The 60,948-nt window shown below is 35.9% G+C and overlaps 4 protein-coding genes across 10 annotated transcripts in view; 1 reads left to right on the plus strand and 3 right to left on the minus strand.

Annotated features, from left to right (window-relative positions):
- The window catches only part of LOC140156767 (uncharacterized), a 16,422-nt gene extending 5,034 nt beyond the window's left edge, over window positions 1-11,388 (minus strand). Inside the window, exons 1-8 of the mRNA XM_072179732.1 lie at window positions 11,138-11,388; window positions 7,349-7,604; window positions 6,987-7,077; window positions 6,580-6,603; window positions 5,142-5,236; window positions 1,142-1,180; window positions 734-826; window positions 373-492 (exon numbers count right to left, since the gene is read on the minus strand). Of these exons, the coding sequence (XP_072035833.1) occupies window positions 373-492; window positions 734-826; window positions 1,142-1,180; window positions 5,142-5,236; window positions 6,580-6,603; window positions 6,987-7,077; window positions 7,349-7,604; window positions 11,138-11,362 (943 nt within the window). The 5' untranslated portion in view covers window positions 11,363-11,388. The remainder of the gene's footprint in view (window positions 1-372; window positions 493-733; window positions 827-1,141; window positions 1,181-5,141; window positions 5,237-6,579; window positions 6,604-6,986; window positions 7,078-7,348; window positions 7,605-11,137) is intronic.
- Window positions 11,389-19,766: 8,378 nt separating this feature from the next.
- On the minus strand, window positions 19,767-29,047 carry LOC140156782 (uncharacterized). Its single transcript, XM_072179755.1, has 13 exons — window positions 28,750-29,047; window positions 27,655-27,903; window positions 27,077-27,192; window positions 26,297-26,391; window positions 25,913-25,951; window positions 25,453-25,545; window positions 25,137-25,262; window positions 24,731-24,862; window positions 23,986-24,093; window positions 23,263-23,345; window positions 22,535-22,685; window positions 21,713-21,982; window positions 19,767-20,241 (listed from the first exon to the last, which is right to left on the minus strand). The coding sequence occupies exons 1-13, from the start codon at window positions 29,023-29,025 to the stop codon at window positions 20,126-20,128; spliced, it is 1,854 nt and encodes a 617-aa protein (XP_072035856.1). The 5' UTR covers window positions 29,026-29,047; the 3' UTR covers window positions 19,767-20,125.
- A 318-nt stretch (window positions 29,048-29,365) lies between these two features.
- LOC140164244 (stromelysin-1-like) lies at window positions 29,366-43,191 on the plus strand. The gene is made up of 11 exons (XM_072187515.1): window positions 29,366-29,554; window positions 33,234-33,293; window positions 34,133-34,240; window positions 35,591-35,673; window positions 38,859-39,151; window positions 39,441-39,605; window positions 40,145-40,275; window positions 40,404-40,557; window positions 41,849-41,965; window positions 42,178-42,294; window positions 43,003-43,191. Exons 1-11 carry the CDS (start codon window positions 29,366-29,368, stop codon window positions 43,104-43,106), a joined length of 1,521 nt encoding a protein of 506 aa, XP_072043616.1. The 3' UTR covers window positions 43,107-43,191.
- Window positions 43,192-43,772: 581 nt separating this feature from the next.
- Window positions 43,773-60,428, minus strand: LOC140156795 (uncharacterized). Of its 7 annotated transcripts, none has more exons than XM_072179787.1 (28): window positions 60,317-60,428; window positions 59,852-59,995; window positions 59,424-59,537; window positions 58,822-59,103; window positions 58,418-58,522; window positions 57,907-58,050; window positions 57,330-57,434; window positions 56,861-56,989; window positions 56,449-56,604; window positions 55,788-55,919; window positions 55,041-55,169; window positions 54,648-54,746; window positions 54,199-54,327; window positions 53,108-53,236; window positions 52,695-52,838; window positions 52,234-52,338; window positions 51,746-51,892; window positions 51,366-51,470; window positions 51,005-51,241; window positions 50,055-50,159; window positions 49,376-49,546; window positions 48,825-48,929; window positions 48,469-48,621; window positions 47,891-47,995; window positions 47,398-47,678; window positions 47,107-47,257; window positions 45,707-45,979; window positions 43,773-45,588 (listed from the first exon to the last, which is right to left on the minus strand). In XM_072179787.1, exons 3-28 carry the CDS (start codon window positions 59,500-59,502, stop codon window positions 45,479-45,481), a joined length of 3,810 nt encoding a protein of 1,269 aa, XP_072035888.1. In that variant the 5' UTR covers window positions 59,503-59,537; window positions 59,852-59,995; window positions 60,317-60,428; the 3' UTR covers window positions 43,773-45,478. The 7 variants fall into 7 exon arrangements, with proteins under 7 accessions (XP_072035888.1, XP_072035895.1, XP_072035881.1 ...); XM_072179794.1 differs by having other exon boundaries at window positions 49,376-49,537; window positions 54,199-54,330; XM_072179780.1 differs by having other exon boundaries at window positions 54,199-54,330.
- Window positions 60,429-60,948: the final 520 nt, after the last annotated feature.

Genomic DNA, 60,948 nt, shown 5'->3' on the forward strand with positions numbered 1-60,948 from the left:
CTATGGCCCACATCATTCCATAAACCATTAAACAACAATTCAGGGACTTCGCTGCTTCAAGAGCGCACACCCTAGACATTCCACAAATAACCATCGAAACCAGGATCAGCTCCCCGAGTTTCGTACGGGTTACATCGAGACAAATTAGCAGTGAGTTCCTTGTCCAAGGGAATTTCAAGCTAATTCAATTTTTCCACGAGAGCATACTAGGTACCACCAGGGTTCGAACTCGCAACCTCTCGCACCATAATCGAACGCCTTATCGATTGAGCTAACTTGACTGCTAAATACACTCTTTATGCTTTTTTAACCACATTTACACTTTAGATCGTTATTTCCTGTTATTATAATAATTTAAACAATACAACTCACTGCATATCCCGCACATTTTCAGGCAAGATTGTCGGACATAATCTTTGTCGGTCTCATAACACCAAAAACTTGGCCATCCAGGATTAGCTCCACAAAGTTCGTCATGATCAGCACATACATCTGTATGTAGAGATATTCATAAAAACATACCCCTAATTTTAAAGATAAATAAATTAAATTGAAATGCTGTAATAAATGGCACAATCCAGCGATCAATGGCAAGATGACTTTAAAATATCGTTGAAGCTACAATTGGTATTCAAAATTAAATATTCATTATATAATGTAAATAAAAACCCTGCCCTAGCCTAATACCAGTTAAATCCAAACCTGGACATATTCTCGAGTATAATATTCTTACCTGAACATGTGGGTCCATCCCATCCAGGTGCACATTGACATGTGCAAGTGATTGAGTCAAGCGTGCCACAATTTTCACATCTACGATTGCATTCTGTAATGATTTTTAATGACAAAATAAATTGCAAGAATAAACTGATGAATACGTGCATTGTTTTGGGGAGTCTGATGTGACTTACTGTCGTACGTCTTAGAAGAGTTACCTCTGAGAATACCTACCTTAGACAAAGGTACTTACTACTTTACGCGGCAGGAGAAAGGACGTCTGAGGTTTGTAACAACGTTCAAGAGCAAATGATTAATGACCCTCCCAGTAGAATCTGTATTAATTTGGGAAGTGTTTTGTGATATTGTTTAACGTACGAGCTTACTTCAGATTAGAAAAGATATAATATGATCTCTGAATTACCTCCGCAAGATGCCAAGTCAGATGTCTTGGTGCAATCACCTGCAAGAATGAAAACAAAAAAGATGATAATTAGAGAAAGACATAGAGAGACAGACAGACAGACAGGCAGACAGGCAGACAGAGAGACACACCCACACACCCCATTCACACACACACACCCACATACAGAAGGCCATAGATATATCTTTTTTATGGGATATGAGAACAGCAGAACTGAATCCGTAAACTCAAAGGTCTCTACATGTAATGAAAATATTAGTAAACTAAGATGTGCTCAATGTACAACCAAAATTGTTAGACATGATATTTATGTAACTTGTAAAAATTGTACTCTTGATTATCATATTACATGCATCGACTCTCATGAATTTGAGAAATCAAATAATTGGTTTTGCAAATCTTGTTTCTACAAAATATGTAATGAGGAACTTCCATTCAAAGAAAATTTTGTTGATCTTCAATGCAAATTACAAAAAGGGCTCAAAATTGCTCATATCAACATCCAGAGTTTTATAAACAAAATTGACTATGTTAACCTACTTATGTATAATAATAAGATTGATGTTTTGTGTCTTACAGAAACATGGTTAAATGATGAAATTGATGATTCAGAAATTAATATTAATGGTTATACTACTTTTAGGTTAGATAGGCAAAATGGAATATCTCATGGTGGAATTCTTTGTTATGTTAAGGACAGCTTGTCATGTAAACAGAATAATGATCTCCATAACAATGACATTGAAGCTCTTTTCATAGAAATCAATTTACCTAGTACTAAACCTATTCTGATAAGTACTGTGTATAGAACACCAACTGCTACTATTGATTATCTAGATGAACTTAATGAAACTTTCCAGAAATGTAACAACTTATATGATGAAGTGTATATCCTAGGAGATTTTAACTTAGATATAGCTAAGACTTTTTAATATAAAAAGGTATCTACTCTGGCAAATGATTCAAATATGAAGCAGTTAATTAATGAATATACAAGGGTAACACCCACAAGTAAAACAAAAATTGACCTGATATTTGTATCTAAGCCAGAAAATGTAATTTCATCAGGAGTTCACAGTTTAGGTCTGAGTGACCATTCATTGATATATGTAGTTCGTAAGCATAAACAAATAAAACATCCTCCAAGAAATGTTAAGACTAGATGTTTTAAACAATTTAATGATGCTGATTTTATTAATACTATTCAAAATATTGATTGGAATCAAATTGAAGATATTGATGATGTAAACACTGCACTTAGCACATGGCAATCACTTTTATTGAAGCATGTGATAAGCATGCACCTTTTAGAGAAAAAAGGATTAAAGGATACCTTCCTGAATGGATCAATAGTGATTTTCTAAGATTAAGTAAAGATAGAGACTTCTATTTTGATAAAGCACACAAAACAAACAATCCAGCTGATTGGGATATGGCAAAAACTTTAAGGAATAAAGTTAACAATATGAGATATTATCTTAAAAAGAATTATTGTAATGAAGCTGTTGTTAATAACATGAATGATAGTAAAAACTGTGGAAAAGTATTAAGAAAATTATTCCAAACAGTAAATCATCCACTGTGCCTAACATTAATTCTAATAATGATGTTCCAAATGCTAAGTATACAGCAGACACATTTAACAAGTATTTTACATCAATTGGTAATGAACTTGGAAACAAATTTGATACAAATGCAAATGTAAATTGTACATGTAATTCTATTTGCTCTCAACAATGTAATTCATCATCTACATTTAAATTCCAGGAAATTAGTCCTGAGTTTGTTTTTGATCAGATACGCAATATGAAGATTGATAAATCAACTGGTCTAGATGAATTTAATGTCAAGCTGCTCAAATTAGCTGGACCTTACATTTCAAATTGTCTTGCATATATTTGTAATATATCTTTAAGTAAGTCTATTTTCCTGATCTATGGAAAAAAGCAAAAGTAACACCAATCTATAAATCAGGTGACAAAACTGATGTTGGAAATTATAGGCCCATTTCTGTTCTTCCAATTGTTTCCAAAATTATTGAGAGGGCCATTCATGATCAATTGTATATGTTTATGACTAATGCAGGTCTTCTCTCTGAAGATCAATCTTGTTTCCGTGCCAACCATTCAACTACCACAACTTTACTTAATGTAGAAGATTTTATTCTTAAGAACATGGATAGTGGATTTGCTACTGGTGTTATATTTATTGATTTAAAGAAAGCTTTTGACACGGTCAACCATGAAATACTTCTTAAAAAACTTGAAAAATATGGTGTTCAAGGCAGAGAGCTTCTGTGGTTTAAATCATATTTGTATGAAAGATCTCAAACAGTTAGTGTAAATTCTTCTTTATCTGATTTTGAAAATGTAAATATTGGAATTCCGCAAGGATCAATCTTGGGTCCTTTGTTATTTATTATTTTTGTAAATTGTATGCCTAATGCTGTTAACTGTAAAACCATTATGTATGCAGATGATACAAGTTTAATGTGTAAAGGAAAGAATGTTTTGGAAATGCAAGCTAAACTAGAGTCAAGTCTTCACAGTGTAGCAAATTGGTTTCACGCAAACAAACTTACTTTAAATGTTGATAAGACCAAGTTTATGATCTTTGGTACCAACCACATGCTTGAAAAGTTTAATGATATAAATCTAACATATGAGGGTAGTTTTATTATTGAACGAGTTCATGAGTTTAAATATCTTGGAGTAAAACTTGATTCTAAACTTTCTTGGTCAGCTCATGTAGATTATTTATGTAAAAATGTTTCTAAAAAATTGGTGTCATTAGGCGTGTTAAATACTTCCTGCCTCGTCAAACCATTGTTATGTTATCAAATGCACTTGTTATGCCTCAATTTGATTATGGAAGTTCTGTATGGAGTAATTTTTCTAGTGAATTTCAAACAAGGCTGCAAGTGTTACAAAATCAGCTAGCCAGGACAATTTTATCTGCAGATATTAGAACACCAATAAGTAACTTAATGAGTGCACTAAAGTGGTTAAAACTAAATGATAGATGGCAAAATCAACTTCTCATTTTAGTTTTTAAGTGTTTAAGAAATATAGGGCCATCTTATCTATCATCTCAATTTGAATTTGTTCATGATAGTCATATGCATATTACCAGGAATCATACATCAAACACTTTGGTTGTACCAAAATGTAATTCAAATTCAGGCAAGCGTACATTCCATGTCAGAGCTGCTAATACTTGGAATGGAATTGCACCTCAAATCCGCAAAGAATTAAATAATATGTCTTTGTATCAGTTTAAAGTGCAAACAAATATTTCTGCTAAATAACTTGTATTTCTATTCCCTTATAAATTGTACTTTTATAAGAACATCTTAACTTTAGTTTGTATTTTATATAATCTTTGCCATATATGTAACCAATATTATGCTTTTGATTTATCATGTGTATTTACCGTTTATCAATTTATGTACTTTACATTATTTATAATTGTATGAGGGCCTGCTTGGAAAGCAGTGCTTGACACTGAAGTGGAATTACCCTCAATAAAGAAAGATTATTATTATTATAGATGTCACATGATCGATAACGCAAAGTAACGAAACATTTTAATAAAACCTAAGAAAACACAAGAATATTGTAAAAAAACACAAAAATTCACAACATTCTCTAAAAAACGGAAAATATCAGTAGATATTCTAAGATAACACTGAATTTCAGGAGATATTCTAAAATAACTTGTTTTTTAAGGATACTCTGCGTTATCGATCAAGTAACAGGGCCTTACAGATGAACTGATAAGAAACAATAACGTAGTTGATATGTTTTAAAAGTTTTGTACTGCAACCTTGTAATAATGTTTGTTTAAATTGTTTCACACATCTGACTATGAACACTTTAGACTCTCAAACCTTGTGTACAAATATTATCTTAATCATGTTTTTGACACCGCTTAAAAACATTCCAGTCATTAGACAGCTATGATATTTGTTTTACGTACTCTAAGGAGTGAGAATACTTACGACATAAACTGTTATCGCTACAAAACCCTGCGTCATTCGGACACTCTGAACAGCGTTCTCCGGTCTTGAAAGGTTTCTCGCCTTCGACATTACCACTATATAAAACGGAAACAAAATACCGTAAGGCACTTAAGGCATTATGTTCAACATAACATGATAGATTGAAGTTATATCAAATAATGTTTTCTAATGTTTACGATGCCGCTCTTTTCAAGGACACTAATCTTACGGGTGCGAGTGATCAGCATGATGTAAAAATTCTATAGAATTACGATCCAGGTCTTTATCCCTGTTCTTTGATCATCTATGTGCAATGTAGAGGACCATCATAATGTTTAGTGCATTCAAAAATAATGTAAACAATCGCTATGATATTTAATCTGAGCTTGACACAGGAAAATCAAGATGTTGTCAGTGAAGGTGTATGATGAGAAGGGCGAGTGGTGTTACGTGACGATTCTTGTGTATGCCCCAACTCTAGAAAATATATGCCGTATATTGCAGGAGGGTGAGAATTCGTAGAACAATGTTGAGAGGTTAGGTTATAATAGTATTTACGTTTTGTAATACATAGGTACAAAAATGCAATGTGTTAACATGTTCGCCAGGCCCAATTGCTAAACACAAATACAGTGTATGACACGACTATTATATAATATATATTATCAAATATGATCAAAATATCAATGAAAGACGACCACAGATTGTCCGGTGGAAGGTACCAGGGGACGGTAGCAATGCAGCAAATACAAAACGTTTTCGACATCATTCGCAAAAGGTTAGAAAAGGTTGACAGAAAACATTTAAATGTCGGGTTATATAAAGGACATAATTATATTCATTCAATTTCATCATTTCATTCGGCTGCGAAGCAGGCGACTACTGCAAATATTCTAACATAATATTATTTAACTGTTATCAAAATATTTGGCAAAAAAAATGTTTGCAAAAACTATTTTACAATAACATTTTGAAAACATTTAAAAATATTGTTGTCGTATGTTTTTATACAAAACGTTTACATGACCTTTATATAACCCGACATTTTAATGTAACATGTTTAAAACGTTTGAAACACATTTTTGTATTTGCTGGGTCCATACTCTACCTCGTTTGTGACCATGCCCCGACATTGCTCTCTCTCATCTCACCCTCCTGATGTTGTACCTACTTATTTGAATGTAATTTAAGACATAATCTAGATGGTGGTGTTACTAACCTTCTCCAATGTATTATCAATAATTAGAGTATGGTTTTCGAATTTTAGAGAAAGTCTGTACCTGAGACGCGATAAGCAACTGGAATATGACCAATAAGTAGATAATCTCAATCGTGTTTAATTACTCCGTAAAAATAACCCATTCCAGTCAATTCATTGGACAATATAGCGCATGCGGTATTGCTAGCGAATCTGAAATCAGTTTCACATAATACTTACCCATCGCCGTAATCACAGACGATGTAAGGCCAAGTAAAAAATAAAACATGTTTCACGTCCGGGTTTTCGAAAAAAAGGAGGAGGAGGGGCTTTTTATTTTTTCTTTTTTTATCGCAAAATTGGTGTAAATACCCATACTTAGAGCTGTTTTAGCGTATACAATAATGCCTGGAAAAAGAAGGAGGCCCTTTTTTATTTGTTGTTCTGAGAGTTACACCCCCTACAATGATCACAAAACCTTCCTTAAATGTTTCTTGTATCTTAACAAGGCTATAGAAAGCATTCCAACTTCCTAGACATATTTTTGAAAAGTTATAACTGAATTCAAAAAATAAAAATATATTTGAGGAAACCTCAAAAAAGGAAGCGGGAGGGGACGTGAAACATGTTTATTTTTTTATTTTGCCTAATAGCCGTTTGTCATTATCGGTATACCTTTCCTGTATATTGTTGGACATAATTTCCTTCCACAACCGACTGTTTGGGTCTTAGCCCAAACTACCTGTATAATAGTTTATTAAGAAATTTACCAAATGTGTCTTTATTACAAGAAGCAGCGCAAATGATAAACTAGGACAACATCCATAATACAACAAGTTAATAACGTGTATCAATTTCCTGACGATTCACATTAATAATGTTTAGTCGGATATAGTGCACTATGCCTAACTAACAATACGCAAAATCAATCATACAAAATAATGTCAAGCTTATTATAGTGGTTACAATTTTAACAACGTTGAATTTGTACTATGTGAAAACCATAAACCTACCTGAGTGTAATGTCCGCACTGCTTTGGAAGGGGTTTACATGTGTTTGTATCGTAAGTAAAATCCTCTTCTTCAGCATGCCATAAATTAGTTATTTCAACACCAGACTTAGACGATGGATAAGTGCCTCTTGCAAGGTTTTGTCCAACAGATGAGTAAGGTGACGTGTTATAAGTGCCTTCAGTACCACCGTGTTCGTATACGCAGGTATCCGCCCATTTCTGTGACATAGTGGCTAGGTCATTGTCCCATGTCTAGAAATATGTAACAATATAACAGTAATAACCAATATGGACACAGAGATAAAAAAAAAATCCAGTATTCCAGTTTCTAGTGGAAACAATGGTTCAAATGTTCTACGGCTACCATACAAATGACCCTTTACCATTCCTTTATCATAAACAACTTATCATCACGCTAAACCATTTGCAGGTTTACTTACACCATTACATTGTTGTAACACTATTTAACCAAAGTTTACGAAGTCAAAATTAAAATGTCTTGTTGAAGAACAAAAGCTTTTATTAATAAGGACACATATCAGCATTACCTAATTATAATTTGGAAGTTAATGATTTTGCATGAAACCCTTTGATAGAATACACAAGCCACTCACTTTGACAAACCAATGCTGTGTGTTTAAATTGTATTTGCAAATGGACAATTATACAATGTACAGCCTGTCTCAAAAAATTGTGCAAGTGAAAAGTGCCCTCTTTGGCAATTCGAAAATATTGTGTTGTGACATGATGCTCACATCAACGTCAAGGGCGTAGTCTTAGCTCTTAAATGCCGTTTTTTCTGTTCAATTTGCTTGTTTTAATCTCGAGATATGTATAGTTAACAACGAAAGGGAAAAATCACAATTGTGCCATTTTTACTAGGGAAGAGGGTTGTACATGTAAATCAATGATAGCCATGTGCGTCAATCCGGGGGGGGGCAGGGGGATTTGTTCTTGTTTTTGTTCTTTTCAGCCACTTTTTGACAATTCAGGCCAATTGTTCCCTCTATTCATGCCAGGTTGGCGCCAATGCAAAACAATGCATCGATTACTCAACAATACAAAATTGTTTCGAGTGTTTTATCATGATACAGCTAATGATTCTCTTTTCCACTTAAATAAATAAAATTAAAATAATTATAACGATTATACAATGTACAGCCTGTCTCAAAAAATTGTGCAAGTGAAAAGTGTCCTCTTTGGCAACTCGAAAATATTGCTATGACATGATGCTCACATCAACGTCGAGGGCGTAGTCGTAGCTCTTAAATGCCGTTTGTTCTGTTCAATTTGCTTCTTTTAATCTCGAGATATATATAGTTAACAACGAAACAATTGTCCCATATTTACTAGGGAAGAGGGAGGTGGGGGCAAGGGGACGTGTCCCCCACCTTTTGGCAAAATGACCCATTTAAAAAAAATCCTGATACAGAGTAATGATTCTCGTTTTCCACTTAAAACAGATTAAAAAGATAAATAAATCAAAACATAAGTACATGTCAATGATTTTGTCATGGTGAATACTGTTCTCTTTGTCACTCAAGACATGTTATAAGACAAACAAATGTTGCACACTCTGTTGTAAAATTAAAATCATGTCAACGAAATATTGCACATCGTTTTGCACTAAAGATTTAAAATCCATTGATGATTTTTCATCAAATTATAAGTACAAATTATAATATTTCCGAGTGTGCAACTGCTGAATCCGACAATGCTTGTAATCAACAGTTTATTCCATGTTACAGTTTGGTCTTTAACATTAGGCCGTATAAAATTAATGTTTTGGTTCGATTCCCTTCCCTCCTTAATTTCTTAGATTGTCAGATTTTTTTTTTTTTTTTTTAAATAGATTTTTCAATTATTTTAGACTTTGGAATGATTTATGAATTTTTCATTACATATAAATAAGTTTATTAGAGAACAAGGATCACTTCCAAGTCTTTTTGTGGTACTCTAGGGGGTTTATCCCTCAGAATCTCACATCGTTTCCTCGAGCACTGTTGGAAAAGACCGAAAACTACTGACAATGCTGATTTTACATTGTAAAAAAAAAAAAAAAAAAAAAAAAAAAAACTTCCCTCCCTCATCAATTCATGAAAATCCTCTGGACGAGAACCAAAATATTAATTTCATACGGCCTTATTGTTCTTGTACATGGGTTACTCATAGCCCCTTCCTTTTAGGAGACCGCTGCTTGTAGCAATGCATCTTGCTGCCCTCGTCTGCAATACAATTACATACTGAGCAATTGTTACATGATCATTTCTAATCCTACAAATTAATGTTCATTTATTTAGGGCTGGGGTATGAACGTTTGGACAGTATTTATTTTGGGACATTAGAGCACATCAGACATATCGAATTGCAGTCTGAATACGAAGAATGTCATTCTGATATCAAATAATTTTGATTTTTGAAATTCGCAATTTAATACACATTTTATGGCAAATCATTAAAATTTATATTTTTGATATTTAACAGTACTTGAAGTAAACTTTATAAATCTGATGATTTATACTTAAAGTGTATGTAGGTGGGATGAAAAGCCGACGATCAATTGAAAAATTTGACCTTTCGTATTGAAGATATGGATTTTTTTCCCAAAACAAAAAAAAAAAAAATAGGTCTTTTTGGGAAAAAATCCATATCTTCAATATGAAAGGTCAAAATTTTCAATTGACCGTCGGCTTTTCCTCCCTGCTACATACACTTTAAGAATATATCATTAGATTTATATAATTTACTTCGAGGACTGTTATATATCAAAAATTTGAAAAATATCAAATTTTTATAATTTGTCATAAAATTTGTATTATATTGTGATTTAAAAAAATGAAAATTATTTGATATCAGAAAGACATGCTTCGTATTCAGAATGCAATTCGATAGGTCTGAGGTGCTCTCATGTCCCACAAAAAATACTGTCGAAACGCAATAAACGCTCATTTTGGATCCCTTAACTGTACTGTACAGGCATTTGGATATAACATTCTATTCTATTTTCTAAAAAGTGGCACAAAAGGGTTTTCATACATTTGTGTTTAGTGAAGCAGATCTCTGGATTGCCGTAACCAAAATGAATGAAGCAAATTTGAAAGCTAGGACTGCTCCTTTGACGTTGATGTAAGCATCATTCACAAAAGTATTTTCTAATTGCCAAAGATGGCGCTTTCCACATGCACATTTTGTTAGACAGGCTCTATAATGCTTTAATTAAAAATTGTTCATCTTATATTGGGCAATATTCGGTTTGTGTTACTGTTAAAGTTCTAAATCACGCTCGCGTACATTCTTATATGCGTGCCCATTCATACACTACACAGCGCAACTAGCGTAAATACTGCGGCCAGTTACGTGGACATTCTATATTAATACACGATGTTATGAGTCTTATTTTTCCGCCAATTATAAGCCGAACCAACTTTAGTTTGCTAAGTTTACGAAGTCAAATGTCTTGTTGAAGAACAATATAACTTATAATATCAGCATTACCTAGCAATTTTGAAGTTAATGATTTGTCATGTCAATTTTAAATTGTATTTGCAAATGTACAATTATACAATGAATAATGCTTTAATTAGTAAAAATAGAAAGACCATATTCATACTTCACATAATCATTTAGAACCAAATTTACCAAATTAATTATAGATAATAATGGGTTGATATTAAACTATGTGATTAAATGAAGTATATTATGTAATTGACATTGCAAGAAAATCTTACTTTTGTTGCGCAAAATACTATACATGTGCATCCCACCCTACACAGAAACCCTCTTACCATGTGCTTCATATTCGAGGCTGGAGGTTTGGTATTAGACCTGTGGAAGTTATGACGCTCAACAATATCTTTGGCTTCATCATTGCTAAAATCAGTGTAGCCTATCCCTCGCGATATTATTGATGAAGGCATACCAAGGTGGTCATCCTGGCCAGATTGACAATATACGAATATAATTTCAAATAGAAATATCAACGCTTTAATATCCATGATCAAAGCAAACATTTCAACTTGTTTTGTGAAAACAAATGAGATATTTGACAAAAGATGAGCTTTTAAATGTTTACTTACTGTGCTGGGGGTGTTTGTTATGCCTGTGGCATTAGTTTGCTCATGCCACTTCCCTGCACATGCTCCTATGTATATCGAGGTTGAGAGCCAAAAAGCCTCAACTCACTGTCACCTGCTCCAACAAAATGGGCATAAAGTCGACATGTCACTATAGAAGATACAGTCCAGTAATCCTGACAAAATTCAATAGAACATAAAAGACATTGTGGTGGAAATATTGATATTTGAAGACCAAAGCAAGCAGCCAACTTTATGCTCATTTTGTGAGAGCTGGTCACAGTGAGTTACGGCTTTCTGGTTCTGAACCCTCGATATGTTCTTTCCAATTGGTTTCCACCACGTGATGGATTAATAGTGACAGTGTTTATTCTTATTTATATCATGTCTATATTTGCTAATTAATGGGTGACATTAGACAGCATCATATATTTATATGATACATTAGAGATGATTGAACAGTTGAAGGACGCATCATGGATACACCCCTAATTTCCTCTCAAAGTAAGGCTACATTCATTATCAACTAATTCCTTCCTGAATCGAGCGTCAACCCTAAATCACTACTTTTGCCTTTTTGTTTAATATTTTATCTACAAAATTATGTGCGATAGTAGTGGACGTTCCGGAGGTAAATAAGGGAGAAGAAGAGGTGATGACAGGAACGAAAAAGAACAAGGAGGAGTTACGATTTAAACGTAGTAGGGGGGTGAACGGGAGCTGCTTACAAGGCGACATGCTATCTCAGATATAATAACTGGATATGGATAATCGTAAATGCTTTCATTTCATGATAGGAATGCATTAAGATGACATTATCAATTGAGTTTTAATTCTTATTATATGCTTTATAGTGTCTACAAGACACGGGATAAATGAGGTGTAAGGTTACCTTCAACGGGAACCGGTTTTCGCCCGTGCAATAAAGCCAGGCTCATCAGCCGTACAGTTTAAATGGATCAGGGATAAATTACATTAAAAGCATATAAAATACACACGAGTACTTTCTCAGTTCTTTTGATATCTTTTATTCACAAGTATTTTGTGAAAATATTTTGTTGTTACAATAAACTAGGTTGCACAGGAACCAGTCAATGCATGCATTGTTTATAAAATTAATATAACTACATGCACAAAAACATAATTGAAAAGGAAAACAAAAAACCATAATTCATTTTTGTGAATAAGATGTGTTTAAAGCAACTTATTGTGTTGTACCAAAGAAAACCAACCACTGCATGCAAATCAAACGGCTTTTTCAGAGCCACTTTAATATCAGAAAGACCAGAATTTAACAAAGGATAACCACGTTATGCATTAATATTGTAATATTGCATAATCCCAAACACCGATGGTATGTACAAGTCAAATATCCCATAATAAAAATTAATAACTACCAAATGACTCGAAAGTGGCTCTTTCAAACTTTGATCTCTTCCTAGGTTCGAAATAACCATTGAAATCAATGGGGCATTTGTAAAATAACACCAAATAAACACCTTAAAATGGCAACCGATCGAATGCTACCATGTCATGGGAGATTGATAGCTCATAGCATCCAGTAAGATTTTGCACCTTGAATATCAAGGAAAAGCAAACAAACACAAAAAATATCAACACAAACAAGCACAAGTTGTAAAAAGTTGGCGAGTTTGCGAATGGCTGAGTGCACAATCCGTATTAAAAATATTATCACTTGCGCCAAAACATCGTGCGCACTATGCAATCAGATGGCGATCGAGACAGCAGCATCGGACTATGTGCATGACGGCAAAACTGCTCTCGCAATTTACCATGCTAGAGTAAGAATCAATGACAAGACTTGAAATATTTATCCTCACATGGAGACTCGTGATCAGACTGTGGAAATATTTTAAAGGCAAAAAGGAGAGAATTTTAGCAGATATGTTTAGCTGTGTATTGTAATACACGGTGAGTCTGATGCAAATTGTACCCGCACGAGTTTCCTCATTAATGGAATAAGGCCTGAATGCAAAAATCAAATCCTTGATCTAAGCACCATGTCATCTGTGAGTCTTGTCATGATATTCTGTCGTTTACGGAAATATCCGTGACGAAATAACTTGCACAGGAACCAGTCAATGCAAACAAATACAACGGCATTTTTCAGAGCTACTTCAAACTTTAAAAAGACCAAATTTTGAAGAAAAAAAACAGGATAGCAAACTTATATATTAAAGTTGCAATATACCATAATCCCAAATACTAATGGTCTATACAAGTCAAATATCCCATAATTAAAATAAATAATTGTCAAATGACTTGGAGGTGGCTCAGAGGATGATTTAAGCACTTCCCAGCAAGTCTTGCGGTTAGCACAGCTGTGTGCGTAAACATGACACCACTGCCCGCCCACTGCATACACCCGTGCATGGTTAAATTTGAATTTGGACAGATATATTTACAATAAATACACCTTCAAAAAGTTGGTCGATTTCACATTTTATGTTATCTACAGAAGGTGTGAATTATCATTCATGCATACATCACTTTAGATCTGAAATCGACCAAATAATGACGACACACGGGCAATTCTAAAACAACATCTTTTGCACAGAGTTCAATGGGATTTGAAAAGTAAAGTGGCAGTTGAAACTCTAGTGATATCACATTTACAGTGCATGATGGGGCTTCCTTAAATCATCCTCTGGAGGTGGCTCATGAAAATACAACGGCTCTTTTCAGAGCCACTTTAAACTTTTAAAAGACCAAAACTTGACAGAGGGTAGCAACGTTATACATAAGCAGTGTAATATATCATAATCCTAAACACCAATGGTCTATACAAGTCAAATATCCCATAATTAAAATAAATAATTAACAGAAGACTTGAAAATGATCTTTAAAACCTCGATCTCTGAGAAACATCTCGAAATAACAATATCCAATGTGAAAGTTCGTAAATGTCAATCTAACTCAACGGATTGGTACATCTGCATAAAATAACAGTTAAAACTCAATTGATAATGTCATTTGAATGCATTCATATCATGGAATAAAAGCATTTACGATTATCCATATCCAGTTATTATCAGAGACATCATTTCGCCTTGTAATCAGCTCCCGTTCACCCCCCCCCCTTTTTTACGAATACAGAAACAACAAGAAGGTGGAGAAATGAAGTAGGAGCCTGCAGAAGGAAAATGTAGTTATAGTAGTAGTTGCGATAATAACATAATAAACATTTATTTCATAGATCGTCAAAATATAATTTTTTGACGATCTGTGGTTTGCGCAACCTTCAGAAGCAACTGCACTACACATAATAGACTTGCTACAAGTCATCGGGATTTTCTGTAGTAATAGTACTAATTGATTTTTGTTGTTGATTATATTTTATTGTTCTTGTGGTGGTTGTTGTTGTTGTTGTTGTTGTTGTTGTTGTTGTATATTGTTCTCACACTTACTTGAGAAACTAATTTCCGTATTCTTCAAGATATCATTCGTGTGATTATTTCAACGAACAGTCTTTTGAAGTTCAAAAGCTGTTTCAGAAATGAATTAAGACTATCCCAGCAAACACAAAACGTTTTCGATATCATTCGCAATAGGTTAAAAAGGTTGTCAGAAAACGTTTAAATGTCGGGTTATATAAAGGGTACATTAATGGTATAGAACGTTTTCATTACATTAAATAACATTTGTTGGTAATTTACTGCACAGCAGACACAAATGTTTTACAGAAAACATTTAAATGTCGGGTTATATAAAGGGTATAAAAACGTTTTAATAACATTCCAAAAACATTTTTGAAAACTTGGTACAAATCATTCTAAACAGAATGTTATTTTAGTTGAAAAAATATTTTGCAAAAAATGTTTACCCAAAATATTTACAATAACGTTTTTAAAATGTTTTCATGACCTTTATATAACCCGACATTTAAATGTTATTAAAACGTTTTGTAACAAACATTTTAAGAACATTTCTGTGTTTGCTGGGTGCAAATATTTTAACATAATGTTATTTAAGTGTTGACAAAATATTTGGCCAAAAATGTTTGCAAAAATAGTTTACAATGACATTTCGAAAACATTTTAAAAATATTGTTGTAGTGTGTTTTCATGCAAAACGTTTTAAAACGATTTCATGACCTTTATATAACCCGACATTTTAATGTTATTAAAACGTTTTTACCTAAACCAAAACCCAAAATATAACTTATTTCAAACGTTTTAAAAACGTTTTTGTGTTTGCTGGGATCTTTGCGTCTCAAGTGAGTCAATGTATTTTATGAGTTGGAGTTGGAGTTGGAATTTGAGTTGGAGTTAGAGTTGGATTTAAATAAATGATAACGACTTTAATATAAAATATACGTCTATATATATAGGGTTCATCCATAATACAGGGGTCAAAAATGAAAAATGCTTGCAGAACTGTAAAATGTATATCAAAATATCCGTCTTGTACAAGGATTAAAACAATTTTTACTATCTACGACTTAATTATTAGCTGTGCTGGTTCCTTTTTAGTGTTTTATCTTACAAGTAGTTATACTGATTATGGGGTCTCTCATAATTGATTAAGTTTATTCGAGCATGGATCGGGATAAACCAAGTGCACATACAGGCATTGGGCACGGCCGGGGCTTGAACCTGGGACCTCAGTGGTGCGAGGCGAGGGAACAACAGCTGCGCCAACTCCCTCTCCCGCTCTTTTTATTTTAAAAATTGTGTTAATTGTATTTTCAACTTATTGAGAACAAAACAAACAAACAAACACACTTATGATTAAATTGATATAAGGCAAAAGTTGTCAAATATCAAAGGTCAAAATTTTAAAATGATCCGATTTCTTTACAAAAATAGTCTGAAATTGTTCATCTTGCCACAAGGATTACAACAAGTATAGTTTGCATTGTCTATACCGTTTCCTTTACAGCACAAAAGTCAAAGCTTAACAGAGTTAAATGGTGATTGACATAGTTTGTCATGTATCTATGTAGATAATAAAAACTACACAATTTTTAAATCTTTGTGACAAGACGGATAGATTGACATGCACTTGACCTTTTCGGTAAATCCCATAAGACTTTGCGAGTCACCTGATAACTGGTCATTTTACGTCACTCCGATCTGCGCCGATGCGCACATCATTTATCGAACATCGTTACTGCGCATTGCAGTCGGCGTGACGTAAAATGACGAGTTCTCAGGTGTTCTCGCAAAGGTTTATGGGATTTACCGAAGAGGACACTTTACAGTCATCCAATCATTTTTCATTTTTGATCCCTGTATTACGGATTTGACTCAGTTTTTACTCAGTATTTAGCCCGCAGGGTGATTTCAGTGCTTTTGACACTAATTAACTTACTTGTACCCCCTTAAGGGATGGGGTATGAACGTTTGGACAGTATTTTTTGTGGGAGATGAGAGCACACCAGAGATATCGAACTGCATTCTGAATATGAAAAATGTCCTTCTGATATCAAAAATTTTGATTTTTGGAAATTGATATTTTTGATATTTAACAGTCCTCGAAGTAAATTTTATAAATCTGATGATATGTACTTAAAGTGTATGTAGCTGGGATGAAAAGCCGACGATCAATTGAAAAAATTGACCTTTCGTATTGAAGAAATGAATTTTTCCCCCAAAACACCAAAAAAATGTACATCTTTAATATGAAAGGTCAAAATTTTCAATTGATCGTCGGCTTTTCCTCCTAGCTACATATGCTTTTACTAGTTTACTATAAAGGACTGTTATCAAAAAATTTAGAAATATCAAATTGTAATAATTTGTCATAAAATTTGTGTTGTATCGCGAATTTCAAAAAAATGAAAATTCGTATTCAGAATGCAGTTCGATATGTCTGATGTCGAAACGCTCATTCCACATCCCTTAACGTAAACAAAAACAAAATTTGACGTTTTATTGGGGTGCGGACAACCCTTTTCTTTGCATCACAAAAAATTTCCCGAAATAATGTAGAACGTTTTTAGGGTTACAAATTCGCCAAACTACCTACTCCCCATTCCAGAAAAATACAGCACTAATTTGTTGGGACTAAAAAAAATTATTATCAAGTTCTGCCAAATGAAACATAGCTCAACCCTAATCATTCATTTAATCCTAACTGGATATAAAAGAAAAAGTTCACTATTTTACTAATTTCGTGAAAAAAGAGCCAAAAGCATGTTTTCTGACAATCGAGTCACAAAAATTACAGACTTGGAACAAGTATTCAAAATCTTGAGTATATGCCGAAATTTTGCTCTAATTTTCACTTTTTTGTATCGTTTTAATTAAATGGTTGTTTATAAGAATGAAACATGTCTTTTCCAAAAATTAGAATGCATAAACTGAAATTAGTCTCAGTACAAGTCTGTGGGCTTGATTTTCACAGCATACGAAAACCACCCTAAAAACACATGTTCTTGGCCCTTATTTCCAAAATTGGCTAAATTTTAACATTTGACTTTTATTGCTAGTTAGGATAATATTTTTTTTTTATTAAAAAAAAATTAGTTCAGTATTTTTCTGGAATAGAGAGTAATTCATAATAGGTAGTGAAAGCTATATATTTTCGACCTCCGAACAAAGGAGATATTGTGGAGTCATCCCGAAAAGAGGGATCTATTTACGTATTCGTCGTCATGCTGATAACTGCAATAAACTTCTAAAGTCTGTCAATTGTAACGGTATGGAGAGCTATTCTTGAAGAGCAATGAGTGAACAATGAGAGTAACATAATTGTGAGTGTCGTCTATGCCAGAGGATTCATATTGCCGTAGAATTACACACTTGGAAATGAACATTATTTCATAGAGTCGTCCGGAATATTGAGTGCAACATTATCTTGCTTTCCTCTTTTATACCAAACTCTATTAATAGCTCATTCTGGCCCATTCATCTTATCATAGCCACATGGATTTTTCATACATGATGCAATACAACGAACATTCTGAAAACATCTAGGGATCCAACCGCGGATTTCTAAACATGAATATTCTGGAAAATTCTGGTGATTTCCAAAATCTATGATGTAATTTTATATTCTGATCAATGTGGATTTCCATCTTTCATGAAATAGCTTTTAACAGCAAACACATTACTCTGAGCACATCACGATACGTTTTAAAAACATTTTTAGTCTGTAAATTTTATGAAATTTGCTTGGTCGCGTGTTGAAAATGTCAAAGCATAAACAAACTTTCATTATAGTATTATTTTAAAATGTCTTCGTGACCACGAGAGGAGAGAGAGATTTAGGATTGATAATCATTTTCTTTGATTATGATATGATTAAAACAAAAACGTGTGGGCTAACTCCATGAGGGGGTAAATTCGTAATACAGGTGTCGAATTGAAAAAAGCTTGATAAAAGTCAAATGTCAACAGAGTTAAATGGTCATTGACCTAGTTTGTCCTGTATCTCGATAACCAAAATTAGAAGCAGTGCAAACTATTTTTTTCAATATCACACAATCCTACTATAATTCACCAGAATCTGTCTGTTTGTTTGTTTGTCCATCTGTCCGCCTCTTTTCTCAGAGACTGGGGGTTGCACGTTCCTCAAACTTGGTGGGTGGGTGCAGCTTGGTATAAGGAAGAACGAGTTTATAGTTTTGAAGGTCAACGGTCAACGACGGGGTAAAGTCCAATTGAAGTCTTATTTCAAAAACACTTTAAATGGCAAATCTAGCTATGCCATTGTGTTGACCTTGGACTAACAAACAAAAGTTTCCACAGTGACCTTTTCGTCAGACCTACGGTTAAGAGGTAGGTGGGTGGATCTTGGACTAACAAACAAAAGTTTCCACAGTGACCTTTTCGTCAGACCTACGGTTAAGAGGTCATGGGTCAAAATCATAAAAATGTCAAATTGCTCATATGGAGCTCAAACTTGGTGGGTGGGTATACTTTGGCCAAGGAAGCTCAAGTTTGTGTTTGTTAGGTCATCCATGGTCAAAAGTCAGGTTAAATTTCAAATTGAGGGAGAAAGTCAGGTCAAATTGCAAAAAGCTGCAATTGAGCTCAGCTGTGAGGATAGTGATCCCAGCCAAAGGACACACCCTGATTTTGAGATCTGCAAAAGCCAATAACCATGACAGCTGAGAACCGCGAAATACGGTTAACCGCCTAGAAATCAATAATTAGAGGATCACCTATAGTGTTTGTATTAGCTTGTATTGATATCTTGGGTTTTAGCAAAGTGTATGGAACTAATGTAACTAGTTTTTGGTCGACACACCGATACTGTTAAAACTATCGGGAATTTTACAAGCAACCTTTATAGTGTATATAAGATAATTAAGACTCAGTAATTCAAGATAAATCAGATAAGATACACGTTTCATGAATTCTTTATTATTGAATCATGTGATAACCTACAAACAAAGTTGAAGTTTGTAAGAAATATTGTCAATACATTTTCAGCAATACATAAAACCCTGCATGTTTGGACGAAAATCAGTCTACAATTGGATTTTTTATCATTGAGTCATATGATATACGAACAAAACTCAAATTTTGTAAGAAAAATTGAAATGTTGTCAATAAATTGTTCAGCAATACACTAAGTCATGACGGCATGGGCCAGAATCAGCCTTAAATTAGAGCGATCCCGTTGACCATTGCAGTGACCTTTCAACGTCAGAATTTATACCTCAGTCGCCAGCAGCGAGTAACTGTTTATATTCTTTACTTTCACTGCAGTAATATGACTTCATTGAGTTCATTCGTAACAGTCAAGAAACTCCAGAGCTAGATTCTTAGGTTTAGTTGATGCAACTTTTCGCTCTCCTCTACGCACTCGCCAAAAGTCTCTTCCTTTCACGAGTATGAAATCAGCTGCAAAAAGAAGAAGAAATATATATAGTATTTGTTGAAATTATAGGACGAATTCTATCGGGAACGATTTAGAGTCGATATTATTTGTATTTGTTTTATCATCTTAACGATTAGATAAAAGACTTGCTTAGTGAATCATACAGTGCTTCAAAATTAATTGTGTGGCACTTTGTGCAACTTATTTTTGTAAGACATTGTGGTGGGTGTTACACACATTGGCCATATCGTAATATTTACAATAATTTTACCTGGTGTCAAGGTCCTTTTCCATATATTCTTAATATATCCATATGGGTCCCGCATCGCACACTAGCACATTTAAACATGAAACTGCCATGGAAATATTACATGCAGAGGCAGATAAGCCGCCATAGAAACCAAAACCGGACATACCTGTCTATGCGTGTACTGATTGGACCCCAGACCTGCGGATAGTGAGTCTCGTCTCAAAACCGTAGCCAGGGTGCGCGATAAAGGTACTGATGCTTACCTGCCAGCCTAACTAATGCTTAGGCATGCAGGTATGTCAGGTGTTTTCCTTCTGGCAAATCTGCTTAATGCATTCTGTTTCCATTGTGCTTTTATTGTAAAATACGCTAGTTTATTCTTTGTCCTGTATGTGGAGAAGCGGTCTTTTTGGTTCAAAGAATATCCAGTATTGGAGCCAAAGAATTTGTGTTGTGTTGGTAAGGTGTCCATAAAGTGGTGATGGAAGCAAAGTTGCCTACAAGTGGTGATGGGATGAAAACCACATGGAATTAAGGCAGAAGTTTTCCCAATATTACGAGATTGCACAATATTACGAGACTTCAACTGCAATGATAGTTTACGTAAATACCACATAAATGATTTTGATTCACGTTATAAACACGGTAGTGGCCATGAAATGGTAGATTGAAGTCACTAAATTCTTCTGGCAATGTGACCTTATAATAGTTGAAGATTTGCAGTCCGTTTCAGTCTCACAAGTCAGAATACTTCTGTCTTCGTTCCCTGTGTTGTTGTTTTTTCGATCACCACTTCTGTGCAACTTTCTTCCCATCACAATTTTCTGGACACATTAATGATTATTGAACATTGATTATGTTACCAAACTGAACACCCTAATCTCTTTCATAGGAAGAGCCTTGGCATCTATCGATAGGAGCCAGTTGGCTGTTTGTTTGGTTTTTTTTTTGTTCAAGAAAACTTCAACTGAGGGAATGCTTCATTCACTATGGCCAAGGAGGTGCAATTTAAGCATAATCCAGACGCATTTGTTTTTTTACGAAACCCTGTATTTTAGGGATATTGCAATATGGCCAATGTGAAAATTAAGTCGAATTAATCGGTCCGATGAACCTTGTAAACGAACAGTGCTTATATTTTCAAAGGTGTTTAATATGACTTGCTTAAGAGCAACATTTAGAACTTTGCAGTACACGAGACCATGAATAGTATTCGACAATGGCATTTGATTTCATATACTCACAATTCTCGTCTATAAATGCACCACTAATCTTGCTTGGTATTCCGTCAAACATGGTGGTCACGGGTTTTTTCGTTATATCAAACCGTTGCTGACGTTCATCAAACCTCCAGAATTTCGCACCACTGAAGAAGTAAGTTTTGGCCTCTACCGTATCATAGACAGCAGCAGTTGGCGACGAAAGACCCGTGAAGGTTTCGGAAATGTCTTTTGGAAAACCGGCATCTCGTGTCCAGCCGTTTCCTCTGTATGTGTACAACCAGTACTTGGCTCCTGTTTTAGTAAATGGAAGAAATAATGGCTTATAACTCTTTTGTAATAACTCTGTCTCGTCTGTGGAGGAGCAAATAATTTAGAAAGTATTTTTAAATGCGTGGCCAATAAAAAGTGATAAAAAGGCTCTTGTACAAACACGGAGAATACAAGCAAATAACATTCCGTTAATATGCAAGTTTAGGATTCTCTGTAGTCATGGTAGTTGTACGTCTACGAATGAGACTTACATTAAAAGTTACAATGTTTTAACGAGTATGCCGTCGTTTATCACAGTACTGGTGACCAAAGCTTGAGCACTTACACGGTGACCGGCTACACCGGTACTGTGATAATCTACGGCGTACTCGTTAAAACAGTGTAAAGGATGAAATCAAAACTCGTCTGGCGGTTGGCCGCCGGTTCCGCTGTTTAGAACAATAGAAACCGGACGGAACTGGGCGGAACCGGCGGTCAACCGCTGGTCGAGTTTTTATTTCATCCCCAACTTATTATGTATTCCCGTCAAGAAAGCCTGTCTACTTAATATTAGACTTGCATTGATGATCTTACCTCTGAATATTGCAACTTTGTTGTCTGGTCGTTGATATACAGCTCTTACATCAGGGTTCACCTTAGGGAAAATATTACGAACCAAATCACCGCCAGCACCGGTTTCTAGGTTGCCATTCTTAATACCACCGAATTCCCAGTATTTGTCTTTCTGATAAGGAAAACAAAACAGCAACGCTAGTAAAGCTATGGTATACATGATATAATTCACAGAGGGCCCTTGTGTAAAGCAGTGCTGGTCCACTGATCTTAGCTACCCTCTTTCAATAATTATGTCTGAAATAAATAAATAAATTCATTATTATTAGTTACAGGTGTTTGTCCTCTAGATCAGTCGGCATTCTTTAATGATTGAAATTCATTTTCTTGAAGTGCATTGAAATGTCACTCCAAAAACATTGCCATTTCACAGGTTTTAAGAGAATGAAGGTAGACTCAACTTTCAAAGATTGAAGTTGACCGAAGTGGTAACTCGGATCAAATGGTTTAATCTTTTCCAACCTTTAAAACACAATACTAAATTAAGAGACTTATACAGAAGAGCAGTTAAACTCATCCTAAATTATTGGTAATTTGTCTTTCAAATGTGAATAGATTAGATATAAAATATACTATTAGTTTATGATCAGCTTTTGAAATAAAACTAACACTTTTCCCTATATCACAAAATTTACATCAACCAGGTCCATATAGGGCGTGTCCACAAATCAATTTGAATAGATTATTACCTTAAATACGAACAGTTTGCTATCAATGACAGAGGCCGCTGTGTATGTCGTCTTGCAGTATTTGGTTTTCTTCACAGAAGGTTCTGCGTGTAAATTCAAAGCGAATCAGTAGTTAAAAGACATTCTACTTGGAAGATAAATGATTTATAACTGTGTAATCAAAGAGGGTTTTTTTAATTCTGTTCAATAACATAATTACTCAGATTGTGAAGGTTAATTAATATTACAGCTGATATAAGTTAGATTGGTCTTAGTACAATTAATCCTGGACGATTTGAACCAGTGGCGTAGTGACAGGGAGGGGGGACGTACCCTGGGCGCCACCCTTAGTGCCAGGGGGCGCCAAATTGACCAATTCAGCATCGATTCTGCCCCCTTCTAACGATGAAAGTCAAAATTTTCGAGCGCATTTCAGCAAAAAATCATTTGACCGATATCAACTTCATTATAACCAAAATTAATAAGTTACTAGCCCTATTTGTGCAAATTTTCGCGCGCTCCGCGAGCACTTGTTTCAAGAATTGGGGAGGGGCGCAATTATGTATCCTTAGCCCTGGGCGCCATAAACACTAGCTACGCAACTGACTTGAACGTGTCTAGGAGATCAACTGGATTTGTTGGTTTGATCATAGACTGTAATTTTGAAGTCCATGGTTTAATGTGATTTAAACAGAACAGAGCATCTCCAGTCGGCAATACAAAGATGGTTAAATGTAAACTTACCACAAACTTGACAGCTACGTTTACAATTGAGCAGCATCCAGGCCGGGTTAGCTTCACATTCGCCAGAGCCTGCCCAGTCAGCACAATTTGAATGATCATCAGTACAACCTGGAGAAGGAAATAATGATTACTAGTGCGTTTAGACCAGGTAAAATAAACTACGGACAACCGTTAAAGTAAAACTGTTGCGATTTGGTAGTTAACAACATCTTGCAAAAAATTGCATTGATCATTATTTTCATAGCGGGTGTGTAGAAGAATTCAAATATTTTATAGGTCCTGTGGTTTTTGAGTTATGTTGTAAAGTGGGCTGAAACAAAAACACTTTTGTAAAACGTACATAACTCATTAACAACAATAAATCAAGCAAGTTTTCAAAGTATATGATTTGTTGAATGAACAGTTGCAAAACAGTGTTATTTTTCAATAATATATTGATTTAGATATTGAAAATCAATTTTTTAGCTACTTCGACCAACAATACCTTGTCTACCCTTAGTTTTGTACCACTATTTTGTTCATACCATTTGAGGGCTAAATCTTTACTGAGATAATGGAAAAAATATTCTAACATCTCAATTTAGACGGGTAAAGTAACGGAACGCTGTTCGGGTCAACCACCTTTCAAAACAATTTACCCAAAAGGTTACTTAATCGAACGATGAAAGATCTTCTCCGGAATCTTCTCTTTGTGCCTTTATCAAACTCGGTACATTACGGAAAATGAACTTCCTCTTATACACACCCTCAGGAGCCACACCATTGTCGTCTCCTCCACCTCCGTTGTCACCTCCTCCTCCACCACCTCCTCCTCCTCCACCGCCACCTCCTCCCCCACCTCCGCCTCCTCCACAAACGAAATTAGGATCTTCAGACTCTGTGAACAAAATGATTCAATCACGTATATACATTTTAGTCCAAAAATGCAATTTGTATGCTTTCTCCACTTCACTTCCAAAATAGTTCTTTTGGATGTTGAAATACATGGACATGGTATTTCAAAATCAGCAAAGTAGCATTAATATGGTAGGCTGAATGAAATTGTATTTACTGATTTTACCGCACTTTATGTGGTTCTTTTCTGCTCATGCATAATTTCATTTATTATGTTATTTATAAAATTATTGCAACATAATTTAAGAATAACTCACTGCATATTCCGCACATTTTCAGGCAATATTTTTGGACAGATTCTGAGTACGCCGTGCCATAACATAATTCAGGTCCATACCATCCAGGATTAGCTCCGCACCATTCGTGATGATCAGCACATGCATCTGTATGTAGAGATACATAAAATCATATCACTAATCGGAATATTAAATTGATATGCTGTATTCAATAGCACATTCCAACTCAGAACTCAGTTACCTATAACATTAATTATTATATAATGTTAAAACACTCATGCCCTAACCTAATGCTAGTTAAACTCACATCTGGACATATTCTCGAACGTATTCTTACCTGAACATGAAGGTCCATCCCATCCAGGGGCACATTGACAAGAGCAGGTGGCTGAGTCAAGCGTGCCACAATTTTCACATCTACGATTGCATTCTGTAATGATGGGAGTTTTAATGACAAAATAAATTGCAAGAATTAACTGATTAATATGTGCATTGTAGAGTTTCTTGTTTTGATAATTCTATTATGACTTACTGGTGAACCTCTTTAAGAGTTACCTCTGATCATACCTACGTTAGAAAAGACGCACTTACTACACGGTACGAGGTAGGAGAAAGTCTTTTGTAGCAACGTTCAAGGGCAAATGGTTAATGCCCTCCTGGCCAAGGCTTACCATCCCAACAGAATCTGTATTAAATTGGGCCGTGTTTTGTGATATTGTTTAACGTACGAGCTTACTTCAGATTAGATTATTGGAATAGATCTAATATGAAACGCTTTACATTTTAATGTGAATTACCTCCGCAAGATGCCAAGTCAGATGTCTTGGTGCAATCACCTGCAAGAATGAAAACAAAAGAAGATGATAATAATTAGAGAAAGACGTAGAGTGACAAAGAGACAGACAGACACACCTACACACCCCACACACACCCCATCACACACAGAGATGAACTGATAAGAAACAATAACGTAGATGATATTTTTTTAAAGTTTTGTACTGCAACTTTGTAATAATGTTTGTTTAAATTGCTTCACACATCTGACTTTGATCACTTTAGACTCTCAAATCTTGTGTACAAATATTATCTTAATCATGTTTTTGACACCGCTTAAAAATATTCCAGTCATTAGATAGCGGTGATATTTGTTTACGTGCTCTAAGGAGAGTGAGAATACTTACGACATAAACTGTTATCGCTACAAAACCCTGCGTCATTCGGACACTCTGAACAGCGTTCTCCGGTCTTGAAAGGTTTCTCGCCTCGGAAATTACCACTATATAAAACGGAAGCAAAATACCGTAAGGCACTTAAGGCATTATGTTCAATATAACATGGTAGATTGAAGTTATATCAAATAATGTTTTCTAATGTTTACGATGCCGCTGTTTTCAAGGACACTAATCTTACGGGTGCGAATGATCAGCATGATGTAAAAATTCTATAGAATTGCGATCCTGGTCTTTATCCCTGTTCATTGATAATCTATGTGCAATGTATAGGACCATCATAATGTTTAGTGCAGGACAATGCATTCAAAAATAATGTGAACCCAGGGCGAGTGGTGTTACGTGACGATTCTTGTGTATGCCCCAACTCTAGAAAATATATGCCGTATTGCAGGAGGGTGAGAATTCGTAGAACAATGTTGAGAGGTTAGGTTATAATAGTATTCACGTTTTGTAATACCTATGTACAAAAATGCAATGTGTTAACATGTTCCCCAGGCCCAATTGCTAAATACAAATTAATACAGTGTACGACATGACTATTCTATAATATATATATTATCAAATATGATCAAAATATCAATGAAAGACAGCCACATATTGTCCTGCGGAAGGTACCGATGGGAAGGTAGCAATGCAATTGCTGATGTTTTTATGTATCCCTACCCCACATCGTTTGTGACCATGGCCCGATATTGCCCTCTCATCTCACCCTCTTGATGTTCTACTTACGCGGGGCCGTAATCACAGACTATGTAGTAGGCGTTTTTCCATGGTTGACCATTCACATATATTGTTGGACACAATTTCCTTCCACAACCAACTGTTGTAGACCCAGCCCAAACTATCTGCATTGTTGTGTATTAAGAAATCAGAACAAATGTGTTTTATTACATGATCCATAAATAATACATCCGCATAATTTGCCACTTCTTTATGTTGGTATACCCTGTGTCAAAGCCACACGGCCTCTCTACCCTTTACAGATTGTCGCTGGCCACTGTGGGTGACCCTAATCATTCATTAAACTATTTTACAACAACTCAGGTACTTGCAGCTGAAAGACGCACATCTCAGATATACCAAATAAACCTTCACAGCCTGGATCAGCTGATCGTATGTTTTACTGTAGCAAACATCAGTCCAATAGGAATAAAAGCTTGAAATTGGGATGTTTTATGTTGAAAATATACCTTTCGAAAATCAATCAATCAAAAAGGCACATTATAGTCGCCACAATTTTGACAATGTTGTATTTATAATGGTCAAATTTTGCTCGTTTACTTAATCATGTGAAACCATAAACCTACCTGAGTGTAATGTCCGCACATCTCTCCTGGTCTACATGTGTTTGTATCGTAGGTAAAAAACTCTTCTTCGGAATGCCATGCATTAGTTGCATATACCCCAGAACTAGACATTGGTGATGTGCCTACTGCAAGGTTTTGCCCAACAGTTGAGAAAGGTGACGTGTTCTCCGTTCCTGCATAACCACCGTGTTCGTACACGCAGGTATCCGCCCATTTCTGTGACATAGTTGCTAGATCATTGTCCCATGTCTAAATAAATATAACAATAATTATGATCAATATGGATACAGAGATCTCCTATAATAAAAACCATTGTATACTCCTAAGCCATTACCCTAATCCTAATCCTAACATAATTTGCGTGTTTATTAGTTGTGGTAATATTATTTAAATTGATATTGTTACATGTCCACAAAATCTGAAGTTTTTACTCTCAGCATGGGCAGATATGTCTCCTTTGAATTTAAAGCCAAACAAATAAAGCAATGGAAATAAGACAAAATAAGCTTATGATACAAATGCGCGCGAAGCGCGGGAATCATTAACCATACTGAAGCTTAATGGTAAAACATAGCGCAAAAGTGGAACAAATTCGCGCGAAGAGCACAAAAATGTGAACTTTTAGGCTAGAATGGCCAAATATGCGTTAATATGGTCAAAAACCCACATACAGGCGTCAAAATATTGGGGATTTATCCCTCATCCCCCAGCCAGATTCACGCCTATGCATGTGTACAATATTATATTTCTAATAATTATTTCGATTGTATGAATTAATCACCTTATTAAATTGTTTTATTAAAACTCGCAGATTTTGTCACAATTATAGCACCTAAACCTTGATTTTTGCAATTTATTACAATCGTGTAAAGATCAGAAATTTGAATATAAAAAATAGGACGCCCCTCAGAAAATATTACAATATTGCTTTAACCAAAGTTGCGAAGTCTAATGTCTAATGAAAACGGTAATATTTCAGAAGTATCAAACGTGACCAAACGTAGTAGTATTTTTACAGTTGATTTTGAATTTTCGTACTTTTATTGCGCATAACATTACACGTGTGCAAATAACCCTACACACAAACCCTCTTACCATGTGCTTCATATTGGAGGCTGGCTCTCTGGTATTAGACCTATGGAAGTTATGACGCTCAACAATATCTTCCGCTTCATCATCACTAAAATCAGTGTAGCCTCTTCCTTGACGTTTAAACATCCGCTGCAGTAAATTATTCGGTTCGAGTCCCGGAATCACTCGCGATAGCATAACAAGGTCATTATCAAATCTAGATTTGAACTCGCCATCTTCTCCAGATTCACAATATACAAATATAATTTCCAATAGAAGTAATAACGCTTTAATACCCATGATATCAAAGCTCACGGTTCAACTTGTCAAATGAATCATCTATTTTACAAATGATTAGTGTTTATATGTATACTGGATGTACTTCTCATTAATTGTTTTTCACCACGTGATGGATTAGTGTTGACGATGTGTATATTATATGGACAGTGGCTAATTGATGGGTTAGCCTGTATCAGATGACCCATTAGAGATGACCAAACACCTGACAAACGCATCATTGATACACCACTAATTTCCTCTCGCTCTTATTCCTTGAAGTGAAGCTACATTCATTACCAGCTAATTACGCCCTGTGACAACCCTAAATCACAACTTTTGCTATTATTGTTTTTATCTACAAATGGGAGATAGTAGTGGAAGTTGTAAAAGAAATAGGAGAAGGGCGGCGACAGTAACATCAGAAGGAGAAAGAGTTACGATATGGCGACAACAACTAAGAAAAGTAAGGAAGAAGCAGATGAGGAGGAGGAGAAGAAGGAGGAGGAGGAGGAGGAGGAAACGAAGTAATAGGCGGAAGGAAGAGGTAGCAGTAATAATATCAATTTCGATGATATGTTATATGCGCATCCTTCAGAAGCAATGAGACTTCATATATTAGATCATTCTCTTACCATATTGTATATGAATCCGTAGCACCAATCCAGAGTGGATGCATTGGGTGTATCAACTAGTTTGTAGTAAGGGGCATCTTAGGTGACGCATTCAATATAAGCAATAATTGTTATTTGTTTAACTGGGCGCCCTCAATTTGTTTTCAAAACTTCGATTTTGTACACGAATGTAATATACTCTACTCTTAAAGAAATTTAATTCAAGGTATTGTTTGCTTCAAAGGTAGTTTTTAAAACTGGTCAACAACACTCACTTTTTGAACCGAATATTTCAGAGAGCACGTTTTATTCTCCGTCATCTGCTTTGTAGAAGAGAATCATATATTCAGAAGAGTTCTCGGACCACGTCCCTATTTAGGGTGGGGTTGGTCTCTTGTTTGATTTTAATGGCTTTGTCTTCTCAGCAGAGGATTTTAACAGTTACAATGTCCGGTGTCCTTCTGTGCTCTGCTAATGCCGATTGATTTGAGGTTGTCTGTTTGTTTGCCTGTTTGTTTCACATTTAAAGTTGTCAGACATTCAATGTTTGGCCCCACCACAAAAGTACTTGTAACACCAGAGTTGCACTCTTTTATGAAAGGAATCGATTCTTTAGTGCTACATGTAGTCTCGACTAAGTGCATACATGTAAAGATTCTAATGTCAATTTGACACATGCCGGATACACGTTGAAGATAGTGCGTAGAAGATATTTCGTTTTGGATTGATTCATTGTTTACACATTGATACAAACAAGGAGATGATAAATTCAAATGTCTATCGGGACAAGAGATAAACTACCGAGTATTTCAGTTTCTCTGCATTTAGACGTCGTCATAAAAGCATCAAATGTCGTAACATCATCTTCTTAATGGATTTTTGCAATTCAATCGTAAACATAAGGTATTAGGACTTCCTATCGGAAGGGATTATGTTCACATAAATATTGTTGGTCAGATATCACACGATACTGTTTTCATACAAATGATGGATAATTATATGGCCTCCCACAATGCATTATGATTTACACACACAAATTGGACACAGTCAGACAAATGGCTAGAATAGGGTGCTTTACCTTATTTCCAAGTATGGGTTAGTGTAGTGGTCTTCTACTCGCTTCTCACCGCTGTGTCCCGTGTTCAATTCCTCGCGTTGCTACGTGTGAGTTTGCTTACCGATCCATATTAGTCCTCGCAGGTTTTTCTCCAGGTGCTCCGATTTTGCTCCTGCTTGTAAATTCTGACCTCTTCCCATATCTCAGTGTTCCGTCACATTCGGTTGGCATAGTCTATATCACTACCTCCAGTCGGAGGCACTAGCTTTGAAATTCAGCGTGTGCTGCGTTGGCTTAGCATGGTTTCTTGCGTGTACATATTCGCCACTTTGATCGCACGCGTAATAAGTACGTACACACAAATAACACTAAGCTAACGCAGAACACGCTGAACTTCAAAGCTAGCTATAAGTGCCGCTTACTGGAGGTAGAAAAATAGACTATAGTAGCTTCTGAGCACTATTTGGCTTTTCTTGGCTTCAGCCGAATAATATATTTAAAAAAAGTACAACCCAAATAAATGAAAGCATGGGAATACCCCAATACAAGTAAATGTTATCACAAAAAACCGTACCGTACCTTAACTTGTGCACAGTTCATATGGTAACCAAACCAACAGCATAGTGGGATGCTCTAAATCATCTAGCTTTCAACTATTACAGCCAAAACGATTCATTTTATTTTTCATAATAAAACACGAAATGTTTTGATGGATTTCAAAATAACACAATATCATGTTACATGTAAAAGAGACACGTAATAATTGTTTATGATCCTCTTCCTTTATAAGCAAGTGTGTTTCATCCTGGCTCACACAAATCTGCAATTTTTGTGCTATTGACGAATTCCATATATCTGTCATCAATCTTTTTTATTTTTTAACTGAAGTGGAGGAAAACCTGAATATGTTTAGAATATGTTTTCTGTTGAGCGGTTTTGTGACTCTTCTGACATTTTATCATCCTGCACAGGGAAAATCATTTAAGGATTTAGATATTGTAAGTACTTTTCGTTGTTTCATTTTCTATACATTAATAAGTTTACAACTTAAACGTTGTTCGCATATTCAAGATATCCTCTTGTATCGTTATTGATAATTGATGAACTTTGTGTTCTCGTCTATTGGACTCACCATTATGCCTCTGTCACATATAGACGGACTATGTCAACGTACATTGCTGCAAGAATATTTTATCCGATTGCGAAACCGACGGACTAATAATGAACATCACCTAACACGAAATTAATTTGGCGGATGATAGCAGGTCATAAAAGAATAAAATGAACATTGACCATCCGGCGTAGTGTGACAGGTGCATAAGTAAGGCCGATCCGGCGACGACGCGCCGCGGCATAACGTACTACATCATTTCGCATTATTTGTAGTACAATTTACAAACTCGCAAATCATTTCGATAGCCACAAGCTGTTTAGCCCTGAAAAGGAACAGAATAAAACCGCTCTTTCTGTCAAAATTGAGCTGAACTGGGTTAATATTCATAGCACTAATGTCAGTGCTGTGCTCACGGGTTCAAGCCACGGTGGTGCCATCATGTTGTGCCTTTAGATAAGGCTCTTTTAAAACTTCTATTGTCGCTCTCTCTCTATCTGCCCATGTGTATGGGTAACGGCTTATGCTGGGAAGGTAAACGGACTTACCCCACACATATTGCAGTTTTGTCCACGGCAAATTCACCGTGACCTTTTCAGCCATAAACCCGCTTAGTGAAGATTAAACCGAAATATGCAGTACTAAACCATTATAGTAATCGATTGTCCAATGCAAATTTCTTACCACGTGATAATATTTTTCCAATGAGCGATCGAATTGTCCGCTACGGTCGACAAATCCAATCGATAATGATGCTATTGACATGTACGGGCGGAGCTTCACTGACTGAGTTTTGGGGTATTTTTCACTGGTTTGCTATCATTTACTTATCAAGGCGGTCCCCCGTTATTATAAGGACTATGCTAATAATTTAAAGATTGACATTTGTACCTATTACGGTTTCGTGGCACCCATCTTCCAAATGCGACCAAGTCAGGGCGGCCCGGTGAAGCAAAATGTGCATTGGATTAACACGGGGGTTTGGATAGGATGTAGATTTCCTTTTGTCGTACAAATTTATGGTCCCCCGTTATTAAAGCTTGTACCGGGTTAAAAATTCAGATATTTTGAAAAGAATAAGTAATTGAAACATAGAGCAAGTACTGAAATCATAGCTTTTATACTTTTTGATATATGACGCTAACTAGTTCATCTCCTATATCTACAACACAGCGCTACCAGTACGGGTCAATTGCCTATTGTGAGTGCCCCTGTGGTGTGTGCATACATGTAGTTAACAGTAGCTGCATGTTAAGCATTATTAACGGAGGAATCTGGTCCCGAGTCGTGTCAAAAGAGAGATGGGCACTCTGTATTGTAAAATACTGATATTAACCTTTACCTTTACTTACACGTATTGTTAAATAAATATTTTACTTTTTTCCAAATATTTTATGAATTATTGTTAGACTATTTGAATTATTTGTTAATAATACGATCGTTTTTATAGGTGACCAGAGATGAAACCAGCACCAATCGTCCGAAACCAATGGACATGATGGAAAGAACGGCAAGTCAATGAAATAATGAGATTTTATAATGACAGTGATATAAACTGTCTCTCCATTTTCGTCCTCTCTTTCTTCTGAACTCTTTAATTCTTTCTACTTTTCTCGCTTTCTCTCCTTCCCTCATTCGTCTCTTTTATCTTCCACCCTCTCCATATTCTATTCCGTATTATTAATCATTTTTCTCTTTGCTCTCCCTCCATCTTCATTATATTACTGTCTCCTACTTTTGTTTATCTTTCTCTTTTATCTCCCTCGCTTTACTCCCTCCTTCTCTGCCTTCTTTACGAAACAAAATCATTTGCAAATAGTATTTTCGAACTTCTGAACGTTAGATTGGATTAATTTTTTAATTCTTGCAATTGGATACATTTTAGGTTATAAAATAATTATATTATTTTTGCTTCTCTTGTTGTGTAGGTTATATCGTCATATGATGTTTTCGTGCATCTATTAAATCCATGGCATTGTTTACATAATATATTCTTGATGGCACGTTACAACCGGGATGTAACCCGTATTCAAGTTAAACAAAGCACATATCAAAATCCTTTAACTAAGAAGAAACTAAAGAAAGATATACGCAGACACTAAACAGTATGTTTGGACTATATTTATAAATACACCTCTGTGCTGCCTTCTACACAGCGGGCGGTCTTCTTGTACATGAGGCATTTGGTCACGCTTGCCGATCTTGGTATTTCGTGTACATGGGTCACATGCGTATTTATAAATACGTAGGCTATATAGTTGAAGGTAGCTGGAAAACTTTAATTTAATTAAGGACAAGAAGTTTCTATAAATTTCCTTTGAATACCGTATCATAAAACTATTTATACAGAGCTTTGACAATGACGACATCGCAGGGACCCAAGGCAGTATACCCAAACCAATGGACACATTACAACTACCACTGGAAGGTGATATTGCTATTGCCGGACTCAATCAGGTATATGCAATTTATATATGTGGTATATATTTCAAGATATTTTACGCAATGTACGATGAGTTACATAATATCAAATGTCGCTATTTATAACACACATCCACTAAAACAGGTCACCGTTAATCATTCAATCGGGGGCACTGACCTAATTCTTATCATGCCTGTATTTCTAATTATTCACATTTTAGATGTTTCACTGTAACAAATTCCCTTCCGATGAACGTCCTGTCCCGGCCCTTGCACTTCGTGTATCCTCTGATGCTCGTCGACGAAATGTTTGAAACACACCCTTTTGCATCTCATTTTGCAAAATTGGCAAAACAAAAATATTCCTCTCTTTTTGCTCTTCAACAGTGCCCATTTTTTGGTTTAAACGCGAACGATATTCAAAGATACCCACTTTTTGACAGAAACGCTTTCGACTTGATTATGACATTTAGTCCATTTTTATTTCTGCTGTTGTTGATTTATTATACTGTTGTTGTGTATTTGTCTCCTATTTACTTGAAAAAATTGCGGTATTGGAATTACGTATTGTTCAAAATATGAAGAGCTTCCAAACCATGTGAAGTTCACAAACACGTGTTTCTGATTTACCTGTGCGATATTGCAATGGGTTGTGAATTGTGATGCTATAGGTATGGTAATTTCAGTTGGATGCACCATTACAAAACAAACAGTGGATTGATGCACAGTAACAATTATGTGTGAGGCATTTGTTTCTCAAATAAGAACAATAGTCTGCATATTGTAAAACAGCATTGTTGTGGTAAATAATGGCTTGTTGATGGTACAACTCATTGTTGCTAATGTCAAACTTTTCAAACTTGTCAAAGGAATAGTGATTGTATCACACAAGTAAATGAGAAACATGTGGTTGTGGACTTAAGGGGGTACTACACCCCTCGATAAATTTGTGTCTATTTTTGCATTTTTCTCAAAAACTAATAACACAGTGGTAACAAAAGCTATGTATATTATAGGGGCAAGGAGTCCAATTACAACACTGGAATTTCAGTGATCCAAGACAAGCGGTTCGTTATTTATGATAAGAAATAAGGTACCGCTAAGATGTAACTCATTTCCTATCATATATACTGAACCGCTTGTCTTGAGTCACTGAAATTTCAGTGTAATAATTGGATTCCTTGCCCCAATAATATACATAACTTTTGTTACCAGTGTGTTATTATTTTTGAGAAAAATGCAAAAATAGTCACAAATTTACCACAGGGGGAAAGTGTAGTACCCCTAAACATGGTTTGAAACAAGCTCTTCGTAGTTATTTCATCGATTTGTCCCAAGTACGACTATCAAGTAGATAAACTTTGATCGCTATCCTTATAATTATAGGAAGATCGACAACAAAAGTTGAACAACCTTTTCAAGAGAGGTGGACCCGAATCATTTTGGAAGAAAACACATCTGACTTGGAGGTACGTGCGCCATGGAGACTATAGCTTGACTAAATTATTAGTGTATTAAAATATCATGTTCCAACTAAACTAGACTGGTCCTGAACGTTTGGCTAGGAAAGAACTTTCGCATTAAAAATACCCTAAAAATATTACCTTCGATGACAAGGTCGTCTAGTCATGCAAGTGAATTGCCCATAATTTGCCCAGGCGTGTGATAAAATAAAGCCATAGTCTGTGATTTGCTTCAGAGGACACCCTCATTTTTTTTCGATTTCTGCTTGGTTTACAAAAATACCAGGAAAGACTAGGCCTGAAGTGCTATACAATAAAATTCAAGTTTTATAATAAACCCGGCTTTATTCCGAGTTCACCGATCAAGTAATAGAGAGATTGCGGAGAGGCGTTCACGGGAAACGCCATACGGGTTACGGATTTCTGCATTTTGTTAGAACGTCATATTCCCGTTCACATCCAAACTAGCCTCCTACACAGCCAGTTTGTGTCGGTCCTAACGCTCGTCGTTCCTAGTATGTTCGTGATAGCCGCATAGGGTCTGAACCAAGACTACGTGTAAACGCAATTGCAATCATGATGGCGCTATACTGAGACAAATAATCTAAAGGTAATAGGAAGCACCCATTGATTCACCTTGGGTGCATCGAACCAGAAAAGATTATCTTCTTTCATCGAACTACTTTCCTCGGTATTGATATGTAAATACGACTGGCTGTATCTATAATGCTCTAAGCATTCAGTCCAGATTAGCGATATTTGAGTTTTGCGGGCTATTGGAAAATGAGTATAGGCCTATATGTTCAATCGTGTATGCTATTTGTCTAAATAATCTAAACAGAGTTTGGTGTTAGATGCCTCGGAAGTCTTGGTATATATTATTCGAATAAAAGGAAACAAACTCCATTATCATATAAATAATACCCTGTTTACTTTCTAAAGCAAAATGAAAATAGATAATCTAATATGCCTAGTACTACCCAGCAAACACAAATATATTACAGAAAACGTTAAATGTCGTGTTAAAGGTTATGTGAGGGTCAAGGGCATTAAAAAGTTTTAATAACATTCAAAAAAACCTTTGTTCTAAACTTGCTGATAAACGTTCTAACACAATAGACACTTAAATATGTTTACATTAGCATTTCGAATTTTGGCTTAAAATGTTGTTGTATTATTTTTTCAGTATAACACGAGTTTTCATGATTTTTATATAAACATGCATCGATATGTTATCAAAACGTTTTAACTAAAACCAAAAACACATGCATTATCATGTTTTAAAAACATTTTAGTATCCATAAGCAAAACACTTTGACAGCTGTTTTTAATGCACAACGAAAAAGCAAGGCGAAAAATAGCGTTGCACGAACTTCTGTTCCCCGTCCCAAACAGACAATTATACCTCATTTATGCCGTAACACGACACAATCTTGCCTAAAACGCCTCTTCGCAAGCTGATTTTGGACGGCATTTTCCACACACAAATGAATAGGCAATCTGCCCGTTCGAATTCGCGTCGAAAAAATCGAAATTTGTTCACTTCTTCTTGTCTATACGAGATCAAATTTTAACCCCAAAATGGATTTTATTACATGTCGGACTCTACTTGTTCTATTAGGAGACTTTGATTCGTTTCATAACATTATAAACATAACATTTTTCTGCATTTTATAATGCGTTTTTTTTGTCATTTTGGAACGTCATTTTTTGCTACCAACCGCAACGTAATCGCCTTACGGTAATTCTACGATTGACCAATTCACAATAGATTTCATCCTCTAGAGGGCATAATAACCGATTTTCGACTAATGTAGCTTGCTGTTCGCGTTCCCGTGTCACGTTTCACGTAAATTTCGCAATCTCTCTAATGACTGACACGTCCCGTGCATATATATGTATCATTGAATCATTGACGTATAAACTGTGTGTGCTCGCCATTCGTCTTACGTATTTTTATACGTCCTATCTGGCCGCGTGAAGTTCAATAACGATCGGCAAGCTAATACGACGCTAATTACTGTACAAATTAAAATCGGTAAACGATTAACTCGAATGATTGACAGATCTACAACACGTTCATTGACAAATGTAAACTGAGCTCAAAAAGAAACTTATAATTTTTCACAAGATTATATCTTGAAATCCTGTCCATCAAATTGAACCAAAATTACACACAGATTTACTTCAATACTCTACTCTTAACACATGTCAGTAACCAAGCAGTTATCCAACTGACACAACAGCAAAATGCACTGACATGGGACAGCTTCCTGGACCACATTCACAGCCCAGCCCTGTTTCATGAAAAAGTGTATGAAAAGCAGAAAGCAGCACCGTTTTATCTGTGCAAGGATCTTGTGTGCATTCTCACAGATTTTTTGTCCTGGGTGCCCAATGTTGGGCTGTGAAAGTGAAGGAAGTCCAGGAAGCTGTCCTATGACAGTGCATTTTGCTGTTGTGTCAGTTGGACAACTGCTTAGTTACTGACATGTGTTTTGAATAGAATATTAAGGTAATCCTGTGTGTAATTTTGGTTCATTTTGTTTGACAGTATTTTAAGATATGACCTTGTGATTCACAAGTTGTAAAAAATTATAAGTTTCTTTTTGAGCTCAGTGTAGATTGTCAGGATACCATGCCATAGAGTGACGAGGTATTGTACACATGACAAACTTCACTGACAAACTTATTCGAATATTGCAAATTACAATCGGAGCTGACAAATTTGTTTGATAACATCGCAGCTGAAAATTTTATTTGATAAACTCAAAATATGACAATTTACTTCTTGAAAAACGTAACGGGAAACCCGTACACAGAATAACTTTTTGGAAAATCTTCAATCGTCGCCATCTTGTTATGCAGCATGGAGGAATTTGTTTTGCTGTAAGGTTGTGTGTGTGGGAGAGTCTGGTTTTGTACTGGGATTACTATACAAATTAATCTACATTAAACTACGGACATTTTTACCCTTAATTATATAGTACAAAACCAAGACCGGACCAAACACCAAATATGGCCAAAGTGTTTGTAGTGCGACGATATTTTTTGTTGTCAAGTGACAAATTACATTGCCAACATGACAAACATATTTGACTGCAAAACAAATAAATTTTCTTGCTTTACATATCGAAAAATGTTTTAAATTGATATAATCTTGACTTTCTTGCTGTCTGTAATATTTGCAGACTTTACAATTTCCCATCAGGTCGAACAGAGATACCTCGTGACCAAATCATCCGTGACATCGAGCACGCGTTTCGTCTTTGGAGTAGTGTCACTCCGTTAACATTTGAAAGACGTTATTGGGGAGATGCAGACATGAGAATTAGGTTTGCATCGAAGGAACATGGAGATGGCTACGGCTTCGATGACCGCGGAGGTGTTGCTGGCCACGCTTTTCCTCCAGCAAGTGGTAACCCGTTAGACGGCGATGTACATCTCGATGATGACGAAATATTTACCGAAGATGGGAAATTTGGTACGATGTTTCATTTTTGATTCCATCTGGCACTCAAAATATTTCAGTTGAATTATTTTTCAGTGAATAATGTCCCGACAAAAACAAAGGAAAGATATTAACATCGTAATGTACTTAATGTACTTTTGTCTGTTGTTTTGGAAACGTACAACCGTTTTTGAAAATAAGTATCTTGCTCTCCTTTTACGAGTCAAACAAAATCCCAATTCAGAACAAGAATAAAAAAATTCTTGCATTTAAATTTTTGCATGCATTTCATTAATTGTTTACATTTTATTTCATCAAACAGGAACCAACTTCCTGTACGTCGTGACCCATGAAATCGGCCATGCTTTGGGGTTATACCATTCTGAAAATTCCAAGTCAATCATGCAAGGATGGGTCATGCCGAACCTACCATATAACGGCCAGAAACTTCCTAATTATGATGCACATACAATTATTGACCTGTATGGTAAGGAATTATTTTGTACTATCAAAGTCTTCAATGATTTTATCGCGAACGGTCATTTCAACTTCATGTCAGCGTTAGGCGAGGATATCAAAGATGCAAATCGCAACCTCTATTATTATACGGGAACATATGACATACAAACCAGTGGACAAACTGCGCATATTTCCGCACGTATTAATGTTCACAACTCACTGTAGCTGTACAACGGACAAATTGTGTGTGTTTTCTGCTTCGTCCGCGCGTTCATTTTATACGTGCAAATTGACATTTTCGGTAAATCCCATAAGCCTTTGCGAGTACACCTGAGAACTCGTCACTTGACGTCACACCGATCTGCGCCGATGCTTACATCGTTTATTGAACATCGTTACTGCGCATTGCAAGTCGGCGTGACGAAAAGGTCAATTGTTAAATTCTGGCTAAGTAATTATTACTTTATTATTTTTAACTGTAATACGTTAATGTTTTTACCGTGTAAACAAATTTGTTATAAATAGGACCTATCAATTTATAACTTGAAAGTGAAACCTTTATTACAGGTAAAAAACTAGGCTTGGCCGAAATACCGACGGATAAGCCGACAGTAGCACCAACTGATCCTCCGCCGTTTGATTGCAAGGGTGGAGATTATGCAGCTACGGTCAACAGGGGAACTCTCATGCTTTTTCAGGTAATTATCTTCTCGGTAAAGCGCCATATTTTATAAGATGTTCAAATTAATGGGACATTGTTTTACTGAACTAAAAAGGGAATAAAATGGGTTGTATGCTAAACTCCCTCTCCTTTTCCACATCAAAGAATGATAGATACTGGCGGTTGAGTGGAGACACCTTGACTTCATCGCTTTTGTCACCATCCTACGGAAATTCAATAGGATCATTCTTCACAAATCTCCCAGACGGCGTGGAGGCCGCGTATACCTTGTTCAATGGAACCACTATTTACGTTAAAGGTAAAGATCTATGTAATATTATTCAAAAGAAAGTCTCTATATTCTTATTAATTCATTTTGTATACTGCGCGTAACAAGAATTCGTACACTGCGTATTTTGATACCTCATTCGGCATAAAGCGACTTTATTTTCGGAAGTTATACTAATTTAAAAGAAAAAAGAGAGCAATTCAAAAGTCACAAAAGTTTACATAGATTTTTCTATCGAACACGCTAATAATGAGCGCGGCGAGTGAGTGTTGATTGGTCACGCTGTAATGATCCCATAACAAAAGCCGGTGGGCATTGCCCCGAATGAAGAAATATCCCAACTGTTTGAAATGCTCTCTTTTTCTATTCAAATCGGTATTAAGGGATCTAGAATGAGCGTTTATTGCGTTTCGACAGTATTTTTTGAGGGACATGGGAGCACCTCAGACCTATCGAATTGCATTCTGAATACGAAGCATGTCTTTCTGATATCAAATAATTTTCATTTTTTGAAAATCACAATATAAAACAAATTTTATGACAAATTATAAAAATTTAATATTTTTCAAATTTTGATATATAACAGTCCTCGAAGTAAATTATATAAATCTAATGATATATTCTTAAAGTGTATGTAGCTGGGAGGAAAAGCCGACGGTCAATTGAAAATTTTGACCTTTCATATTGAAGATATGGATTTTTTCCCAAAAGACCTTTTTTTTTTGGTGTTTGGGGAAAAAATCCATATCTCCAATACGAAAGGTCAAAATTTTCAATTGTTCGTCGGCTTTTCATCCCACCTACATACACTTTAAGTATAAATCATCAGATTTGTAAAGTTTACTTCGAGTACTGTTAAATATCAAAAATATCAATTTTAATGATTTGCCATAAAATGTGTATTAAATTGCGAATTTCAAAAATCAAAATTATTTGATATCATCAGGACATTCTTCGTATTCAGAATGCAATTCGATATGTCTGATGTGCTCTAATGTCCCAAAATAAATACTGTCCAAACGTTCATACCCCAGCCCTTAAGTTGACGGAATAAAGTCGCATCGTGCCGAATGAGATATCAAAATACGCAGAATAAAAGTATCCATCTATTGATTACTTTATTTAGAACTTAAGGTTTAATGTCTTTAAAATATTGCTTTTATTTTTTAAGTGTACGAATACACAGGTAAAAAACTAGGCTTTTTTTTTTTACTTTTTTTTTTTACTATTTCATGGAATTAGCTTAGGTGCTTGTACTGATACGATAGCGCTATTATTAAATCTTTTAGCTTCAATAAATTGCCTTTTCCGTTCTGTACAGGGAGGATGTGGTACTCTTACAATCTACAACAACTAGCAATGAAACAAGATGGCAACCCAGGCCATATTGACGCATCATTTCATGACGAAAGGAAAGGAGTTACATATTACTTTCGAGGTAGGGTTGCTATGATAAAATGAAGTAGAAGACTTGAGTTAATTGTCAGAAAAGAAGGTCTTTTTTCTTAGTGATGAAAAACGATGTACGAATACGATTTATAGGATTCTAAAGCAAACAAGTAAACAGACAACAAATTATTTTGAGAGGCATTATCAGCAGATTCCTTACCTTTATTCTAATTTTCACGTATTATGTTAATATACCACCAGGTAACGTCATGCAGAAGAAGCTAAATCGCGAAACCAAAGAACAATCATGGATTCCTATATCTACCGAGTTTCAAGGTTTACCAGGAGACCTTTCGGCAGCTTATACCGACGAAAGAGGTTTGTTTGTTAGTTTTGTTCGTAAGAGATGAATGCCTATTCGTCTTTATTGGTGTTATGGACACGACAATAGTTTATAAACCGAATAACAGCGATAAGATAATAAAATGTAGATCAGATCTATATAGAATGGCTTTTAATTAAATGTTTTTATACCCTTGTGTATAATATGGTTTAAGCCGTTGCTTCACTTAGAAGCACATCAGTGGTTCAAGATGTGTGCGCGCACCCGTGTTAAAACAGGTGCCTGTTTCTGTATTGCATTCATAATGGCTTTGTTATATGTTTTTGTCGTTGCTATGCAACCTCAGGTGGTCGAATGCAAAGGGGCTTTAACTCTTCACTTCATGTTTAGCTATCATCGAGAGATCATGTGCTATTAAAAAACCCACCCTCCACGCCCAATAAACGTATTAAGTGAAAATAAATTAACAGCGGAACATGTTTAAGTTAACATGTTTTAGTGGAAAGTTATAGTATGTAAGTTTTATGTAACGTTCAAAACATGTTTAATGCTAAATTAAAGAACAAAAATTAGGTGTCTCCCATGTTTGTTTTTGACTTCAATGACAATTGGAGTACAAAATTAGTTAAAATATCTCACACGTGCGTTCAACAAAGTCAGGAAACTGATTGAATATCAACATTTCGGCGAATTTATTTCAAGTAAATGTTTAATGGAAATGTACCTTGTTGCTTCATATGCAGGTAATCGTTTCTTCATGAAGGGGAATACATACTGGATGTATTATCGCAGAAGTAATACCATCGCACCTGGCTATCCTAAACAAATACCATCGACCATATGCTAATAGAAAACGTGTGCAGACGTCATCACTGGACTACAAAATCGTTGAGTCCTGGGTTCAATTCCAGGATATAGCCAGTGAATGATATTGTCGAAAACAAAACACCTTTCATTATGTAAAGGTATACCTTGATAGGTACGTAATAGAGGGTTGAATTATCACATGCATGGCGATTGTTAAGCTAACAATATAATGAATAGAGAAGAACGAGTTAAAACACTTAACTAAATAATAACCATTTGCTTTTCATGTGACGTACGCCGAGTATTAGTTTAAGTTCTTCATTATTCAAAAAATCGGTGATTAGTTGTTTGGTTATCAAAAACCAAATGGAATTTGGGGAGCTGCCCAGAAAATTGGTGCCTGTTACAATCTACGCAGATAGGTCTGTGCCCGGTTCGGCTGCAACTGGCTTAGTTGATGCGATCTGATTGTGATGATTCACCATGGCAGCGAAATTACATCGTTTTGGAAAAAGGCGCTATATAAATCCGAAATTTATTTTATTTTGTTTATTTATTATTATTTACATTTTATAATGCTTGGAAATAAAAGTTATCGGAGACTGACTATCGTATGTACATTATAATGTGGTTTATTTTCATACATTACATTACACATTGGATTCCATTTACATTACATTAACAAACACTTGATAAAGTGCCTTGGGATTGAAAGCGCTAAAAGATTAAATACAAAGCAAACATAAAAGAAAATAAACTAAACATAAGAATCTCAAAACAAGTATGTTTTGAGATGTCTCAACAATGGGAGCATTGCGTATATTAACTGGGAGAGAGTTCCATGACCTTGGACAAGCCACAGAGGGGTCTCCAGCACATTTACGTGTCTATATAGGAACCAGTAGGTTGACCGTTACCAGAACGGGTGGTTACCGAGCCAAGACGCGGTCTGCTCATCAGCAAACATGTACTGCAGCAATAATCACGTCACTAAAATAATCATATGAATCATTCTACAACCGACCTTTAATTGATTATATGAATCATTTTAATGAAGTGATAGTCTGATAGCGCCATCTTGGTTTTTAAGGTTACGCAAGGTTTTGTAAACTAAAAATACAGACATTTTTGAGTTTAAAAACATAACGGCCGCAAGCCCGGTAGAGCTGGGGCCACCGACTTCCATAGTAAAGACTTGCAACTAATGGAGTTCCGATATAGAAGAGCCCCACAGGGCATGAATCCAAGGTGAATGGAAAGGGTGACGGGCTGTCTTTAAGTATGAAATACTTTTAGTTTTTTATATTTACCCCTCAATTTTCCTCATTCGTCGGGCCCTGCCCACTTTCATGAGTTACAATTAAAGCTTGATCGCTATTAGATAATCTTGTGAACAAATCCAATATTTTGGGTTGATGTTACGTACCTCAATGACAGTTTCGTGCTAAGACTTAGCACTTTCTCAAATTTAATCTGAAAGTGCTCAGTCTTAGCACGAAATTATCATTGAGGTACGTAACATCAACCCAAAATATTGGATTTGTTCACAAGAATCTTTCAATTATCTGTTTTATTGACAATCCTGATGAACTTATTTGCGGATCTTGATCGCTATTGTTTTTGTAATCCCTCCTTGATGGATGTTGTTTCTTTGTAGCCCTGCAGGGCAACCATGATAACTTAATAACAACGGCTGGCGCTATCAATGCACTAAAAAGACCAGTTGTAGAATGATTAATATGGTCATTTTAAAAGGAAGACAGAGTCCAATCAATGCACAATCATTTTGTGTTTGTGAAGTAACCTCATTCTCGACAAAGACAGTGTTACATAAATGAAATTTTGCGCTATTTATACCTTCATTTTTTCTCATAGCCACACAATACTAATCAATCGTAAAACACAGTGAGCAAAAACGGTACGGTGTTGGCAAATAAAATTTTTCTGCTTTTATTGCATTGCAATATTACAACACATTATAGAAAGAAATAAATATTACAAACGTTATAATACAAAGTACTTACTACGAAAAGTTATCAATACAAGCGGTACTAATGTTTGCTACTTGCTAGACTCGATCATTTGATGGGCAATGAGACACCTTCTCTATTTAACAGCTAAATAGTTCATACTTGGTGTTGGCTGCATTGGATTTGATGAAAAATGGCAATTGTAGGAGTGTCAGGTCAGCAGTTTGCCTTCGCTGTATTCCTTTACTCCCTGTAATTTTTCTCTTCGCAAAATCCAAAAATGATGAGACTTTTGTCGCATCCAGTTACGAGAAAGGATAGAGAGTTAGAGACACATTGTGTATTAGCATGCATGGAGATAATTTATATGGTTTATGGCATGATATCAATAGCAAACAATAATCGCTTTAGTCAGAGGTATAGACGTCTAAAGCCATGGTCTTTAGCAATCAATCAGAAATGTTGAGGCGAAATTTGTTGGTCCAGCGGATACCTTTTTGGTTCGATATGGTACTCGGTAGAAATCTGTTCCTGACAGTAATATCGTGTCACCTGCAAATAAAGACAAAATCACAGTAAAGTTGAGTTTAAGATGTATACAAGATGCTGGGAATCTCATTGATCTTATGATGATACAATGTGAGGTTCAACTGTGGACTGCCATACTCACCATTAGCATCTTGGAAGGCTGCGGATGGTTTACTTGGCACATCTTTGAATAACTTCTTCATGCGTCCTTTTGCAATATCAACTGTTCGCCTGTACTCGTTATATCGCCACACATAGGTACCTCTGAAGAAGTAACTTTTATCTTCATAGATATCATAGAATGCACTAGATGGATTGGGGGGTAAGCCGAGTGTTTTGATCTTCTTCGGGTATCCATGATCTGGGACCCATTGATCTTTGGCTGATATGTACGTAGATATCCATATATCACTGCCTACAGGAATAATAGAACATCATGTAGGAAAAGAATTTTCAATAGCATACGGTGGACAGTCGGATCTGAGAAACTAAGGCCACAAACAATTCTTGCGAGTGGTTTCTGGTATACAACATTAAATCTGAACCATCCATAGGTAATATCACATAGCAATAAACATAAAATACTTGTTATTCATTGCCTCCTCTGGAGTATATCATTTGATGTTATCTGTTATCTGTGTTGTTTGTTCCGCTTAAAATCCGAGTAAATGTTACAGTTACATGCTTTTACATAATGTGATGCTGTACAAAATCTAATCTGCATGTTCTGCTACATACGAGGGGGTATCAAAATGTTTTTGAAATCACCCAGAAGTGAAAGAACTATATCGATCAAATTTTGTCAGTAACCTGCCTCGGTAACCGCATAACCAGCCAGATGGAGAAAATTGAGGCACGCAGCGTGATTAAGTTGCTGCATTTGAAGGTTTACAGAAGGGTTAGTCCAGAAATTCTATGATGAAATGAAGGCTGTCTACAGTGATGATTGCCCGTCATATGACACTCTTGATTTTTGGAAAAGGAATTTCCAAACTGGCCACATGTCCCTCACAGATGAGCCACGAAGTAGATATCTATCACATACGGACGATGCAGCACAGTGAAGAAAGTGGAAAGGGATTGGTTCTGCTCTTGCTGACTCCAAGTCTAAGCAAACACGGATCCCATCGTGTTGATACCTTAGTCATGTGCAGTTGGTTGTGAATAATATTCCACACTGCCAGTGCCACATCGTCCGTACGTGATGGACGTCCACTTCTTGGCACATCTGTGAGGGACATGTGGCCAGTTTGGAAATTCCTTTTCCAAAAAGCTACAGTACCTTAAACGGGCAATCACCACCGTAGACAGTTTTCATTTTCACCATAGATTTTCTGGAAACTGTAACCCTTCAAAAGCACGATTTTAACCACGCTGCGTGTCTCAATCTTGCAGGTTATGCGCTGTAACTGGGGCAGCAGGTTACTGACATCTAGCGCCACCTGTGAGACCATTTTTGCACTTCTGGGCGATTTCAAAACAAAAAACTTTTTGATATTCCTCGTAGATTGTCTAAATAGTTTTTCTTACTTAAAGACTTACCTCTGATCATGACAACCTTGTCATCTCGCCTCTGATAAGCAGCTTTCATTTTAGTGCTTACTTTGGGGAATGTTTTCCTCGTTTCTTCTCCTTCTTGGAAAGATAACAGACGTCCTTTACGTACTCTCGCAAATCGCCAAAGCTTGTCCCCCTTTGTTGGAAAGAATTAAGATACAAAATAATGATTAACTTGATTAATGTGAAACAAAGATGAATTAGTTCATTAGAGAGGGTGTGCGGTTTGAATAAGTAGATTGATGGGTAGATAATTGGGGGGGGGGGGCTGATTACCTTGAAACAATACAATTCTCCATTTATTGTTGTCACTGCCGTGAATTCTACATTGCAATATGGAAGCCTTGATCCACTTCTAGTTTTGCCGGTGTCATTTCCACCATCTTGATTACTGCCACCAGTGTTAGTCTCGCCAGCACTCTGATTGACAACTGAAGATCCACCACCTTGATTTTTGTTTTTAGTTCTGCGATTCTTCTTGCCAGCGTTATTGTTATCAATGCCTTCATTGCCACCATCGGTTTCACCAGCTTTATTGTCACTGTTAGCTTCGTACCCTGGACATATGAAGAATCAGATATAGTATTATTTGTTAAGTCCCCTGATGCACAGACTTTAAAATGCATTTAAAACTAATTGAACAACAGGCTTTGAACTACTAAAGTTGTACATCATTTTGTCATTGTTTCAGATGGAAAGATATCCTTTTACGAAGGTTGTGTACAGGCCTTGAATTATCATAAGTAACAGAGCAAGCATCTATACTTACCGCACGAATCACAACTCCTTTGACAGTTTTCTCGCATCCATTCTAACGTTTTACAATGACCATCATTTGCCCAATTGACACACTCAGGAGTGCTATCCTCACAATCTAGGCATCAAAATAAAGTATCAAAGCTATTATACTTAGTTCCCTAGGTTGATAGGATGAACAAATTTTAATCGTTCGCCAGAGCTTTGTGTATTTGTTACAAGTATGCAGTTGTGATGCCTTCCGATAGGAATGCTGCGAACATCATTCGAACCTAATACCTATAGATATATATATTCCGCTCCTCTCCAGCGTGCCTCTGTGGCTAAGTTGACTAGAGCGTCGTGCTAGTATTACGAAGGTCACCGGTTCGAATCCGGCCATATGAACGTTTATGTGCGCTGGCTGCTCTGGGGAAAGATTAATATTTGTTCAAAATAAAGTATCGTTGTTCAATTATGTCAATAGTAACAATTTCTGGGATATCAATAAAAAGTATACAATATACAATCATAAAGAGTATTGTTGTTATGATTATTTTTGTCACAAATTAATAATACTTTATTGCTACAATGAAGATACTTCTGACCTACCTGATTCTTGTGATCTACGTTGGTTTCCTCCAGTACCTACTCCATCCTGGTTAACACCATTGGTACTACTACCCTGATTACCAGTGTTGCTGTCATCCTCTTGATTGGAGGCAGTTTCAGTTCCTCCATCATCTTCAGTTCCATCTGTAATTTCTAGATGCAACATAAGGTACAACGCTTGTGCTAAATTTAATGTGTTCTAAACATTTGGTTTAGGTATGGTGGTTGTGTAGCAGCGTTTTAACGAAACATATCGTCCATTTATATGCAAATGAAATTTATTATACATAAAATTGTGACCAGGCAGCTACTATTTCCTTATTCCGTATTTAAATTCTAACCATAAACATACTTACTACAGTTGTCGCAGCTCTTTCGACAATTTTTCAGCACCCAATCTGACGTCTCACAATGCCCATCTCTAGCCCAAGTTGCGCAGTCTCCATTACTATCCACACAATCTTAATGTTATGGAAAAAGTGAAAATATAAACATGCATGACATAATGCACGATACAAATAATGAACGTCTGATTCATACATACGCGCTATATAACGGCGCGCGTGATTGGTCGAGAGCCGGGCATAAACAGCGTTTATGCCCGGTGGCCCGGATGTGCGATCTCGGGGTAAAAAAACGAAGGAAATTCATCGTTTTTTATGATGTTCCTTGTTATCTTTTGTCATTATTTTGATGAAATAAGAATCACAAAATGTTCTGGTATGTATGAACGGTTGTTTATGCCCTCGGGCCGCAAGCGGCCCCTCGGGCATAATCAACCGTTTAGTCATGAAAATATATGAATGAACCCCTAAATTCATTCGAAATAAGAGATTATTATGTGACGCATTTTATATAAATGTTATTCTAATTTTCATATGATAGGAATGAGAGAAACAATCATCACCTCTCCATGCTCCTGGTTGTTCAGATCCACCCTGTTGGTTCCCTACAGTATTTCCCTGGTTGTGAATAGTACTGCCCTGATTACCGCCAGTGTTGTATTCACCGCCCTGATTGTTACCTGCTTCAGTTTGCCCTTGTTGGTTACCTGAATCCCCGATTTCACCTGCGGGTTCTAAACAAAATACAACAGTTTGGAGTAACGTTTGTAGTAAGACATTAAATGTCACTGATATTATCGAAGCCAGGTACCTTTTTCATTTTGTAAGTACTCAAGAAGCTCAAAAGCTACTTGATTTTGTCAGATGTCCAAAAGAACAGAAGTGGTGTGAAGCCTTTCTATTTCCCTGAATATTACCTTTATTCCCACACCTGGATTCTCTCTACCACCATGATTGTATTGGTAACAGTTTCAATTCCGTCTCAGTAATTTCCTCCCATTCTGTCCTACATTCTTCCAAATACAAATAGGCACAAACTCATCAAGTACATACACCTTTAGCCCTGTTATCGTATATAATATTTTCTTGTTTCTTACTGTGCAGTAAAGAGCATTTCTATGAAAACTTATTGCACGCCCAAGCTACGAGTCCCTTTGGTAACGACGGTCACTTCCATCCAACTAAAGCATTGATTTCAAACTCTCTAAATGCACGTATCGCTCATTTTGGCGTCATACTTACGGCATGTATCACAGCTCCTTTGGCAGTATATTCGCACCCGTTCTGATGTTTGGCAATATCCAGCTTCGGCCCAAGCATTGCAGTCTTCCTCGTTGTCCTGACAATCTTAGCAACATAAACAATATGATAATAATTGCCACCGTTGAATTGTTTTGAGTACACACTTAAAAACAGTTAGTCACAATTTTGACTAATTTTGGGGGTCAATTTGAAATAACCCTGATGAAGTCAAATTTGACCACCATAGGGGTCATTTTCATTTGTTGACATCATATTAAATTGACCCCTAAAGGGGTCATATTTAAATGACCCCAATTATAGTCATTTTTTGACCCACGTTCCGGGGTCATTTTCAAACCGGGTCCCCTGAATGTAGTCATTTCAACTACGTCAGGGGTAATTTTCTAATTATGACCCCCGGATATAGTCATTTTTTGACACTAATAGGGTTATTTTTCAACTGACTCTGTTAGGGGTCAAATCATTTTTTGACCCTAAATGTAGTCATTTTTAACTACAATTTGGGTCAAATCATTTGACTTCATGTACCGGGTCAAAAATGACTTCAATGGGTTCGGTGCATAGTTGACCCTGCATATTTTTAAGAGTGTATATATGAGACATAGCCATGAGGAACACACTATTGAGTAGCGACTTCTTTACGATAGCTACTTCACGATAGAAAGAATTTATAAAGACATTTCTGATATTCCTGAAAACCTTTGCAAATAAAACCGAAACTACGTTATCAATAGTGCATATTCAACATCACTAAGCGCACTCTAGAAACTGCGTCACGCAACACGGGCACAACCAAGAGTTTCAGAACATGAACAGTATAGTAGAGTCGTGAATATACGCACTGGCATTGCTGAAGCTGTTTCGGTTTCATGTGCAAATGATTTTGGGGATATACCACGCCGATATGGTAACATTTTTACTTCAATTACCTGGTTGCTGTGATCCATCGTCTTCATTGCCTCCAGTATTTGTCCCACCTCCTTGGTTGCTGCCGATATTACCCCGATGACTGCCAGTATCGGTAATGGCCTGGTTATTACCCGTATCGATATTGCCGGTATTTTCCCCACCTTGACCTTCTCCACCGGTCCCATCGTCACCAGTTTCAGTTCCTTCTTCTTGGTTCCCACTAGTCGGTTCCTGACCCCCGGGTTCCTGACTTTCCACTGAAAACAATAATTTAAATACGCAATAGATCCACCAAATAAAAACATTCCAACTTTAACAAATGCATTCGTTTCGTTGCAACCTTTTATTCAAATAACTCATGTATTTTAAGATCATACTTACGGCATGTGTCACAAGTCTTTCGACAGTTTTCTCGTACAAACTGTGACGTGTTACAATGACCAGCTTCAAACCAAGGTACGCAGTCTGCCTCGATGTCTTCACAATCTTAGAATCATGAAAAAAATACAAAAATAAGGATACATTGGCTTACATCATCCTAAGTGATTAATCTTCTCGGGATATGTCTTATCTATATATTCGTTATTCGATTTATATGTGTATTATTTGTCGATGTCTAGGGATGATCAAATCTGGCCTAACCTGCCCCTCGATTATCTCCTCAATAGTATATGCATTTTTAAGATTTTGTATTTTGATGATATGATATTGAAATAACGTGAACGAAGTTTAATACAATTTTCATATTGTTTGTCAAATACCTGGTTGTGTACCAGCTTCTTGGTTCAGGTTAGTGTTTCGATCATTGCCTTGGTTGTTACTATTGGTATTGTCATCATTCTCAGTTTCAGTGCTTCCTCCCTGCACAACATCAGGTTCACTTTGATTTCCTTCATCAGGTACAGACTCTGAACAACAAAGTTTGACGCGGATTAGATAGGTTTCATCTAAATACAAAATGATATTCTTTATGATATGTATTGTAATTATAAAATATAATAAAAAGCAGCAAAATGTTGTGAAAATGTTTTCAATCCTATCAGGATTTCAAACCACTTTTGGCCACTGCATATGCAAACACTATTATTATGGAAAACGCTATTTCTTTTGTGTAACCGCCAGTACTTTTGAACACTGATTGTAAACAATCACGTTCCGTCTATTTAGTTGTAAGATATAGTGTCTTTCTTTTCTAAATTAACCATTTGAAATTCCTATTTCTATTTCATACTATCAATATCATACTTACGACAAATAAGACAACTTTTTGGACAATTTTCTTCCACATACGGAGATATTTCACAATGACCATTTTCCGCCCATACAGCGCATTCGACGTCATTATCCTCACAATCTGGTGAAAGTAAAACATGAGGAAACTCCTCATCCATTAAACTTGTGATTTATATGTTTAGGTCAAATATGAATAATTCTAAGCGCATGCCGATATCTATAGCAGTAACTTTTAGATAATGTTTTGAAGCATTAACTTTCTCATTTGTATTGTAGAGCTTTAAGTAAGAAATAATAAAATTAATTCATGTTTTCAATCTATGAATTATAATATCAATATCAATATCAATTAGCATAAGACGCAAACTTTTAAACAGCAAAAGATGAAATTAGACAAGTTATTATTCGTACATAAACAATAAACACACATAAGGCTGTTCAGAAGATAACGGATATAATGTTCTGTTTTCATAATACCTGGATGTTGTGTTACACCACCTTGGTTCTCTCCGCCATTCTCACCCGGATTACTAACTCCACCACCACCCTGATTGACACCAGTTTCAGTTCCACCGCCCTGGTTTACGTTGGCTCGTACATCACCGTTTTCATCCACAGTTTCTGAGCACAATCAGTTACAATCTCATTAGAAATGGAATTTCAACAATTCAAATCGTACTTACTGTGCCTAAGGTTTGATTGGAAGTCACGTTTACTATCATAGTTCCCTTAAAGAAAAGTTAACATAAAGTTATATAATTAAATAAAATTGCGCCCCAAAACACTTTAAAAAAATAATTGGCCTAGTCATTTGAAAACAGTTTGTATGTCAGAGAAGTGGCAACCAATTTCAAATTCAGGAAGACCTTTTCTGGTACCAGTGTACTTACGACAAACTTTGCAACTTAGTTTGCAGTTTTGTAGCATCCAATTCGCATTATTATCACACTCCCCAGTCTGTGCCCAGTTAGGGCAATCTTGATTGCCATCCTGACATGGAGGTGGCGAAGTTGGTGGCACTACTGGGTATAAAGCCGCAATTTTCGGGTACCATATAGAAATGAAATATCATTATTATCAAAGATGCTTCAACTGACGTTGGTATACAAGTTTCTAGTTACGTAATAACGCAAAAAGGTGAAATCAAATTCAAAGAAAGGTGAAACATAACAAGTTGTCAATATAACAACAACAAAAACTGTCAAAGATGCTTCAATTGACGTTGTATACAAATGCATTATTAAGTAATGATATAGACAAAAAAATTTAGTATAGCTACTAACCTGAATCATTGTGCGGTTTGTGATAAAAGCATAAATGTAGTACAAGGTTCAAAGTTTTTTAAGAGGTGTAGCTGGAGCGATTTTAGATTTGACCCCTAGTGACCGCTAGATGTCATACAGGTTACAATGCTCCAATGTTATTGTCATAATTATGCCTATGTACCAAATTAATCACAAGGATTCAGAAATGTATAGTTTGTGCTAATACGACATAATTATTAGAATGGAGTTATTCTATAAAAAACCTTTTCAGGAAGAATCTTCACATTTTGGTTTCTCATTGTTCATTTAGCTGAAAGGTATCAGAAAAAATAGTTTTGCTCCTGTTTTACCTACTGAGATATTAAATAGAGGATAAAATGTCAAAGGCCATTGACTGGTCATAGACCACTGTTGATCTTTGACTTCCATTGCACATAGCAAGTAAGGTAAATAGTTCTATTTGAATCTTATATAACAATTTGCCACTGTTTTAGCCAGAATTGAATTTGTTACACCCTATATAACCAAAAACGTGAGATTTAACCTAACAATTTTTTGCTAAAGCTATATACGTGTATTTAAGTAACATACGGTAGTGCCCCAAAACACTTTTAATACATATTATTGGCTTGGTCATTTGTAAATGGTTTATTTGTCAGAAAAATGGCGACCGATTTCAGATTCAGAAAGAACTTTTCTGGTCCCAGTGTACTTACGACAAACTTTGCAACTTAGCTTGCAGTTTTGTAGCATCCAATTCGCATTATTATCACACTCCCCAGTCTGTGCCCAGTTAGGGCAATCTTGATTGCCATCCTGACATGGAGGTGGCGAAGTTGGTGGCACTACTGGGTATAAAGCCGTAATTGTTGGATACCGTATAGAAATGAAATATCATTATTATCAAAGATGCTTCAAGTGATGTTGGTATACAAGTGTCTAGTTACGTAATTACACAGACAAAAAGATAACATTGTATACATAACAAGTTCTCGATATAAAAAAAACACACCCAACCTGTACCTCCTTTTTTCTCAGAAAAAAGGAGGTCAAAGTTGGGCAGTGTCTTTTAGTTTTACAACCTATAAATTCCTTGTGTCTGACTCAATAATCGTTTCCTGCAAATAACGTTTGTTCTATTAATACATTATATACATTTACTTACCCGGATTACTACTTCCACCACCACCCTGATTGACACCAGTTTCAGTTCCATCGCCCTGGTTTACTTCAGTTTCTGTATCGCCGTTTTCTCCCTCAGTTTCTGAGCACAATCAGTTATAATATCATTAGAAATGGGATTTTAGTTTTAAATCTTACTCAAAAGATTACATTACTAAATGAGGTTTGATTGGAAGTATAATTTGTTATCATAGTTCCCTTATAAACTTTAATAAAGCTGTAAATAACAGTAATGAAAACCGGTTAAGAAAATTAGTGCCACAAACACTTTTATAACATAAGAATTACCTCAGTCTTTTGAAAACGGTTTGTTTGTCAGAAAAATGGTGACATATTTCAAATTCAGAAAGAACTTTTCTGGTTCCAATGTACTTACGACAAACTTTGCAACTAAGTTTGCAGTTTTGTAGCATCCAATTCGCATTATTATCACACTCCCCAGTCTGTGCCCAGTTAGGGCAATCTTGATTGCCATCCTGACATGGAGGTGGCGAAGTTGGTGGCTCTACTGGGTATAAAGCCGTAATTGTTGGGTACCATATAGAAATGAAATATCATTATTTGGTATACAAGTGTCTTGTAACGTAATGACATAGACAAAAAGGTGAGAGCATATTCACAACAAGTTCTAAATAATTGTGAAAAATCAACCAAACTTTGCCGATTTTTTCTGCAAATCAAAACTCGACGTTACCGGCGGTTGAAACGCGTTTCATTTAGAAAAATAGAAACCGGCTCCAACCGGACGGAACCGTCCGAGTTTTGATTTCATCCTAAAGAACAAAGGAGTCAACGTTGGGTAGTAGTTTTCCTTGTACATTCCTTGTGTCTGACTCAATCATTTTATTTAAGTCACACTGCGTTGTTCCCATTGTGCACTATTAAAGATATATCATACGTAAGGCATATCTCACAAGTGTAACATAATAGGCTAATTATCTTAGTATAAGTAAAATGGTGCCCCCAAACACTTTTAATGGAATAACAATTGCGCATGCTTTTCATTGTATGGGCCCCAGAAAGGCGTGATTAAAGAGTAATAAGTGCTTAAGCATATCAGGTAAGTAAGAGCCCATTTCAAATTGAAATTCAGAAAGAACCTTTCTGGTACTAGTGTACTTACGACAAACTTTGCAACTAAGTTTGCAGTTTTGTAGCATCCAATTCGCATTATTATCACACTCCCCAGTCTGTGCCCAGTTAGGGCAATCTTGATTGCCATCCTGACATGGAGGTGGCGAAGTTGGCGGCTCTACTGGTTATAAAACCGCAATTTTCGGGTACCATATAGAAATGAGACATCATTAATATCAAAGATGCTTCAACTAACGTTGGTATACAAGTGTCCAGTTGACATACACAAAAAGATGAAATCATATTCATAACAAGTTCTCAATATAACAAAAAGAAACTGATTCCTTTGAGTCAACGTTGGGTTGTGGTTTTAGTTTTGCAAATATCATTTTTAAGTAACACCGCGTTGTTCCCATGATGTAATATTTTAGATATCATACTTTTGCCATGTCTCACACGTGTATCATATAATTATAATTCTCTTAGTTTACGTAAAATACCGTTGTGTAATAATCATAATGGTTGGCTCCATCTTTTTAAAATTGATTTGCTTACCGTTATCTGCATGCCTTTCAATGAAACACAGGTGCTATTTGCATATACCCAGAAAGACTTGATTAAAGAGATATATAAAGTACCCAAGCATGTCAGACAAGAGCCAAATTTAAATGGGAATTCAGAAAAACCTTTTCTGGTGTTAGTGTACTTACGACAAACTTCGCAACTAAGCTTGCAGTTTTGTAGCATCCAATTAGCATTATTATCACACTCCCCAGTCTGTGCCCAGTTAGGGCAATCTTGATAGAGATCCTGGCATGGCGGTGGCGAAGTTGTTGGCTGCGAAGCCATTTCTTCCTGACTTGCAACTGAAAGCAATAATTTCAACAAAACACTCCCGGCATTTATAATTATTGATTGTATCTCCACCGGTAATTGAACCGGGGACCTCTTGCATCATATTCAAAAGCCTTAATCACGGAGTTACAAAACTATTAAAATGTGTTTCAGTTGTTCTTTGTGTTGCCATTGTACCTTTCTGATGATGAACTAGACCTTCATCGTATATGATCGATTCTTAAAAACAAATTGAGTGTATAACTTTTCTGATACCAGCGTACTTACGACAAACTTTGCAACTAAGCTTGCAGTTTTGTAGCATCCAAACCGCATTATTGTCACACTCCCCAGTCTGTGCCCAGTTAGGACAACTTTGATAGAGATCCTGACATGGAGGTGGCGAACTTGTTGGCTCTACTGGGATAAAGCAGTAAATGTTGGGTACAATATAGAAATGAAATATCGTTATCATTAAATATGTTTCAATTTACGATCTTTCTTTGTTGCATAATGACATGTACAAAAAGATTAGATCATATTCAAAAACGTCAGATATTTCTTAGTACTATTATAGTAATATAACAATGGTTTTCGAGTGCGACGCAGTGTGCCTGTTTACATATTCATCACATCCTCTGGAATTTTGAAGATATTATTATGTCTTGCATCTGTGATGATAGAGCCATGCGATCAATTACTGATCATGGATATTTTTGTTTAATAAAAGAAAGCAGGAATTCGTCACCTCTATTACCTGGTTGATGTGATCCATCACCTTGGTTATCTCTCGTATTTCCCTGATTAGTACCGGAATCGATGTTACTGGCGGTCTGATCATTACCCGTTTCAGTTTCTTCTTCTGATTACAAAAACGTAATAGATCCAAAACATTATGAAATTGCTGTAACTTTAGACTACGTCAGCATTTGCTTGAGATTAAAAAATTCATACGGTCACTCTTCATTCTTGTTTTAATATACAGCGTGTCAATAACAAGAAGGTACTAAACCTGAGATATGAGAATGTAAAGTAGGTAAGGGGCTACGACACATTCACATTCCCTTGGGTTTTTTAAAAGTTGGGTTGTGTGCCGGTCAGAATTGTGTTCATTTGTTGTCTTGTTTAATTATAAGCTGTTCATAAGACAATGTATACAATTAAACTTATTCACCAAATATAAATCAGATTGAATGAAATATATTGTAGTTGTTTTTATGTTGCATCTTTAAAACAAATTAAACTTCAGTGACCCAGCATGTCAGGAAAGTTAACTGGTTAAGGGTCAATTAGTTTTTAAATTGAAATTGAGAAATAATATTTCTGGTACTTACGACAAACTTTGCAACTAAGTTTGCAGTTTTGTAGCATCCAATCCGCATTAAGTTCACACTCCCCTGTTTGTGCCCAGTTAGGGCAACCTTCATTGCCATCCTGACATTGAGGTGACGTACTTGTTGGCTCTGATGGGTATAAAGCTGCAATTTGTTTGTAACATTGTGTCGTTAGTATAAATTAGTGTCTTGTTATGTTATGTTGACATAAGCAAATATTAAAGAGTTGGATATTTTAAGATATACTAAGCGGAAAATGATCTTTAATTTTCGATTGCCATTCAATATAGTCCATTATAAGATATATCCATCAATAAGCATCACTATTACTCTCTCCACAAGATTACGAGAGTAGGGTGGCAAATATGCTCGGATTAACTTACGGGTTGTTTTTTAAATGCAAGATTTGTTTTGTTGAATAATTACGTCATTCCTTCTTCGTGAATATTATTAGTTAGAATAAGACGATGGCAACAAAGTATGGGTAAGCTTAAATATACCAGATACTTACAACATGTGTTGCAACTCTTTCGACAGTTTTGCGGCATCCAGTCTGAAGTTTCACAGTAACCATCATTGGCCCAGGTTACGCAGTCAGATTCACTGTCCTCGCAATCTTATTGATGGATACAAAAGAATATTAAATTATTATCACTTGTAATTAATGTAAAAAGTAAATTGCACCCGATGTCCTATACATGTATCACTTACGCCACATAGAATCATATAATATCAGCAGGTCAATTAGCTCTATCAAATTGGTTTGCAAAGGCACATAGATGTATACCCAGCATTATACCGGAATTTGGAATGAATCATTATTTGCATTCATTCGATATGATTTTAAAAGTATTTTCATTTTCTTACGCATTAGTTGTAAGATTGATATTGTTTGTTACATTTTTATAAAAGTACCTGGTGTTTGTTGTCCACCACCCAGGCCCTGTCCACCATTCTGGCCCTGTCCACCACCCTGTCCCTGTCCACCATCCTGACCATGTCCACCATTCTGGCTCTGTCCACCATCCTGGCTCTGTCCACCATCCTGGCCTTGTCCACCATCCTGGCCCTGACCAACATCCTGGTCCTGTCCACCAGTTTGGTTAACATCTTGTCCTCTGTCTTGGTCAATATTGTGGTCACCGCCTTGACTACCAGCTTGATCACCATCATGACTGGGATCTTGTTCAACATTTCCTTTATTTAACATGAAAATATGAAAGAGTTTCTTATATCATACATGTACTATGAAATAGCAATATCTACATAGTAAATTCAAAGACCATCCAGTATTCTGTATTGGAATAAGGCTATCATATTCCTATTAATAAGTATTGCTGGTTTTCATTTTTCCATAGTTAGATAGTGTTGTTTCCATCTCGAAATAAATTTACAAACGCTTTAATATAACAATATTCTGTTTAAAATTTTGAGGAAGTATGTTATTTATCGACCTTACCGCACAGGTAAGCTCGGTGTAAACTATCTTGGGCATTAGGCTGGACCGAATTACTTACGACAGTTATTACAACTCTTTCGACAGTTGTCTAGCATCCACTCGGATAGTTCACAATGACCATCGTTAGCCCAGTCCATGCAATCAGTTTCACTGTCCACGCAATCTTCATGGGCTTTCATGTTTGGAAAAATATGCAGATAATACGATAATAGCGAATATACCTACCTGGCTACTAACATTGGGAAGTAGGGGCCTTGTTTTTCGGTAGTTAATATAAAGAAAAACGCAGTGAAAATATGTGGTAATTGGCCAGATATTTTCTAAAAACGATGCGTGTGTAATGCAATTTCACGTTTTATACTTTTTAAATTTTATTATGATGTACGTAGTCTAAATGGCGAAGACACGTGGTTAGTTGTTTTCCCCTGAAGAATTTGTACCGATACACAACTATCGACTTAGCCATTAGTCATTTAAAAGAAATACCTGGTGTTTCTTGTCCGCCAGCGTCTCCACCATTTTGATCCCCATCTTGTCCTTCATGTTGTTGTTGTTGTTCGCCAATATTTTGGCCACCACCTTGACTACTTATTTGATCACCACCTTGACTGGCAACTTGTTCCCCGTCTCCTTTTTATTTAGTATGAAGAAAGGAAATAAATCAGATGCTCGTATCGTTGCATTCAGTTGAGAATAATAATTATACAGTAAGAGTTGATTATTCATACAACAACAATGTAGATATAAACATACGAAGAGTGGACCCATTTATCGTTTTCCAACAACTCATAATATAGGTTTCCATTAAAATATTATTTAAAAGACGCGTAGATATTCCGTTTCATCAGTTTTTCATGTTTTTAAAGGGTAATTATGGTGACCCTATGTAGAGTATATCTCCCTCCATCTCTCTCTCTTCCTCTCTCAGGCATTTGACTCAAATTTACTTACCACATGTATTACAACTCTTTTGACAGTTTTGTTGCAGCCACTGCGATGTTTCACAATGACCATCATTAGCCCAAGTCACACAGTCAGTTTCACTGTCCTCGCAAGCTTAGTTGAATAAATGAAATTGAAACATACATTTTTATCAGATTTTATCAGTGAGATACTTAAAAGAATCGAAATTGAGAAATGATTAAGTACGGCATTCCTGTTAAGTACGGTATTTTTGTAACTATTTTTCGTTATTTGACAATACGATAATTTGTTTTACCCACATTGATTATCAAATCTACTATTGTGAAAGATAAATAGCATATTACCTGCTTGTCCTTGTCCACCGTTTACAATCTCATTTTGACCGCCAACTTGACCACCACTTTGTCCGGCACTATCTTGTCTTCTAGTCTGACCACCACTTTGTCCACTGTCTTGTCCTCTAGTTTGACCACCACTTTGTCCACTGTCTTGTCCTCTAGTCTGACCACCATTTTGTCCCATATCTTGTCCTCTAGTCGCTTAAGTTTTTGAATGAAAAATAAGCTTAATTGCAAAGAAATTGTTCGCAAAATTGATTTACAAATTATTTTTATCAATGTATGAAAGTTTAACCAGGTTTCTGTCATTTTAATTTGAAT

The sequence above is a fragment of the Amphiura filiformis genome, chromosome 1 (genome assembly GCF_039555335.1).
Source record: "Amphiura filiformis chromosome 1, Afil_fr2py, whole genome shotgun sequence".
NCBI classification, from domain to species: domain Eukaryota; kingdom Metazoa; phylum Echinodermata; class Ophiuroidea; order Amphilepidida; family Amphiuridae; genus Amphiura; species Amphiura filiformis.

Excerpts from the sequence above, each read along its gene's own strand:
- LOC140164244 (XM_072187515.1), top strand. The coding sequence starts at position 29,366 with ATGGGAGATAGTAGTGGAAGTTGTAAAAGAAATAGGAGAAGGGCGGCG. Across the intron at positions 34,241-35,590 it reads CTATTGCCGGACTCAATCAG|GAAGATCGACAACAAAAGTT; the intron begins GTATATGCAATT and ends TTATAATTATAG. Across the intron at positions 41,966-42,177 it reads AGTTACATATTACTTTCGAG|GTAACGTCATGCAGAAGAAG; the intron begins GTAGGGTTGCTA and ends ATATACCACCAG.
- LOC140156782 (XM_072179755.1), bottom strand. The coding sequence starts at position 29,025 with ATGGGTATTAAAGCGTTATTACTTCTATTGGAAATTATATTTGTATAT. Across the intron at positions 25,546-25,912 it reads TGACTTGGCATCTTGCGGAG|AATGCAATCGTAGATGTGAA; the intron begins GTAATTCACATT and ends CCATCATTACAG. Across the intron at positions 24,863-25,136 it reads GAAAATGTGCGGAATATGCA|AGTCTGAAGATCCTAATTTC; the intron begins GTGAGTTATTCT and ends TTTTGTTCACAG.
- LOC140156795 (XM_072179780.1), bottom strand. The coding sequence starts at position 59,502 with ATGGACTGGGCTAACGATGGTCATTGTGAACTATCCGAGTGGATGCTA. Across the intron at positions 58,523-58,821 it reads TGGTGGACAACAAACACCAG|ATTGCGAGGACAGTGAATCT; the intron begins GTACTTTTATAA and ends TCCATCAATAAG. Across the intron at positions 48,930-49,375 it reads ACAACCAGGAGCATGGAGAG|ATTGTGTGGATAGTAATGGA; the intron begins GTGATGATTGTT and ends CATAACATTAAG.